Raw genomic sequence first — 71,822 nt, forward strand, 5'->3', positions numbered from 1 at the left:
GTTAAATCAAAAGTTTTTGTTGCACATTGATTGTAAATCTGCTAAATACATTACGAAAAAAAGATGTTGAAAACATTGCATCAAAACAAATTTTTGCCAGATGGCAAGCGGTTTAAGCATTTTTTATTTTGATATTGAATACATTAAAGGTTCCAATAACTCTATTCTAGATTTTCTCACTCGTGGATTTTTGCAGTGCCAGCATGGCAAGCAAAAAAGATAAGCAGAAGATTGACTCCAAGGTTTTGGTTTTAAAACCAAAGTCTGTCATTACTGCTCCCGTTACTAATTCATCTGTTGCTTTCGCTAACCGTTTCTCAGATTTTAGCCCCGAGTCACCAGCTACCTACTCCAATGCTCTTGTTTCAGATTATGACCCTTTTGTCATTTCTTCTCAAAAATCCAGTATTCCTTTCATTAAATACAATAAAACATCAGCTTATGTTGTTCTTCCTTATTTCGAGCATTTATTTCATATTGAGATAAATCGTTCTCACATTAAATCTCCTACTCAAATTGCCGCTTCTTACTTTCCTCCTCAGTTTCATTGGATCTCTGAGCATCCTCTGAAAACTCTTTCATACTACACTAATATCCTATTCCAGACAAAGTCTGTTCATTTTAAACCCATTTACAGTAAAACTGAACCCAAGAAATTACTTTAACACAGTGTGGCTCATTGTGGGACATGTTTGTGACTCCAGCAGGTCACAAGTGACCCACCGTGAGTCACGTTTGTGGGTCACACAAGTAACCTATCATGGGTTTTGCGTGACCCGCTGTGGGTCGCATTTGACCCACGGTGGGTCAACCCAAGAGGCTAAGTTTTATTTTGTTTTATTTTATTTTTAAATCAAGGTATTTTTGTAATTTTATAAACATCTTAAGTGTATTTCGAAAATTTCACTCATTACTGTTTGATGTAACATTGAATTTTGACGAGATAATTGACATTACAAACTCTAAAATATGGTAACCCTAAATTGATATTTTTTAAAGTATAATTACAAAAATAATCAAAGATCATGAGTGGTAAGCGATGTATATATATATATATATATATATATATATATATATTTTAAATGGGTTGTGCTGTTAAAAGCAAATGGAGGGTGGGTGAGTGTGTTTGATTTGGAGCTGTATATAAATAACCCATGAAAAACATACCATATAGAGTTTTAAGGAGCACAAACAACAAATTGAAAAATAGTAGAACTCATAAAAGAGAACCCAAATGTTTAATGTGGAAAATTAAAATGAAAATCACAATTTAACACAGCATCTCCAGTAATGAAATGTCTAATGATGGTCATTTTAACTACTCAAAATACAACTTTTGATATTTTATCTACTAGTTTTTTTACTACAATCTCTGTCATAAACATCTAATCAACTCTCAACTTTCTTCAAATATTGTTTTTATTATTGTTTATCATTACTTTGAGGGGGAGGGAGGGAGGGAGAGAGAGAGAGAGAGAGTGAGAGGAGATAAAAAAAATCTTACAAAGGGCTATAGTAAACTTTCATATATAAAAGTTCACTGTAACAAATTTTATCAAAACTTTTATTTTGAGGTGTTTGCTGAAGGAGAAAAATAGCCCATAATAGTTATATTTAGCGAAATGCTAAAAATCATTTTTTCAACCATCTTCATATAGTGAATGATGAATCTACTATTAACATAAATTTACAAATCTACTAGTAGATCTATTAAATTTATGAAAAGAGATAATTGAAAGAATAATGTATAGAATGTCTCTTATAATTAACTATAAAGAATCATTTAGAGCATCTGGGTGAGATGCCCGAGAGCGGAGAAGAAAGTAAAAGCGGGAGCTAGGATTGTTTTGTAGAAGCAAGAGAGCTGGTTAAATGAGTATTGATCAATTGAAATTGTTAGCTGTTCACCAACTGTTTAGGCTTTCAATTTGGGCTGTATAAAGATCCGACTTTTAGGCCCAGAAATTGAGCTCTTGAGGTCTTGCAGACTTAGCATGCATGCACGTGTCCAGTGGGCATGCAAAATGCTACTTACAAATTAAAACGTTTATTTGATATATATATATATATATATATATATATATATATACTGATGACCTTCCTAGGTTCCTGCTCACAAATGTGATTCCAAGGATCCTATAATAATCTTGTCCCTCTGTCTCTTCTCTCATGTGTTCAACAATTTGTTACAGTCAAGAAGAAATAACAACTCCACATGAAGCCACACGATTATGCATAAGGGAGAGCAATCACATGGCTGCCAATGTGACACTTTCACATTCCATAGCTACTAAATATCAAATGTATTACTCTTGACATGTTCACATTTCAAGCAAGATTTCTACATCTGATCTTTTATCACTTTTACAATCATATCTTTAAATTTTAAAAAAGTGTTTATTTAGGATTATGGTCTTTTTTAGATGTTTTCAATGCCAATCATTCCGTTCAAATTCAGCGTTAAATTCTAACAAAAAAAGTGAAATTCTTAAAATACCCAAATCCAAATTCAAGGTATTTTTTTATAAATTTGTAAACATTTTACGGGTATTCTGAAGATTTTACTCATTAACCGTTTGATTTAGCGTTGAATTTTGGCAAGAGGGATGAAAGATTAAAGGTGATAAATAAAATTTTTCCTCGACTTAATATACTCACAGAACTCAATGTTCTGTAGCCATGCTATTTTAACAACATACCTGAAGCCTACATCCTTTTATTTTATTTTTTGTAATGTTTAAGAATATATATAGCGCGGCCGAAGACTTGGCTTATGATGTGGTCCTCCTACCAAATTAGATATCTTTTTACATTTGTGAATTGTGCTGCTACCACATGGTAGGGTCTCAGATAGGGTCATTGTCTTGATACAAATATATATATATATATCATAAATGTCGTGGCCAGCTTGGTTATTTTGTTGTTTTTCAATTTTTCAATAAACTTAATTATCTCAAATACAGGTGAAAAAAGATATACATGATTAGGTAGCAATGTAGCATATATGTTCACATTCACCGTCAAATGGTACTTTCAGTTTCAGACGACAATTTCCTCATGCATAGCTTTCAAGTTCCATCATTCCAAGATAAACTTATATATATATATATATATATAAGAGAAATATTAGGATTTTTTGTGTTCTAATTTTTTTTTTTTATCCTACCTGAATATTGTTTTAAAAAAACTAAAAAGACATTTACTTTTACTGATCCTTCATATTTTTTTAACTGTCGATAATTATGGAGGCAAGTGGTATATCCGGCCATCTCAATCATCTGATTTCTCTTGATATATATAACTCATCAAGCAGCTCTACTGGGAGTGGGAGGGGGACGGCTTGCCATATGATGTGCAATTGGGAAAATAATCACTCCAGATCCAACTTTAATGTTTGACCATCAGACTCAAATGTCCTTTTCAAAGCTATAAAATGCAATTGAATTCAAATGTCCTTTTTGTTTGTAAACAGGCTCTATCTCCTTCTATGATCTGTTTGTTTTGCTTTTGGTCCAAACCTTTGAGTTGTGGATGTTAACATTATCTTAGTTGTCAGGTCGAGAAGGATGAATTTCGGCATGGAAGGTTTTTTTCTCTCAGGATAGAAAAATAAGCGCTACCTATGCATTGGATGGTGTCTGTTTGGTGCAGATCTGATCTTAAACTTGATGAATAGTTATGGGTTAGCGGATGTTGTTGCCTTTGTTTGGCCTGATTGGTTGATAATTGTAACTTTAGTTTTGGCTATGATTTGCTTAAGAGCTTTTTGCTCTGTTTGTAAGAGCTTTTGCTCACCATCTTTTATCAATTAATGAGATGAAATGTTTTTCCTTACAAAAAAAAAAAAAAAAAAAATACAATTGAATTCATTAAATGAAAAAAATAAATGGCAAAAACAGTCAGTGTAATTGATTTTTTTTTTTATATATATATAAAAAGGATAAATGGCAAAAACAGTCAGTGTAATTGATTTTTTTTTTTATATATATATAAAAAGGAAAATATATATATATATATATATATAGGGGTGGCAGAGCGTCCCCAAGCTGATGAGAGAGAGTGATTGGACCCCTTGTTTGGTTTTTTAAAATATTTTCCGTTCTCTTTTTTTTTTTTTTTAATTTGAAAAAACCTTTACTTACTACTCTTAATTATGAAACAATGTCAATCATTCTATCAAAATTAAACATTAATAAAACTTTGGTTGTAACAAATTTAACTGAAATTAATAAATTTGCTTGTAACAAAACTCTATGGACTGAAAAATTAGCCTGATAATACTATTAAGAAGAAGAAAAAGTAAATAGTAGCTTGTATTAAACTAGCTTAATCTCTATTGGTTCATTCATATATATATATATATATATAAGCCGTACGTGGGAGGAGATGAGAACCAGTGAACCACCATCCATTCGGACCGAGGCTGACGTAGAAGGCTGAGATGCAAATGCACGTACGGTCACAAAATGGGACAGGATCCGATCTCGGCTAAACACTGCCGTGGGCGGCCCGGACCCATTTTTATGTTTTGGGGAGAGTAGGACACGCACGGCCCATGCACATGCACATGTACGCACGGGTTCGAGGTTTGTCCCTAGTATGATTGCTGGCCCCGAGTTGAACATTATTATTATGATTAAATCCATGGATCCGAATCCAACGGTGGTAATCATTGCATCAAATCCATAACCTCATCATTCATCCAAAAGTTTAGGGGTCCCGCTCAACATCATTTTTATTCCTTCAAGTTTATCTCCTCCCTGCCATGAGGTCCTCATTGCTAGTAGGACGAGCTCTTTCCTTTTTGGTCAGAGCAATAGCTTTCCCTTGAAATGCTCAGTTTTAACCAAAAAAAATATAGATGGGGTTCAACCCAACTTCATTTATGGTACAAAATTATATAAGAGTTGTGTCACGTTTAAAATTAAAATTTTAAAATAAATATAAAAATTAAAATATATACCCATAAAAATTGAATCTTAAATAGGGCAGTTAGTCGCTCTAGCCTAATGTGAAGTGACCTTTGATATTATTTAGCACATGAAGATAGGTTTTTTTTTTGGGAAAATTTCAGAAAGCCCCCTTAAACTTTTAGCCAATTTGAAAAATCTCCCTTGAATTTTCAAAACTCTCATTTAGACCCCTTGAACTTTAGTTTTCTCTCACTTTGAACCATTTTAACATTAAACTACGTCGTTTTGTATACTAAAATTAAACACCTACCCAGCTCAAAAACGATGTAGTTTAATGTTAAAAGGGTCCAAAGTGAGAGAAAACTAAAGTTTAGGTGGCCTAAATGAGAGTTTTGAAAATTTAAGGGAGATTTTTCAAATTGGCTAAAAGTTCAAGGGGGGCTTTTTGAAGTTTTTTTTTTTTTTTTTTTTTTTTTTTTTTAAGAACACATTATTCTATCTCCTTTCTCTTTTTCACTTAAAAAAAGGACAATGGACTCGAGTTCCAATTTCTCATCTCAAACAGCCCTCCTATCTTAGCTGGAACTCTGAACAGTACATGAAGCGGACACGTGGACGCACCCTACTGCACCAATCCTATACTAAAAACCGCCGTCAGTTTCAGTCGTCTCCTCCGTGACTCCCGCGAACGCCATCTTAAATGTCGACCCACGACTTCAACGGCACCTCACGATCCCATGTGACGGAGCAACAGAGAGCGTCCCGTTTGGCCTATGAGCGGAACAAGAAAAGAACAAAAAAAAAAAAAGAAAGACAACCAGCACATGATTTGACTGACTTGACAACGCCTTTTAAGCAACCGCTTTCTATAAGACTTGGATTGGATTTTTTTTCAAAAAAAAAAACTACGCTAATCTGTAAAACTGGTTTGGAGAAGTAAAAGCAGTGAGAGAGTGAGATAAAAGCCTCTCGTCAAGATCTCGCAGCTTTTGTAAAGAGCAAAAAAAAAAAAAAGAAGAAAACAGACGACTGTGCTTTTACTCTCAAACACGCTTGCTCAAGATTCCTTCTGGATTCATTGAATCGCAAGCTTTGCATCCATTTATTACGACAAACTGTTTTATTCATAGATTTGGAGCTTGAAGCCTAAAATGCGCGTTTAAGGTACTCACTATAATCTCTCTCTTCTTTCCACTGGTCAGTTATAGTATTGCTTCTTGAAATTTGCATTACTTTGGATATGTAACTGACGCTTCACAAGATTTATTGACGAGTTGTTGTTTTGATGAGTGGTGGTTAGGTAGTGTTTGGTGCTTAATTTTGGCTGATAATGGCGGGAGAGATTGATGAATCGTATAGCTTTAGCTTTCAGGTATTCTTTTCTAACCTAGGATCTAAATTTTACTTTCATTCCTTTTTTTTTTTTTTTTTTTTTTTGAATTAATTGATTTACATATTATCAGGAATTCTAATTTATGAGAAATGGTACGTGAATTTTAATCTTGGATGAATGACCGATTAGCAGTGGAAATTTGAGATTCCAGAATTGTAGGGATTTTTTTTCCTCCCCACTCATATCAATTTATTTACGAATGATGAAAGGATCTGCATTTGTAATAGGCTCCATATGCCTAGTTTTTAATATTTTCCACCTGTCCTTCCAAATAGATAGATAAATACTTCTTTCATTCGCTTAATGTGTATTGATTGGTTGCCAAAATGAGATATACTTTCTTTCTTGAGATGTTTGGCTTTTGCAAAAAATGGCTTTGTATTCCATTCCTATCACGTATAATAACTCACCTTCGGGGGTCAAGATAGTCCATTGATTTATTTAGCTTCGTTGACCCTGTCTTTGGATCTATTTCGCACCATCAACAAATGGAGTTTTTTGCTCTGTACATGTTGAAAATGCAGCAAAAAATGCAGCCCTTTGGGTTTATTAATTTTTTTTTCTATACTTCTTTTTCCATGTGACAAGTATATCTAATAATTGTTTTTCTTTTCCCGCTTACTGGGTTGTATCTTTAATTCAATAAAATTGTACTTAATTAGCAGGTGTTTGTGCGTGCATACATATTTACACATAACAATCTAGAGTCAAGTCACAGCAGCTATTCAGGGTCTGGGAATGGATAAAGGAAATGCTTATTACAAAAACAGAATTATGTCTCCCATTTTGAAATTAAAACGAGACTTGCTGTAACTTTTGTCAACAATAGTCATTATATTATACACACACACACACACGCAGTTCATAAAGATTCCTGGATCATTCAGGTACTGTTACAAATACGAGTAATGCAATTGAAAAATTCTAGCTTATGTTGCTTTTAATGAAAATACAATTAAGTCCACTGTCTTAAATAAACTTTGAATCACCAAACTTCACATTGTTGAGTACCCAACTACCTCCCACAAGAATACTTGTTTGCTAATGAATTGTGCAAGCTTGAGGCTATTGCCAAAGTTTTTGGAAATTTTGCATCATTGGGGAGCGGCTGAATTGAAAAATAGACTCCTATTATTCCTCTCTTGGATATGCTTTTCCACCTATTCTCTTTATAACAGAACTTTTTTGACATAAGCAGGCAGATTCTCTACACTCTGGTTCTATATCATTTGGAAGGTTTGAAAATGAACCCTTATCTTGGGAGAGGAGATCATCTTTCTCACACAACAAGTACCTTGACGAGGTTGAGAAATGCTCAAAACCGGGTTCAGTTATTGAGAAGAAAGCTTATTTTGAAGCTCATTTCAGGAAGAAGGGTCTTCTTTGTCCAAATTCATCTGATTGCCATAATGATGGAGAATATCAAACTGGTGAAAAGGATGTCTTGGAGAGCAGAGAACAATTTGAGCATGTAAATGAAGGTAGCCACTATGCTCTCTTTGATGAGAGCCCTAATGGTTCTGAGTATCATGGAGAGTACGAAGTGACAGGATGTGAAATGAAAAATCCAGGCTTTTCATTCTCTGTCCCTCAGATGGAATCTGCTTTGAATAATGCTGATGTTTTGGTAGATTATGTTAATGCTGAGGAAACACGTCAAGTTGAAATTGACTGTGACAAATTTCTCTCAGTTAATGATGGACCTGAGATAACAATAGATCACAGTCCTAATGGTGATGCTGTAAAGGCTGATAAATCATCTAAATCCATAGCTAATTTCGAACCAGGGATTGAAGAAAATCAGAACTTTGATTGTGATACAGTAAATGCTGAAAAATCATCAAAAGGCACTGATCCATCCCCCAAGACTGGACCAGCTGTGACAGTTGACATAACTAGCTTGGAGCATTCACCAAATCCTTCTCCAAAGGTGTGGATTTTCAAGAATATTATCAAAATAGCAATTCTTAGTTCCTTACCAATAGTTCCTTGTTTGTCAAAAGCTATCATTTGATGGTGGACACCCAATCACTATTTGAAATAAAAATTGCAAAATAGCATATGGAGACTAGCTCTGGAGGTGTTTATCATTGTCAAATGGGCACCAATGTTATGGATGCACTTATTTAAGCTTTTTCGAAGTATTTTTTTCATTTGGCTGAACTCCTTGATGTTCTAACTGTAGTTGAGGGCTGCAACGGAAACCAAACCTTCGAAGCCCAGAGTGAAGTCTCAGGCCAATGTTGTCCGTGTCAAGAGAGACATTTCTGGTGCTTCATCTAAAGATCCTCCAAAGAAACCAAGTAGAAAGGAAAGGGAGAATTCACTAGGAAATAATTTAGAAAAGAATTCAGCAAGAGTTGATGTTCAAACTACACATGCTGTACACAGAACTCCAATCTTAGAGGTAAGCGTCTGAAAATATATCAAAAAGTCAATTCAAGGTACTTTTATAAGCAATATTAATAACCTTTTTGACAGTGCATTATAATAAAATTCATCAACATTATTACCTGGTTACTGAGTAATCTTCTTATGTTGTTTGCTATTGCTTGGTCTTTTTGCACAGGATTCTAGAAGTCGGAAGGCAAAATTAATTCATGACAATAAAAGGTATTTATTATTTCTTGAAAGTGGGTAACCTATATGGTTTATTGATTCAATCTCAAGTCTCATTCTTCTCTTGTTGTAGTGGTGAAAAAGAATCAAGGAGAAAGAAAGTCGGTGAATCCCAGTCCTCTTCAACAAAGACTGAACCAAGTGGACATCAAAGAGCAAACAGGTTACTGAAAATATCATAAGTACTGCTCTTATTGTTCAATATTTTTACCTTATGAATTTTCATATACTTTGTGTTATAGGCTTGATCATACTGTGAATTCAACAAAGGCAGATGCAAAACTAGGTGCTGCAGCTTTCAGTTTCAAAAGCGACGAACGAGCGGAAAGGAGGAAAGAGGCAAGCAAGCATGCTGTAACTTTGATTTTAATTTTACTTTGATTTTAGGGATTAGACCTGAATAACTTACTCCTTTGTTCCTTCGGCTCATCTAATTTAGTTCTATATGAAGCTGGAGAAAAAAATGCATGCCAAGGAGGCTGAGATTAATCAGAACCAAGCAAAAACACAGGTATATGAAATTATCTAATTAATACTTTATGTCATTAAGTAAAAATTAATTGATAATTTCATTGTGTGTTGCTTTACTTTAAAAGAGATAATGATATATTCAAGCTACTGTGACGCTGTGTTGGTGCTCAGGAGAATGACGCAATTATGAGATTCTAAATCATATAATTAAATTGATGACAAGTCTCAGATTCTTTTCTTTTCTTTTTAAACGAGGTATTGTTAAAAACACTTTTTAATTCTTAACTTGTGAAATTTCTAGTGAGGTTCATCTTATTTTCATTTCGTGAACGAGGCCAAAGTAGATATGGATCGAATAGCATCCATCAATTTTGTTGTCACAATTATATATGTTACCAATTCATGAGGTCAGGTCATAAGAAACTTCACGGGTCACTCCTATTGCAGGAAAAGACAGAAGCTGAGATAAAACAATTCCGGAGAAGCCTAAACTTCAAAGCAATGCCTATGCCTTCTTTCTATCATGTAGCTGTATCTCCAGGGTCTGATGGGAAGAAGGTACATATATGTTTTTGCCATAACTGAAATCCGTTATGTTGAAATTCCTTTATGCATGGATGGCGGCATATAATAGTCCTCACTTTTTTACTTATCAAAAAAAAAAAAAAAAATAGTCCTCACTTTTCTAGTTTTACAGAATTCTTGGACGTTTGTTCTTCTTTTTCTCTCTTATAGGGGATTTATTCTATATACTGTCCATGGATTGTGCCCCTCTCTTTTCTAATGAGATTGATTTACTTATCAAAAAATATTTTTGTTATAACTTGGTTTTGCAATTTCTTATGATTAAAGAAGTCTACTATTGGATCAAATAATGATAATGAACAACACCAACCAATTGATAAATGATAACTATACATCAAAGCACATCTTAGCCTTAAGCTGCTACATTTAAATTCATTTGTATCTATCTTGTATAGATGATAAACTCAATAAAATTATAAATAAAATCATTGCCATACGTATTTAGTATGCAGCATTACACCTAGCACATCTATTTATGTTATGTGGTATTAGAGTCAAAATTCGACTAACATCCTTCTGCTCCAATAGCCGCCACCTCCTCCACACGAACTTCTCCTTCTACTCTCAACACCACCACACCACTTCACAACCTTAGTCATCGCAGTGCCCTCAAACTTACCTGTGAAAAGTACCTTCTATGAAAGGGACAACTTTGTTCCCTATCTACAAGGTCAAAGTCTCTTTGGCTATGATGATGGAACAACACCCTGCCCACCACAGTTTCTACCTGATTCCACTGCTGGTTCAATGGTAGCCAATCCGGCATACCAAACTTGGTATCTTCAAGACAAGATGATCCTTGGTGCTATTATTTCCTCCCTCTCTAAAGGGTTCTTAGCACATGTTGTTGGCCTAGATTCATCTCGAGAAGTTTGGCTAATTCTTGAGAAGCTTTTCTACTTCCATCGAAGGCATGTATAAGGAAGACCAGATATCAGCTAGCAACCTTAAAGAAAGGTTCTACTCCTATTGCTAATTATTTTCAAAAGGCTCAAAATCCCATATACATTGGCTGCCATCAGTCAACCTTTACATGAATTTGAACTTGTCTCTTATATACTTGCTGGCTTAAGCATTGAGCATGATCCGCTAGTCACATCTATAACTACTCGAATTGATCCCATTTCCATCGATGATCTCTATGGACATCTTGTCTCTCATGAGTTGCGTCTTGAACAACATCAATCAGCTGTTGATCTCTCCATCCCCTCTGCCAATATTGCATAATGCAACAACTTTGCTCAAGGAAGGCCAGCTTGTGGCTCCTCTCTTTCCTCTGTGGAGGTACTACTCCTCGCAATCAGAATTCTTGGCGTGGCAGAGGAAGGGGGCAGGATCTCCATCCTCATTCCCATCTACAGGAAGCTCTGCCACAAATTGTCCAACTTGCCACGTTTGCCTTAAATCTGACCATACAACAGCTTCTTACTGACACCGATTTGATCACACTTATTAGTGTGACTCTAACCAACTTGCTACTTATATGACTACACCTCAAAATGCTCCTGATTTCCAATGGTACCCTGATAATGGATCCATCAACCACTCGACCAATAATTTATCCAATCTCAATGTGCAAGCTAAAGAGTATATTGGCAATGAGCAAATCTGTGGTGGCAATGGTCAAGGTTTGCGCATTCTTCATACTGGTCTTGCTACTTTTGCCTTCTCATAAGCACAAATTTTGGTTGCTTTCTCTTTTACCTGTTCCTCAAATATAGAAGAACCTTATTTCTATAAATCAATTCACACGTGACAACAATGTTTTCATCGAATTTCATCCTAATTTTTTATGTGTTAAAGACATTCCACCCTCACCTTGCTTTTTTGGTGAGAGGGTCTCGGTGGATCAATGGCACCATCAACTGGATCATCCTTCCTTTAGATTGTTCGTAGAGTCATCACTTCCAATAATTTGCCCATATCTTCTTCCAAAGCTTCTCCAATTTGCTCACCGTGTCAACAAGGCAAGAGTCATAGGCTTCACCTAGCTATTCACCTTTTGTTTCCTCTCTTCTATTACAGTTGTTATTTCTGGATGTATGAGGTCCCGCCCCATTATTTCAGTTAATAATAAACGATTTTCTTTATGTATTGTGGATGATTTCAGTAAATACTCTTGGCTATTTCCTTTTGAAAGAAAATCTGATTTCACTGCTGCTTTCTGGGTTTTAAATCCTTAGTTGAGAATTATATTGGCAGCAAAATTGCTTGTGTCCAAAGTGATAATGGAGCAGAGTTTCGTCCTCTGCAGCAAAAACTTCTTTCAATGGGAGGTTATTATTGTCTTAGCTGCGGCACCACATTAGATGAGCTCAGTTGAGAGAAAAAACAGGCATCTTGTTGAGACTAGTCTTTCTCTTCTTGCCCATGCATCTGCTCCTCTCTCTATTTGGGATGAGGCATTTGAATCAACATGCTTTTTAATAAATCACCTTCATCTCTTGTCACTCCGCACAATTCCCCATTTGAACCATTCCTTTTTAAAGGCTTTTGGATGTGAATGTTGGCCATTTCTCAGGCCTTATAGCATCTTGTTGAGACTAGTCTTTCTCTTCTTGCCCATGCATCTGCTCTCTCTATTTGGGATGGGGCATTTGAATCAACATGCTTTTTAATAAATTGCCTTCATCTCTTGTCACTCAGCACAATTCCCCATTTGAACTATTCCTTTTTAAAGGCTTTTGGATGTGAATGTTGCCCATTTCTCAGGCCTTATAATTCCCGCAAACTAGCCGTGAGATTAAAGTCTTGTGTATTCATTGGATATAGTAAGAATCGCCATGGTTATAAATATATGCATGTTCCTTTTGGACGAACATTTGTTGCTCAACATGTTGTGTTCAATGAACTTTCGTTTTCTTTTGCTCAATGTCAAGCAACTCAGTCATCTTCAGCCGAGGCATCATCCCATGTCCCTCTTCCTACTCTTGTACTTTGACCCTCACGATGTATATCTTCCACATCCAGTCCACTAGAGTCATTGGGAAATAGTACAAATCCTCCTTCTGCTCCATCCCAATCACCTAATCCTCCTTTTGCTCCATCCCAATTACCTCTCCCTGAGTATTCCCCTTCTGCTCCTGCAGCTTTTGCACAACCAGCCACTTCTTCTGAGAATTTCACTCCTTCATCACCTGCTACTGCTGATTCTGCAATACCAGTTCCTCCACCTCACATTGTGCGTTATTTGAAATCAACCTTCAATCAGTCTCTATTTTCACAAATCACCATCATGGCTGCTCAGTACTTACTCTGATTCTGATTGGGCAGAGTGCCCAGATGACAGGTGTTCTACCTCTAATGACAGGTGTTCTACCTCTGGCTACGGTGTGTTTCTTCGCAGAAATCTCCTCTCCTGGAGCTCGAAGAAGCAACCAACTCTATCTAGCACCAGTACAGAGAGTATTAGGCTTTAGCAAATGCTTCTGCTAAACTAATTTGGATATAGTCTCTATTGGGTGAGCTTGGTTTTTCACTTCCCTGCGCAACTATATTACATTGTGATAACATCGGAGCAACTTACCTTACCTCAAATCCAACTTTTCTTGCTCGCACAAAGCATATAGAAATAGGTTATCACTTTGTCAGGGATCGTGCTGCTGCTAAGGCTTTGGATGTCCGCTTCTTATCGAGTAAGGATCAGCTCGCAGATATCCTCACCAAATCACTGGCTTCTGACGTTTCTCTCTACTCAAATTCAACCTCAACTCTCACTCACCCCCGTCAAGAGGGGGTGTATTGGATCAGATAATGATAACTATCAACACCAACCAACTGATAAGTGATAACTATACAGCAGAGCACATCTTAGCCTTAAGTTGTTACAATTTAAATTCAATTGTATCTATCTTGGATAGATGATAAACTCAATAGAATTATAAACACAAACACTGCCATATGCATTCAGTAGGCAGGATTACACCCAGCAGCATCTGTTTATGTTATATATACTATGTGACTAGAAAAAATCCTATTCTTCATGTTTGACATATAAGATGCCCAAAGTGGTTATAGTTCTCACGCACGAGCTTGTGAAATTAGAGGGAGATTGGCTTGCAGCTAATGCTTGTGATTTCAAAGGGTTGGAAGATATTAGATTCTATTGGGATTTCTTTATTAACATGCTGGGATCACATGACAATGAACATTAATAAAACAGTTTGAAGCTGTAAGAAATGTGTTAACCAAAACAGGAGCTTGATGGAAAAATTTACAAAAAAAAAAAAAAAAAAAAACTGTGTGAATATATTACGGGAAGATTTGGGGAACTATAGAATATATATAATTATAATACACACACACACACACACAGAGTAATTAGGACAATGCTTATCCCATTAGTTTTATTCAAGAGTTTTCACACTTCTTATTTCCAAGTGTTTTCCATACTAGTCACATGATGTTTTCCTCTAAATTAGATAGATTTTCTTTGAAACATAGAATGTTTATTAATGGCCTAGTTACCTAGTAACTGCCCCATAGATACTAAATCCATTTATTTGCCTTCCATTGCATGAAAGGGAAGAATTTCTCTCTTGGAATCTAGTTGAGACAAACTTGACTTAAATCTGTGAAGACCAATTTATCACCCAAAATGATTGTAGAAGTATCATGTTTTGTCAAAAAAAAAAAGGAAGAGAAATATCATGCGAAATGTTTTGAATTGAGTTTCAGGAAGTGAGGAAGTGCTTTTGGGAAACCATACTTTTTCCAGCATGTCAATATCATTGTCTCGCGATATATTGCTAGTAACATACTTTTCTCTCACACTTACAGTGTTGGGCCTTTGTTGATCTATGTTTTGGATTGTTTTCCTTGATTATGATTACATTACTTGTTCTTCCATTAGAGCCAAACTTGTTATTTTCTATATCTGATGAGCCCTCAGTTTTTATTTGGAAAGAGATAGAGCCAAAAGTTTGCTGATGTTGGAGGACATTTTATTTCTCAGGCTGTATTAAGTAACAACAAAGTTAATAAAGCACAAACTAAGTCAACAAGTCCAGGTAGTAGAGCTGCTGCCGGATCAAAATCGTGTTCTAAGGCAGGAAATGACCAAGCCCTCTATACCAGTGAATCTGTAAACACAACTGAACCACTTGATGCCTCAAATGAGACCAACTGCCCTAAAGCTGAGCACTCTGAAGGCAGTGCAATCTCTCAGACTCCATCTACCAACCGAAGCTACTTCCCAGAAGCTACAGCTGGAAATGAGGTTGTCGGGAGGAAGGAACGAGAGAAGGAGAAGGATACTGGTTTGCATAAAGGTTGTGTATCAGAAAGTCATAAGGTGACAAAAGGCCAAAGAATTGAGGGGAAGCAGAGAGTGGGAGCCCAGACAAGTAGCAATGAGATGGCAAGAAAGGACATGAAACACGTTGGCATTGGCAGCAGAAATCGAATGGGCAATCTAGCAGTTGGTGTTGCCTCTTGAACACAGATGCCCTTTCTCCCCACATGTTCGCCGCTGTGCCAAGCTACTGTGACATATTTATGAAACCACATGTTTGCCACCATGTGAAGTGAATAAAAAGCACGATTTGACCGGAAGCTACCAGGTTAGAGGCAGCATGTGCTTCTCTCCATTATCCAGAGCACAGATACGGAGAATCATGAAAAATGGATGTTGAGGTTAGCGTTTTCTCTTCCTCGTTGTTTTATTTCAAATTTTCGCTTATGCAAAGTGTAATGTAACATAGAGCTGGAATAGATAATAATGTTGGAATTGTTTGAGGGATATGATAAAATCACAAGACCCTCTTGCCACCATATGTGAGGAATAGCAATCCGAATTGTTAGTTTATTGAAAGAATTATCAGGTAATAATAGCACATGTTTGTATTTATTTTGTGTAAGATTTGTATCTAGCATCTTGGAATAGAATTTATATAGTTTCCTGTTCATGTTAACTGCCTTAAACCTAAAAATTCATCTTCAGATATCATCATCGCCAAGAATCACGAACATGGGAGCCTTTATGTGGGTCTGCAGAACTGATCAAGGTTATAATTCTGCCCGTTTCTTAGAATAGGAAAAAGTGAAAGAATCACTTACTATTTTCATTGGAAATCTAATTATACATCTATTGAAGATAAACTAATTTAACCAAACATCTTTCCTATCATGGTAGTTGTAAACAATAAACTAGAACGCCAAGTGTCTCCCTAAAACTAGTGGTACTGCTAGTTTGCCAATAAGAATAGGATAATGAAATGGTTTCATTTAATAATCCAAAATCGATTCTTCACGTATTTAACTTTTTGCTAATTTGGCTATATTTGAAAATGAAAGATAATGATGATCAGACCCTGACGATGATGATCTTTTTCTAGCCTTCTGGTAGTCTCTTTTTAATTTCTATTTTAACACAAAATGTCTACAACCAGCTTCCTTGTAATGTAGATTGCTGAGAGAAGTCATAGAAAGGAGGACACATTTGGAATCTTAACAGCTACCATTAGAAGTTGAGATTGTTTTAGGAAATTCGGGTTGCTTGCATTGTTTCACCCACTAAAGGTGAATATTGATACATAGTCTTGCAAATTCAAAGCGACTAATTTATTATCTGACCACTTTCGATCAATTATCTGACAGAACCGGTGAGGAGGGATGTACAAATTCTAGTCATTTTCCTTGGGTACCATAGGCTTTTAAGTCAAAGAGGCCATTACTGACACCCAACTACCCAAATTCGTGGTCTTCAAGTTAATGCCTAAAGGAGGCTTTTTCTTTTTTTTTTGGTACATAACGCCTAATGAAGTTGCTATACGGACATTTGAGCAATTTTCTATGGACATTTGAACCGTATGAGGTTTTTTTTTTTAATTTACATGCATTCCAGAAAAGGGTGAAAATACGCCATAGTACGAAAAGTTCACAAACTATTACGGTCGTTGTGTCCAGTTGAATGGGTGCGAAATCCTCAATTTGTAGTCATTCCCCGTCTTGTTTCTCATTCTTTTTTGGAATTTATGTTGAATTATTATGGTTTGATAAAGGTTGGCAAAGGTAAGATTAAAGACTTCTTATTTGTGCATATTATGATTATTAGGCTGAAGAAATTCATAATGTATTGTAATTAAATAGAAAAAGCGGAAGAAAGAGAGAAAATAGTGACACGAATTTTTTAGTGGTTCGGTGTTAGACACATACATTCACCACTAAGAAAGAATCATATAGAACTACATTATACTCTTATTCGTTAATGATATTTTACATTACAAATTACTCCTATTTCTGGGAGAATTGAGCTAGGGTTAGATAATACAAATATGTAAGTAGAGATACAATTAACTCTGAGCTAACTCAGTTGCATATCCTCCAACTCGGGCCAAACTCAGGGGGTGGGGCACTTTTTTCAAGTATGCCTCGTTAAACTCTTTTAGGCTGGCCCTAGGATTATTAAACATTTTTTTGGGTGAAATGCAAATTTTGTTTTCTAAAATTATTTCTATGTAATTACTTCTTTAGGAAAATGTTTGAATTAAGTGCAGGCAAAGGATTTGGCCACATTTGATTTTCTCACGTCTTATTGTAGTCATTTATTTTGTTTTGTTTTGTTTTTCATTAACCTTTGCCTTTGGTCGTTTCCTCTTGGCATGCTAATGATATCTTTCAGTGTAAGCGTATCACTCAATTAACATTTGGGTGATGACAAATTGATAAATGTTTCAAACAATTAAAAATAAACTTTTCGGTTATTTGAAATCTTTTTTTTTTTTTTTTTTTTTCTATACACATTTTTTTTGCTCTCTCTCAAATAGGTTATGCCTCTGCTTTTGCAATCTCACCCTTCCCGTTAAGGCTTTGGATTAAATCATACGGTAAAAGGATAAAATAACTCTTACATCTATTACAATTTATAAAATTACAAAATTACCTTTAAATTAAAATTAAAATTTATTTTTAAATAAATGTATTTTAGAAATTTCAACTGTCTATGTTAGGATTTAACAGAAAATCCTAACGGAGTGGTTAAATTAAAATTTTTTTTTAAAAGTTCGATACATTAAATTGATAATTTTTTTAAAAAAATTTTGGAGAAGGACATTTCTAAAAGTGATGGAAATTCAATGGTATTAAATTTCTATGAACACAAGGGTTTGAGTTTTGACTCCCATTAAATCAATAGGAGGAATTGTCTTCGATTTATAATGAGCCACTTGCAACTCATCAATTCATACACACTACAAATATACTTATTAAGACTCTAGACCTTTAACAATTACCTACTACACATTATAAACTCTTCTACTTCAAGTAACTGATATCTCACGTAACTCTTTATTATTATTGTAACTCATATGATTTTTGTGTATAAAGAAATGTTAAGTGTTCTACTTGTCCTAGGCGAATATTATTTTTTAAAAGCCGGGTGAGAGAAATTAGGGATCGATGGGACTATTTTTTTTTGTCCACTTAGGACCTAGAGAACGCTTAGTATTTCTCATCATGTATTCTTTTGACTATTTTTATCCTCCAATAATTATGTTCTAAAAAGAGGGATTAGATGAAGTTTTCCTATATTTAACTATGTATATATTATATATAATATAATATTTAAAAAAAAATTAACTATAATATATAAATATTTTAACTCTATGTATATATAAATATATATTTAAGAGAATCAAAACCCCATGGTCCCCTTATTCCGTCCTACTAGCTGCCCGCCAAAACATTGATTACCGCCAACACGACGCTCAACCAAAACTCCCAAACACATTTTGGTCGTATTCTCGTGACTAATTTTTATCCGGCCAGAAAACTATTCCTACGTGCCAAACACTACTTAGGTTAACTTAGAGGGTTAAATACCTTATTACTCCCTAGGGTTTAAACTCTTTATTTTATTTTTTTTAGGGTTTTATTTTTATCACAGGAAGTACCTGTGGTTTTCATAAAGATAGAGATGATACCTCCGTTAAAATTCTGTCCAAAATTTAAAAGAACGCTACTTCAGCACCAATCAAAAATCAACACATGTCATATAATTCATTCTTTTAAATGTTTTTTTAAAAAATTATATTTTTTCAAAAAAAAAAAAAAAAAAAAAATTGGGTGTAGCTATTCGCCATTTGGGGTGGCCGAAACCTCCCCACTACCCCAAAATGGCCAAAAGCCACCCCCAAATTTATATATCATTTCTATTTCAAAATTTCATTATTTAGTATATTTTGAAAGGTATTGCATTTAATACACTACTATCATTAAAATTTGGGTAAAGTCCACATAACCTCCTCAAACTACCATCCAATTGACGTCCCTCCTAAATTTTCAATTGTGACAATGTTTCCCCTAAACTATCAAAACATTGTCAATGTCTCTCCCTAAGACTAACAAAAAGATCAAAATATCCTTATATATTTTTTAATATGACAAAAATACCCTTATAAATTAAAAAAATAATAATAAAATAATTTCAAAAGAACAATTTTTTTTAAAAAAAAAATAATAATTTTTAAACTAAATTTTTAATTTTTTTTATAAGAATATATATTTTTTTAAACGAATATATATTTTTTTAAAACCGAAATTTTTATTTTAAAAAATTTACAAAACAAAATAAAAAATGCAATTTTTATAACAAAAAAAATTGAAATTTTTTAATTTTTTTCTTATAAAAAGGATTTTTTTTATTTTATTTTTAATTTTCTACCCTTTGGATTTTTTAAAAATTAGTTTTAGGGTTTTTTCTAGAAGTTTTATTATTTTTTGTTTTTATTTTATTAAGGGTAATTTTGTTATTGGGGAAAATATTGACAATTTTTGGTAGTTTTGAGGGAGACATTATCACAATTGAAAGTTTGGGAGGGACATTGTCAATTGGGTGGTTGTTTCAAGGGATTATGTGAACTTTTTCCTTAAAATTTTTAGACAACATTATCTTTTAAAATACACTAAGTAAAAAAAAAATAGAAAATTTTTGAAATGGAAAGAATCCGTTTATATATATATATATATATATATATATATAAAACAGAAGAAAAGATGGTGGATGAAAAGGAAAGAAAGAAAGAATACTCGGAATTCGAATCGTGAAGCTTCCGCGAGCCTGCTATTGTGGTCCAGGCCAGTACAACGCACCGGGCACCGGGCACCGGGCACCCATCCAAAACAGGTGATGTAATCAAGTGGTTAGAAAATAATAAAAAATAAATAAATAATAAATTAAAAAATTTTAAAAAAAAAGGAAAAAAGGAAAAGCCACTTTCCTCTTCTCTCAATTCATATTAATTCCTTCATAATCCTGCAACTAAACACCGGTGCCGAATTGGCGAATTCAAAATCCATCAACTACGTACAACGGTTCTCATTACATGCAATAGCTTAAACTAATTACATCAAATTTTCCCTAATTAGCAACATAAAAATATAAAATATAAACAAAAACAAGAAGATTAGCCGGGGAAATCATTGCCGTTGATCTTCCAAGAGTGGCTGCCGAAGACTGATCGGACGTGGAATGAAGAGGTTTTTTGTAGTAGTACGGGAAGTAGGGCAAGATGGGGTCAGGAGGGGGAGGGGAAGCAAATAAAGTACCTGTGGCAGGTGGAGGGTTGTATGGTAAATATCCCACCGGTGAAGGGTTGTATCCAGCTGGAGGCGGGTACGAGACGGTCTGGGACGGCGGTGTAGTGGTGGTTGACGGAGTTGTCGGGGTGACGGAGCCGGTGCCGGTGGGCGGCGGATAACATGGATATGGGCAGGCGTCGTCGGGCCTTGTGAAGCCGGGAAAATTCAGAAATATTATTAAGGCGAGGAAGAGGGTAGTGGAGAAAACTTGTGTAGCCATGGCAATTATGAAATTAAGGTGAAAGGAGGAAGGGAATTAAAGAAAGAGCAATGGGATCGAGCAGAAAGAAGTGGGTTTGAGGGGAGTGGGAGTGGGGTGCGGGGGTTAACGTATTAGAAAACTTGTAGTCGTTGTCATCATTTTGAAAAACGAAGAAAAAGGGCCAATCGATTAAAAGGACTGAAAAGGGAGCTAATTCGAAAAGTCTATCTTGTGATGATGATCAAATTCAAGTAGAAACATGTAGATTTTGATTTTGTACGCCATGCATATTGAAAAAACTTACAAGAAAAACTTTGATTGTAATAATGTGTAGAAGGTATACATATATAGCGTTGTAATAATTGCACATCCATCTCATATAATTAAAGAAAACGTTTGAAATTTCCTCCATATCACTCTGGAAGAAATATTTTTCAATTCATTTAAAATAACGTTAAGTGTTTATAAACATTTAAAAGACACATTAAATTTTTAACGTCATTAATAGCAATTTACTAATTTACCCTAAATTTAATATACTTTTTAAATGTTTATAGATACTTGACACTATTTTAAATGGGTTGCCCTTATAAAATAAAAAATAAAAATTTGAAGGTTTGGAGGAAATTTCTGTTCTTAAAGAAATGGTGTAGGAAAAACGAGAGGCCTTTTTACCTTATTTTTTGTGACAAAATGAATTAAATCATAGGCCATCAAATGCCTTTAATAATACATTAAAGTGTTTCGGTCCATAAATTATATATAGACTTTTCTTTCTTTTTTTTATTACTTTATTTGATTTGCATTATTTGGTATACCAACTCATTCTTTAGTTGGAATACTCATAATTTGCCAGAAGTGAAGTCATAAAAGGTGGTCCAAATTAGATTCCGTTTGTTTTGACTTAAAATGTTTTAAGAGAAAAATTATTTTAAATTATCCTCTTGCATTAGTTGAAATGTGTGTTTGGTGTACGTCTTGGATCTTGGGAAAGTTGTTTAAAACCAAAATGAGTCATAGAATGAAACACTACACATTTCCCTTAAACTATAATTAAGCATCTTACCCATCACATCAGAGTCCCTAATTTTTTAATGGACAAAAGTTTTATTCAAATCAGTCTGAAGGAAGTATTTTTTAACTCATTTAAAATAGTGTCAAGTGTAAACAATTATTAATGACGTTAAGAATTTAATATTCCTTGCCACTATTTTAAATGAGTTAGAGGATATTTCCTTCAAACTGGTTTAGATGAAATTTCTGTCAATTTTCAATATATAGAAGCCGCAGATTTTTTTTATCTAATAGGCTTTTGTTTCTCTGGCTGTGTGCATGCATGTCAGCATGTGCATGGCTCTAATTTAAAAGCATATATAGTCAAGCACTAGACCAAAAATTCTACACATAAACTTAATTCAATCAATTTCTTATTGAGAGAGAGAGAGAGAGACACTGGAAAAATCCTAGCTAGAAACCCATTCCACCCGCAAGGAAAAACTGAAGGCCCAGCTGGAAAGCGAGAGGTTGAGTGATTTTGACCCAAGTCATGAAGATTACCACATAGCACCACCTTATTGGTTGTACAAAGAGATAGGGCTAAGCCCCTCTTTTTTTTTTCTTTTTTTTTTAATTTCGTTTCTCACAAAAAATTTAAACTACAAAAAAAAAAAAAAAAAAAAAAAGCCCTTAGATTATGATTGATTGTACTAAACTACCAATTAATTGAAGGCACACACAATTCTATATGGTGGAGTTGGCTTATTGGTTTGTCATAAAAGAAAGGGTCCAGATTCCAAAAGAACCCTAGCTCCTCTTGTTAATTTCCAAGGAGATCTGAATTGGTAAAGGTGCAAATGTTTAATTTCCAGGTGGGACTTTTTCTCATAAATTTTCATTGTGTCGGTGGAAAGGTAATCTATCTTGTTTCAATTTTCAGTGTAAAAAGGATCACTTTCCTAATTATTTTGACTTGAGTGTGCGCAGTGGTTATAGCTACCCATTAAACATTTGGTCCCTTTTCTTGTTTCCCTTTTGATCAAATTAATTATTTGGTCAAGATTCTCAAGTTCAACCACCTACACCAAGAAATTCATTCATATATATATATATATATATATATATATATATATATATATATGATTTCCCTTTTTCTTTTCTTTCATTTGAAGGGACAGATAGATAAACAGAAAGAGAGTAAAGAGTGTTTCCCAAATATATTAAAAAATTAAAAGAAAAAAAAAAAAAAAAAAAACTTTCCTTTTCCCTTTTTCTTTTTCTTTTTCTTTTCATTTTCCCTTTCTTTTTCTTTGCTTCCAAAAGTTACTTTATCCATCATTTCCCAAATACTTAGAAGTTAGAACCTCCGATGAAACTTTCTTGCATCTTTCAATCCTTTACATGCATCAATTCTTTTCCTTTTGCCCAACTACTACTGCACAGGCTGTTGTACTCTCTATTATTGTATTACTTTTCCCCAAATTAATGTTTGGCCACTAAATTCCTTTCGCAATCAATCCATTTCATCTCCCATGAAATTTCAGTTTCATAGGGAAATGCCCTCTCTACAAGATGCCATTTAACAATTTTTTTTTTTCTTTTTCTTTTAAGTTTCAATGGTTTTTTCATAAAAAAATAAATAATAATAATAATAATAATAATAATGTTTTTGCCACCTGTTCTATTAAGATTACTTCAACTAAAATGAAGTTTTTACAGAAATTGGATAGGCAATGACAAAAAAGTCTGAAGCAACTAAAGTCAAGATCAATTAAGATTAGATAGAAGTTGATCAATTTTTCCACACCTTTGCACTGAAATTGGATCCATGTAAAATATCTTTCTCTTCTTCTTTTTTTTGTTTTTTTGGCAGTTTCGGTTAGTCCGCCACCGGCGTTGAACTCACAACATGACTTTATTCTACTTCATACTAGACTTTTCTATTAAACACTACTACTAAATGCTTAAAGTAATGCTTAAATTCAATGACAGAAACAGAGTTTGAATTTAAAACTTTTGGTTAAACCATAACTTATTTAAAAAATTTAAATTAATTAAAAACATTATAACTATAATAATTTAATTAATATTATAACATTCTCAATGATCTCATTCACCACCAAAATAATAATATTACAAAAAAAAAAAAAAAAGAGAGGGGGGGGGGGGGGGGGGGGGAAGGGCATGCTAAATGGTCCTTTTCCACTATTTAAATATCAAGGGCAATCACTTCTTGTGAATACTATAGGATGATGGAAAGTGCAGTTTGGCGAGGTCTATCAATCAAAGCATTTCCAAAATTTGGTTACACAAATACATGCAACTTGTCAATTATCATGATCTAAAAAATCAAGTGGTTTGTTGTGACTTGTGAGGCTGGATTTATCCATGTGTTTGGCGTGAAGGGTAATTAATTGAAATTTGAATATTATATATATATAATTGATTCAATGTGGGAAGGTGCATAAATAATTATTCCTAGAGCATATTGCATTATAGAGCGGACACGGTAGGTGGGTTGAGTAGAGGCTAAGGACAAGCAAAGCCACCCAACTTCCCCACTTGGCGATGAGATATCCCACCACCACTACCACCCCATGCTGATTGCTGTGTAAAAAAAGTAAGATGGCAAAGCACTAGTTTGCTGGACCCCATTTATTGTTTGGTGAAGAAACCGATGTTGATCTCATGCACTGACACACTGACACGCCATCAGAATGGAATGAGCTCTGACTTCGAGATCAGATGGTTTGGATCTTCGCTTTTGTTCCACACCCATGAAGTTGAAGTAACCCCCATGTGCTCCTCGGTACTTTGTCACATGAATGAGAGCATACTATATTGGACTTTTTTATTTTACGGCAACCCCACAAAGCAGAGTCTTTGTGACCCATCTTGCCGAGTAAATTTCGGTTTTGTGCATCGCACTCCCAAAAATTTCTTTACACATAACAAAATGCTTTACTAGCTATTCATCGTGCGAAATAAATCGTTAAATTATTAAACTTACATCTTTTTGTCAACTTGACTTTTTAGAATAAGTGAACATTTAACAAGGTAGAAAGGTCGGCAACCCAAGAAATGTTAGGCAAGTATGTCTCATTTTGGATAGGTAATTGGTCTCGATCCTTATCCCTGCAATTTGGACGCGAATATTGATAGTATTTTTTTTAAAAAAAAAAAAAAAAAAAAAATCATTAGGTTCCCCTCGTTTCTCTTTCATTTTTTTTTTTGACATGTCCACACAAGAGGGAGGAGGGGGATTTGAACTAGTGATTCCGCTTCATTAGGCGTGGTCCTAGCCGATTGAGCTACTTCTTGGGGACGTTTCTCTTTCATTTTCATGGCCAGAGATGATGGATGATTAAAATTTAGATTGTTACTTTTAAGATAATTAAGCATTTGCATTAAGTTAAAATATCAATTAATAGGACAATAGAATATATATGGATTTAAATATGTTCAAATATTGTATCTCTTGCATAAATTATCCATATATATTTCACTTTATGGATGTCGCACTCGTTTAGATCGATGTCGTCCATAATTGAATCATTACTTGAGGATTTTTTTGTGTAAATTGACTCGGTAAATGATAATTAATTATAGTCTCACATATCTAAATGACAACTAACATAGGATGCTTCAAATTAAAATAAAAAAACAAAAAAAATAAAGCAAATAATATCAATGAAAACGAAAATAGGATCGATGCATACAAAATTAAATTAATTGTTACTTTCTCCTCCTCCTCCTCCTCCTCCTCCTCCTCAATCTAAATGTCTTATCAGCTTATCGGGAGGCTTCATAATGTATGCTTAATTAATTTTTCACTTTTGAAATTTCTTATACCTTTATATTTTCTTTAAAAGCATTCAAAACTCTTATAATTAAAAATTTTCTATACATCTCTAAAGTAGCTAATTAACACTCCCTTAATTAGTGCAATTATCCACTTAACTTTTCATATATATAGATCGCGGACCTATAAAATAAAATTTATTTTAAAAAATACTAGTATAATTTTATTTTCACTAATTAATTAATAACCAGCTTAGCCCCGTTCGGAGTTAGGACGTCACATACAAAAACCACACCATAAGCGTTTGCCACGTGTCCAAACAAACACATCGTGTGGCCCATATGACGAGGAAGTTTATTATTGAGACGGCCGAGGTTGGAGGGCATGTGAGCTGGTGGGTGATCCATTTGTTCAAGATATAGTTGTACATTAATTTATTATATACCTAATTTGGCCGTTTTTTTTCTAAAGCTGACTAAAATTAAATAATAATAATAATAATAATAAAAGAATAATCGATTGTTTTCTAACATACTGTCAATCAAAAGAGGAGCAAGGGATGAACAAGGAAGAAGAAAACTATAGAATTATACATGAATCAAAGTCAGAACCGAGTCAACTCAGTATAGAGAAGAATCATGAGAAAAGTTAAAGAGCAAATCATTAAGAAAAATGAGCATAAATTCTTACACAGTTGTTATTGAAGATTTACGAACAATTTGGATAGCTAGAACATGTACCGAGGGATGATCGAGGTACTAATTAATATACTTATAAACGAGTACAAAATTCTCCTGTCCATAAAAGCTTTATCTTATTGCATACTAATCCTTTGATTCTGAATCTTACCACAAAGCCAGAAGACCCAACAATCCACCGGCGACCAAGACAGGCAACCTAATCATCGGATTCTGGGTGGCACCACTGAAATCCTGGTCTATAGGATACAAGTTCCCCGGTGGGCCCGTTATGTATATGAATGATGATGGCGGGGGAGGGCAGTACTGGGTCGACGGCGGTTTCTTGGGAGAAGGCGGCGGCGGCGACGGTGGCGGCAGAGCTGGTGGTGGCGGGCACGGTGATGGTGGCGGCGGCGATGGTGGCGGTGGGGCGTTTTGACCGCACGCCGAACACTTCTCGTCGGCTGTCCCCGGCGCTGTGAAAACGGCAATCACGATGAACAGATTTAGTAGCAACCGGGGGTTGAAACGATGCATCTCTATAGCCATCTTGAGGCCAGCCGCTGTGAATTTGATTGCCGAGATGTTGTTGTGGTTTTAAGTGTTTTCGTGGGCTTGATCGGGAGCGATGACGCGACTTTCGAAGACAATCGTCAGAAGGTGCGCGAGACCGGTTTTGTTACGTTATTAGGTGCATGGAAGATGTGATAGACTTAAAAAGGCCTTTCAGTCTGGGCGAGTGGGGGTTTTCAGTGGGTGTTCTTAAGGACTTTTCCCATGCCTGCAGGCTAGGACCATAGAATGTAGCGTGTCCTTCAAGCGAAGGGTAAGAATTGCATAATGGGCATGTGGTTGGAGCAAAACGTGGGCTCCACGGCATACTTTAAAACCCTTTAATGCATAACAATAATTTGTACAATATATGCATATATATACTACTAATTAAGCCACTTTCAACGGTTCATGAAACATTTAAGGGGCTTGTATGATCAAAGAATTCTGACCTTCGATCATGCAGAATCTTTGGTCAATTTTGATATAATAATAATTGGAACTAGATCGATGGATGTGGGTAATATGTATGTGGAGCAGGTATTATTGAGGGGCATATATATTATTCACGTCATCTGTTTTCTTTTATTCGAATTCCGCATGTTGTGCTCGTGATTCTAGCATAGCACCGGAATTCGCTAAGAATTGGACCCATCAGGTGGCATGGTATTCCAAAATTCCCCCTGTATTTTCGTTTTCCATATTCGTAAACTGGCATTATGCAAACCAATAAATGTATTTAAGTATAAAAAAGCATGCACCACATATCAATATTGTCATTACCCCAAAGAAATTCTTATCATTATCTACAGGCCGGTTCCACCATATAATAGACACGTCAGGGGTCATATATAACAAAAGCTCATCTTTCTCCTATACACAGGCCCCAATCATGGAAGAGACGTCAATGCCTTGCTCTTTTCTACTTTCTTCACTCATCATATATCAGTCTTGCTCCATCAGGGCCGTCACCTTAATTATCGAGTTTTCTCGAATCCTCCTTTCACGCAGCATGGAAAGGATATTTTTCACAAAAAAAAATAAAAGTTAATTTTGGATAGAATCTCGTTAGCCAATAATTAGAGTTTCATAGAGACCGACAAAACCTGTCCATCATTTAAAAATATAAAATTAAATGCTAATTAATTAATAACCTAATTGAATAATATATGCATGGATCGGAAGAAAAAGGGACAGATAATGCTTGGAAGCAAAGGACTTAACGCTGAAGAAATGTATGATGGGATGGAAAGGGAACAAAAAGTTGGGAATATAAATGGAATCTGCACACAAAGATGAGTAGAAAGATAAAGAGATTAGTTACAGGTGCACCGTCCCACATTCTTCAAGCAACCCCCCTTCATCAATAATTCATAGTCAACTTTCCCAATCATACACCTTCAAAACTGAAACCAAACGTTACTTTTATTTCGAACCTTCCTATTGTTAAAATAATCATCAATTCTATGCGGGCCATCTACTGATTCTACTTGCCTGCCACATGCACCAACGTGGCCCAGGTGGTCGGGTTGAAAGCGGAGACATTCTAAGCTTAAGCTGTCTAGAATATGATTTTCTAGGCCCAATTTGTACTGCCTAGGTTTTGAGAGGCCCAATCAACACTTGGGTCAACGTGTCTTTTGCCATCTGCTATGGAATTTTTTTTTTTGGCCCCATCTTGTATGGATTTAGCTCAATGGATCTAAAGCAAGATAATGATGAACAGCAAACAGAAAGGAGCAACAGAAAATTGATTATATTTCCATTCATCTCTCATATTGGTGTGCCCAGTCATTGACCCAATACCATAATCTCAGTAAAGGCCCATAATAGAGAGTGAAAACATTAAGCCCAAACTCTAAATCACTAAAATTTTGTATCCACAGGAAGACTAGAGTGCATACAAAAAGGTTCATCAAAGAAACCATGCCCTACAAGTCTACATACAACCAATGCAAATTGTTACCACTCAAACACCTCAATCCTCTCTGCATTATTCTCTCCTTTCGCTAATTGCAATAACCGCTGCTTCCAAACATCTCGAGGCCAGATGTATGCAAATGTGAGCCTCTGCGTGGCATTGGATTGGTTTGCCATCGTCTCCTCTTTGAGTTTGAGCATCCGGAATCTTCTCCGATCGACGGTCCACAGAACCAGGTAGGAGACTCGAATCCTTTGGCCATCTCTAAAAGCATGCTCTGTAGCTCCTCTATGCTATAATTTTTGTCCTGTGTTATAAAATGAACCAGACATTAACAAAAACCAAAATAATCTTCATTCCCTGTTTAAATTGGACATAAATAATATCAGATTCCTACCTCTCTCCTTGTCTGGTCCATGAGAGACACCATTTCTTGCACAAAATCGTAGAAGCCCTGAAACAGAGTTCAATTCCCAAACAAATCACTATCTTGAGAAAGATTACAAATGCAGCAGTTGAAACAGAGAAAGGCACGTTTCCGAAAATAACCACCTCATCTTCTTCCTCATCAGGGTCGAATAATCCAGCGTCGTACAGAGTCCTCTTCCTCTGGTCTGACAACACTGCTCCAATAAAAGAAAAAGGTTAAGAAAATTCCCACGGTCGCCTCCAATGGGGGTGCACATTAGGAAAGAAAATTACCTGAATAGGCTTCTTGAATCTGCTGGAATTTTCGTTTAGCTTCACCCAGAAGAGAAGGGGTCCTTGCCCATCTATCCGGATGCCATTGCTGCACAACAAAAACAACAATCACACCCACTCAATACTTCAGATTTAACCCAAAAATCAAGAACAAAAGGGAGCAGAACGAAGTCCAACCAAGACGCAGTCGTTTTTCCTTAAAACGAAAATCCGAGGCAGCGCTACTCACCATAGCAAGCTTGCGATAAGCCCGTCTTATTTCTTCAATAGAAGATTCCGTCCTAACACCAAGAATTCCATAATAAGATAGCGACTTCTTGTTAGCCTCCATCTCCGTCACAACCCCACCAATCTCAGCGCATCAAAAACCAATCCAGATACCCAGAAACAAACCCAGAAAGTCGTCCTTGATTAATCTCAACCACGCTATTTCAAATTCAGGCTTAAGCATCAATTTCAGATGGACTCGGGCGTTGGAACTCGTAACGACGTCGAATGAATGTGATGTGAAAGCCAGTGCTGGTCGTTTTATAAGCGACGGCGAAGGCGGTCACGTATCGGGAGCTCTAGAAGCTTTTAACCCAAAATGAAATAAATATCGGAATGTTCCGGAAGAACTTCTTTCGCAGACGTGAGACGTGGAATTTATTTGCTTTGTTGCGTGGAGGAGGTAGATATTTTGTGGCAGGGCTTGAGATAGTCTGCGTAGAGGCTTCTAGTGCCTCTTTTTTTTTATTTTTTATTTTTATTTTTTAAAGTATATAAGAAAGCAACAAACAGGAAAAGAAAAAACTATAAACTAGAAAAGCAATAAAAAGTCTGAAGGATCCTTTCTACTGGCAATAAGAATCGAGCTAAAAGAAGAAAAGTGACAGGAAATGCAACCAAAAAATTTTCTGGCCATGGCCCAACGTGCCATATAACGGGCGCAGATGTTTGCACTTCTAGTAACTTTCCTAACTTCCCAAAAAATAAGATGCTGGGATAGAGTCCATGGTATCTGAAATAATGGAAGAAATCCTCCAATCAAGAGAGAGAGCGGGCTGCTAGAGAGCCAGAATGACAACTTGGGAATCGCCTTCTATAATAAATTTACCAATATGAAGTGAAGTAGCTAGAGAAACTGCCAATTGAACTGCAAGAGCTTCCCCATAACTAGCCGGACTAATTTGAGAGAGAGTCCGAATAATAGCGTCATTTGAATCTTGACAGACCGTTGCTTGAACAAAAAAGGAATCTCTAATGGCTGTATCAAAGTTAATCTTAAACCAAGTCACAGATGGAGGAGTCCAAGTTTCTTCTGTGAGAGAAGACCTAATATTCCATGCATGAAAATGTTCCAAAGTGATTCTGTTGATATGAGTAGAGATGGAACGCGCATCAACAATTTTCCCAACGTGATAGGCTTTGTTGTGATAGAACCATAAAAGATCACACATGCTATAGAAGCAAAGATCTGGAATTTATGATGATCAGTTGGTGGAATGGCTAGAGATATACCATGAGAAATAATCACATTTATCCAATCAACCATGTTTGAGAAATTTAGAGCAGAAGAGTCAAGAGCCCAAAAAGAATTCCGCCATACAACTCGAGCAAAGATGCAATTGAAAAATAGATGTTGCAGCGAATCCAAAGCAAATTTGCATAAAGGGCAATGGTTTAAGGAGTTATTTGTGGAAAATAACTCATCCAATCTAGCTCTTGTTGGGAGAATATTCTAAGCAATTTTCCAAAGAAAAAGCCTTAACCAATCATTCAGATTTAACTTCCAAATAGATTTCCAAAAAGAGGAGGGAACCTGAATAGAAACGGGGAGAGAACGAGCATTAATAATGGAGAGATAAGCCGAATTTGAAGAAAAGGAGTCCAGAGATATTGTGGTATTGGATTCAAGGAGATTTTAATCTTCAAAATTTCTTCAACAGTGGCTTGGTCGAATATAGCTGAGATCGTAGACAGATTCCATTGCAATGGAGATTGTTGAAGCAGGTCAGAAGTACGCAAAGAAGGCTGAATTCTATTATAAGGAAACCTTGGAATTGGTTTGAAGTCTTTCATAGTGGGAATCCAAGCAGAAGTCCATATAGGAAGTGATGATGTTTTTGCTACCTGAAGGCAAGCTCCAGAAAGCAAAAGAGGCTTGCTCTTTTGAATTCCTTTCTATAACCATGAAGCTAAGGGTGTGATTGGTGAAGAGAAGAAGTTTCCATATTTAATATACTTCGCCAAGAGTTGCCGAACCCAAAGAGAGTCAAAGTTTGAAAGTATTTTCCAACCAAGTTTAGCAATCAGAGCAAGATTGACATCTTTCATTAGCCTAAAACCCAAACCACCTGCCTGACGGGGTAAGCAAATTGAACTCCAAGATTTTAGAGAGAGATTTTGAGATTTACCTTTTGGGAATCCCCACCAAAAATCCTTAAAGATTTTATCTAGCTTATGGCAAATGGTATCTAGGAGAAGAAAAGTACCCATCACATAAGAAAATAGTAGACACTGTAGATTTAATAAGCACAGATCTTCCCGCTTGAGACAGAGTTTTAGCACGCCAACCATCAACTTTACCCACAACCCTATCTAATAAAAACTGAAAGTTCGTTGATTTCAAACGACTCATGAGAAAAGGAAGCCCTAGATAGATAGCCGCAAAAGTTGATGGTTTAAACGGAAGAATATTATTGATGCCTATCCGAGTGGTAGCTGTCGTATTTTTGCTGAAATGAATAAAGGATTTTGAGATGTTAACCTTTTGACCAGACCAGCTGCAATATTGATCTAGACAGGATTAGATTGGAGATGCTTCAGTGGAAGTGGCTTTAGTAAAAACGATCAAATCATCAGCAAATAAAAGATGGGTAATAGGAGCATAAGAACGAGCGATCCGGATTCCTTTGAGTAAGCCCAGAAATTCTTGTTAATGAAAAAGTCGCGAAATAACTTCAGTACCCAGAATAAAAAGAAAAGGAGATAAAGGATCTCCTTGTCGTAAACCTCTAGCTGGAGCGAAGAACCCAAAAGGACTACCATTAATCATTATGGAGAATGTCATGGAAGATATACAGATACGAATCCAATTTATCTAAAGTGGGTGAAAGCTCAACTTGGATAAAATAGCTAGATGAAATTCCATTCCATCCGGTCAAAAACTTTCTCCATATCAATCTTAACCGCCATGAGACCACCTCGTCCTTGTGTTGATTTAAGAGTGTGAAGGAGCTCATGAGCTAAAATAGAATTATCTTAAATATTTCTTGCAAGCACAAATACAGATTGATAATGAGAGATTATACTAGGAAGCAAAGATTTAAACCTATTAGCCAAAATCTTGGAGATAATCTTGTGAATGATATTGCACAGACTAATAGGCCTAAAGTGATTCACGGAAAAATGACTAAGCTGCTTCGGAACAAAAGCAATAAAAGTATGATTTTGTTCATTCAAAAGATGATTGTGTGAAAAGAAATCCCATATACATTGGAGAACCATCTCTTTCACAATATGTCAATATTTCTTATAGAAAAGAGCAGTAAAGCCATCGGGTCCAGGGGCTTTGGTTGACTAAATACTAGAAAGAGCAGTATAGATTTCTTGTTCTAAAGGAATATTGCATAACATTTGATTTTCCTCTTCCGAAATAACACTATCAAATAAAGATAGCATGTCATCAGAAATAATAGGGCTTGAAGAGGATAATAATGTTTTGAAATGATTCGTGAAGCAATTCCCAATAGCATTATGATCAGAAATCCAAGTACCGGAATGGACCTTGAGGAAATTTATAGCATTGCGCCTTCGCTTTATAAGAGTAGAGGTATGAAAAAATTTGGTATTTAAATCTTTGCAGGTCAACCAAATTTCACGAGACTTATTTTTCCAAAGAATTTCTTTTTTTCCCAAAAGATCATTGAGCACTTTCTTAAGCGACAACTCCTCAAAATGATCCTAAAGTGAAAGAGAAGCTTGTTGGATAACATCCAGCTTTCCAAGAGTTGCTGTAATAATTTTTTGTATGTTACCAAAGTGCATTATATTCCAACTTTTGAGAGTAGCTTTTGTAGATTTCAAACGTTTAGATAAAATGAAAGCTGGAGAATCATTCGAGACATAATCCAAAGCCATAGCTATAACTGATTCACAAGATGGATCTCTAGTTCAAAATTTTTCAAATCTAAATGGACGAGGTAACGTGGAAGAATCCATAGAAGTGTTTAGCAATAGAGAATTATGATCAGAAGCATGCATAGGCAAATGGCGAAGAGAGAAAGCTGGAAATTGATGAATCCAATTAGTAGAAGCAATACCTCTATCCAATCGTTCTTTAATATTGTGATGAACCCGTCTATTATTAGACCATGTGAATGGATTACCAAAAAAACCTAAATCAACCATGCCGTATGAATCCATAAAAGAGTGAAAAAAAAAAAAAAAATCATTGGAAGAACTAGCAAACGGGCGTCCACCTTGTTTTTCCGATTGATTCAAAATCATATTGAAGTCTCCAATACACAACCAAGCCTCAAAAAAATCTTTACCCACAGTATCTAGAGGTTCCTATAATTTAAATTTATGAGTACTATAAGGAGAGCTATATATACAAGACAATATCTAAGATTTATGAGGAGGATCAGAGTAGCACCAACCACTTATTGTATTTATATTGGAAAGAAAATATTCAAGTTCAACACCAAAATGCCTAGCTAACAAAAGTCCTCCTCTAGAGCCAGAAGGAGGAACATGGAACATCAAAAAGAAACCAAGCCTATTCAATATAATAGTAGCATTTCTCGTGCTTTGAGTTTAGGATGGACGAAGTCAGGGACCCACCTGTCCGTTGTGGACGTCGATGCCCATTTGAGGGAATCTTTGACTCGTGTATTTTTCTGGTAAAGGTTCAGACACGTGTGCATTAGGGGACCCTTCATTAACAGCTTTGCTAAAAAAATGTGGAGTTGGTCAAACTTCGAATTACTTCGTTCAGATAAACCCTTTTGATTTCGTTCACAGCTTCACCCGTTTGTTTCCTCCTATAGTGTTTTTTTCTCTCAATTATGTGTTGCTCAAAAAAAACAAAAAAAAAAAAAAAAAAAAAACCAAATCTCTTGATTATGAACTATATTTGATAGGTCCAGAACAAGCCTGGCACGGACCAGACAAAAGACCCAACATTCGAAGAAAAGATCTCCTGAGGCCCAGAGGCCACAAAGGCCCAACAGAGCCCATCCACACTAAGGCCCAAAAAGGCCCAAGGAAATCACCAACGCAAGAGCCCAAGAGATACCCAGAGACCACATACAAATACAGCCTACATTTTACCTCTTTATTCTGTAACTATTCTATTAAAGATTTTTTTTAACAATCATATTTTTTATAATACTTTTTGAAAATTTATCTTTTTTTTAATGTCATAGAGGCCGGTGTAAGCTAGTCGAGTTGTGTTTTTGGCGATGACCCAACCAGAAAATCACTTGAGAGTTGATTCCCCAATTTTACTTGCCCAGATGGTGGTGGCCGGCCGCCTAATTTTTTAATTATTTTATTTAAACTTTTTTTTTATTTGATTTTAATTTTTAATTTATTTCTATTTTGATTTTCTTTGTAAAATTTAAATAATATTTTAGTATTTAATTTATAGTGGGACGTGTGGGATAGAAAATAGAAATGGACGGCTAAGATTGAGAATATGAGACTCATATTCTCCCAATAATGGGGGGATCGGATCCTGATCCATCGAGGGATGTCCTTTTAGTTCCAAATCCTCGCTTCCAGTGTTGTAGAACAAGGAGGCTGAAAACCTGAAGAATTAGCGCTTGAAACTTGAAACCAAAACAACAACCCTTCTGACAAGAAAACATTACATGGTTTGTTTGACAAGAAAAGAGAACAAAAGTAATTGGATAACTCCTTTGTATAAATAATATCCTCCCTATTGCATCCCACCATCGCCATGTCTCCAATCATGTCTTCTCCATTCCTAGTCATCATCTTCCTCTTCGTCTTCCTTCTGGTCGGCCCCGTGTCACTGATCCTCGCCAGAAACCCCCACGCCATCAGCTTCCGATCCCCCAATCTCTACCCGGAGGGCCTCGCGTGGGACCCCTCCGCCCAGCACTTCCTCGTGGGCTCCATTCGCAACCGCACGATCGCCGCCGTGTCCGACGCGGGGGTCGTCGAGACCTTAATCTCAGACTCCTCCCTCCCCGAAAACGTCACTGTTCTGGGCCTCGCTGTGGACTCCGCCAACCACCGTCTTCTCGCCGTTATCCACGCCGCGGACCCACTACCCCACTTCGATGCCCTCGCCGCCTACGACCTCCGCTCAGGCGACCGCCTCTTCCTCTCTCTTCTCCCATCCGATGACGCCGCCGGCGGCACACGTCAGATCGCGAACGACGTCACCGTGGATTTCAAGGGCAACGCCTACGTCACCAACGCGGCCGGAAACTACATCTGGAAAGTCAACGCCGACGGAGAAGCTTCCATCTTCTCTAGATCGCGGGCCTTCACGGCCCATCCCGTGGACCGCGACTCACCGTTCAGCTACTGCGGGCTCAACGGGATTGCTTACGTCAGCAAGGGTTACCTCCTTGTGGTGCAGTCGAATACGGGGAAGATGTTCAAGGTTGACGACGAAGACGGGACGGCCAGGCTGGTGTTGTTGAACGAGGATTTGACTCTGGCGGATGGGATCGCGATCCGGAGCGACGGCGTCGTTTTGGTGGTGTCCCAGAATAAGCTGTGGTTTCTGAAGAGTCAGGATAGTTGGGGGGAGGGAGTGGTATTTGACAAAATTGACCTTGATAGCGAGGGGTTTCCTACTTCGGTGGTAGTGGGAGCGGAGGACAGGGTGTACGTGTTAAATGGGCATGTGTTGGAGGGTATGATGGGGAATGTGGAGAGGGAGAGGTTTAGCATAGTGGAGGTGAGGTCGGAGAAGGAGAGTGGGGAAGAGAAAATTTGGGTGTATTTGCTGATAGGGTTCGGTTTTGCTTACTTCTTGTTCTGGAGATTTCAGATGCGCCAGCTTGTTTCCAACTTGGACAAAAAGACCAATTAATTTTTGCTTTTTTAACTCTCTTGAGTGAAAGTTTTTGTTGAATCAATGAAGTTTGTTTTTGTCTTTACTATCAGAATTCTAATAAAAGCAGAATGGGTTTTACTTGGACTCCAAAAGGTGTTTCCTTCTCTGGAAATTACAAAATGGGTTTTTACTGCCATTTATTTCGACACAACTCCATCAACACTTGGAAGATAATCAACAACACAAACGTGACAGAGGAAGAGATAAGATAAAGATGCACAAAAAGATGATGAAGAAGATAAAGATAGAGCTTAAGATCACTTACAAGATGTATCTTGTAAATAGTAGAAGCCAAATATGTCTTGTAATACAGCTTTCACAAACGTGTACCAACTCTACTCTTTGTATCTATTAATTCAATGCAAATGGTATCTCCAAAAGGGTTTCTCTGTTTGTTTATGGCTACTCCTGAATCATCATCCTCTTCCACCATCACTGGAAACACAACCCATCCCCAACCCCTTCCAGCCACTCTTAAGAAAGGCAGGCTTACTATTGCTGAATATTTTCAGCAGATGGAGATCTTCTTTGACTCTGGCTTACATTGATCAACCCCTCAATGATTTTGAGGTGGTATCATACATCTTGTCTGGCCTTTATGCTGAATTTGACTCTCTGTGTGATGCCAATCACCACACAGATAGATCTTGTGTTATTATAGGAGTTGTATGGGCACCTCCTTACACAAGAGACCCACATAGAAAATAACATTCCTTACGTTGATGTTCCTGCCCCCAACCTCGCTACCCGCAACAATGCCTCTCGGCCTCAAGGGTCTCCATCCTCAAACAACAAAAACATAGCTAGGCTACATGGGAAACTTCAACTCTAGATGCTTAAGAGAGGTAGGGGGACAATTTTCTGGCAGAAGTATGGACATATTGCCCTCATGTGCTACCATCGCTTTGGTCATGCCTATCAAAGTGATGATCCCAGCAATCCCACTACCTACATTGTATCTCCCTCCAACAATTCTGATTTGGCTTGGTATCCAACGTAGAGGAATACAATAGTAGTAGTAATGATCAGGTTCGAGTTGGCTAGCAATGGGCAAGGTCTGCACGTTAAACATATTGGTTCTTCTACTCTTGTCAATCATCCTAATTAAAGTTTACTCAATATTCTACATGTTCGTAAGATAACAAAAAAGCTCTTGTAGTTCATGGATTTACCTTTGAATCGATGTCTTCTTTGAATTTCATCCAATTTTTTCTGAGTCAAGGATCCCAGAACAGGGGCTATCCTCCTCCAAGGCAAGAGTAAACATCGCTCTCTTCTCCATCAACCTGTATTGGATAACATATTTTTGTGATGAATTGCCATCAGGGTCTCGATCATCCCTCCTTGAGAGTCGCTACTCTCCCGCTCAAGATCACTGCATTCTTCTTCCTTAAAAAAAGGCAACTTCCCAATCTGTCTGCCATGCATACCAGCTGGGAAAGAGTCACAATCTTCATTTTCCCTCTTCTCTCAATTTCCTCTAGAATTGTTATTCACCTATGCTTGGAGTCCTTCCCCTATTCAATCAATCATATCATGTTTCTTTCATAGATGATTTTAGCCGTTTTGTGTCACCAAGAACAAATTCCCGTTCAATATTCTCTTCAATCAACCCCCTAACTATAACCTACTTATGTGCTTTTGGGTGTGGATATTGGCTGCACCTCTCCGCCTATATAACTCACACAAGATGGAATTCCGCTCTAAACTATGTGTTTTTCTGAGCTACAGCTCCAAACACCGTGCATGTGAGTGTTTCCATCAACCCACAGGACATCTCTACACTACGACGACAACCTCTTTCCCTTTAATCAGAATCTACCCTTACCAACTTCGCAGCTTCCACTGTTGATGAAGGATCAAAGAAATCATCTGACTGTAATACCACTGTGCAAATCCGGAGGTGTTTCTGACCATCAATAAAAAATGAGACCACATGCTAACACAGCACCGCTGCTGTGGGCCTGTGGCCAAGAAGTTGATAAAGGTATTTGGAAGACACAATAAGTGTCATCAAGGCCACCACTTCCTCTCCTCCAAACTTTCTAACAACAATTCATCAGCTTCAAATAGCATATAAATGTGGCCATGCAATCTCAGTTTCTCCAAGCATCATATATATTCTATATGTGATGAGGGGTAAGTGCACATGGTGACACATATATAACACAGTATCTACTAGGATCAACTCCTGTAACATGCTCATAATTCACTATGATCAACTCTTTGTGCATTGTGAGAGGATTTTTCATTCATTGGTCAAACAACTACTTTAGCAACAGAATCATGCTCCTGAATTAGCCCAAGCTCAACCATGGCCATTGAAAAACGGCCACAAATCTAATAATTTTTATTTGGTGGCTTGTAAATTCTAATTCATAGTTTGGAGATGAGACAAACAAAAATCTACATTTGTGAACAAAGCCATAATTCAAAATTTAATAAAGGATCATATGATGGAGTGTCATTACTGTCCTGTGGTCAGGGGAGAGATGCTTGCACCAGAGGTTCTTTAGAATTTGGAGATGGTATTGGCGGCAGCTTTTTCTCCTTTGCCGATGGTTGTTCTGATGATGTCTTCATTCCGTTCTCATTTTTTGGCTTTGATAACCCGGCCTTTTCCCTAAGCATCTCGAGCTTTTCCCTGATCTTTCTTCTGATCTCAGGTTTCACAACACGTGCTTCAACAGGATCTGTTGTGCCGCCACTCAGAGCCCCAGCAGTCAAATATATCATCATATCTCTTCGTGACACACCCAAGTTCATTGGAGCTTCTAATCTCCCTTCTTCCTCATTTTTCACCTGCAAATAGGGTTAAAAGAAACAATTCTGGATAAACTGCAAATGCTCTGTACAAATCCTAATTGTCTCTAACCAAAGTAATCTTAAGTATTACCAGTACAGTATAATATTCATTATAATATCTGTGCATACATGCTCATCGCAAGTTTGTGCAAGATAAAGACAGAAAGAAAACGTATTGAAATTTTCAAAATTGGCCCCAATGCCTGCACCACTAGGCCATTCAATAAAGTTGACTTTATAATTTTATTACTATTTTGAAAGAGAGAGAGAGGGGGAGCAAACTGAATATTGATGATCTGAAGTTAACTTGTATACATAGACTGGGTCTTTTCCAAAATTACATTTGGAAATGAATTCCTCACGGAGACTTTTTGTGAGACTTAAATTTCTTCTGCCTTCAAAATATAATTTTGTTGGACCATAGTTACCAAAAGAGGAAGAAAACAAAAGGTAAAAAGTTAAGACTTTAAAATCCCAACCACCGGTGAAAGCCATAAACCCAGAACTTGTCTGTATAACAGCAAATCCACCTTCACATGCCCCATCAGTATTTACAAACACAATTAAGGTGAAGACAACTTCAAGAAACTTATTAGGCATGCAAAAACTTTAGAAACCTAAAGAACATAATACTGAAAATCAATCGGAGCAACTTAAACTACAGATAACTGGCACTGATTTTTAAATAAATTCGACCCATAATGATTCTGTATTAGTTTATACTATCTACCATTACCATAGTAGTACATCTTTTTGCAACAAAGGCAAGTAACTGATGGCTACAAGCTAAAAGAGGGAAGCAAATCTACATTAAAAAAGTACACTAAAACAAATCTATCTTCTAAAATATGGTTGTTAAGCAGGGTTTATATTCTATTGTTTCATATTATCTTTGAACTTTCTTTCAAATAGTATAATTTTATTAGTTTTGGCCCCCAAGATAAAAATCTTCGATGCACCACTGAACCTGAGAATGCTAAGGACTAAAGAAGCTATGATTCAAAGCATATTTTTCTCATTTTCAAGCTATACGAAAATTAGGATCTTACCATCACTAGATCTTAAAATCAAAAGATCTGAAATTCAATTTTTAAAAGCTCACTAATACAGTGCAACTATAATGCAACCGAGTACAAAAGTCATGTATAAGTTTCGTAGTGAATCTATTTAGAACTGGTGCTCAACCACATTTACTAGGTTTTGAGGAAAGGCACAAATTTATATACATAAAAAACTGGAACATTTATTCAGGTTTTGAGAAAAGGCATAAATCACCCATGGATATTTATTTGGGTTACACGCTTGGGCATCATCCTGATTTACTTTCAGTTTATGAATTTCACAAATGTCATCACTGATAACACATTGCTCTTCTAAGTCAAAATTTATGAAACATATCATTGACCAATGCAGGAAAAAAAAAAGTGCAGATGAATCGCATAGCGTGTCTCCCAATTATGGCAAACTCAGAACCCAGTAGACAAATTAGAGCTTTTGTGTATGAACCTGAAGAGGGAGAACGGTCCCCGTGGTTATGATCACTGGCCGTTTGATGGGGAAGCCTTTTTGTCGGAGCCGGGCAGGAAGTGGGCCTCCCGGCGGATTCAAGCTGGAGAACGCCATCTGTACCTTCGGCGAGATCACCGACGACAAGCTTCTTACACTTGGGGTTCAGCAGTAGAGGCTGTAGAGCTGAGCTAAGAAAGTGGCAATTTTTTCACGAGTGGGCTGGCAGGCTGCATAGGTGGAAATTAGGTGCCTTGGCTGGGCTCCGCTCGCCGTCTAACTCGACGTTCAACAAGAGATGCTGGGCCGGAGTTTTGACTGAAGTTTGGGCCTATTGGCCATGTTCATAAACTAACTATTTAGTCCACAAAATATACTTTCCACAAAATACATCAAACACTAGGAAAAACATTTAGACAATCAATGTTTGGTAATGACTCAATGTTTTTAAATGATTTTCATTTGACGTGAATGAAAATATTCTTTTTTAATAGGAGACATGTTGCATGTATCCATGCTCATAATTTCCGTCTCAAGCCTTTGCCTCTTAAGATGATTAGCCTACTTTTCACTTTCCTCTCTCAATTGGTTAAACACAAGCCTTTCTTTTATAAGACGAATAATCTTTTGTCCTTCTTCCGTTCTCTTTACTTGAGATTTCTTCTTGTCATCCTTCATATCATTAATTACCTCCGCAAGATTCGAAGACATATAATCTTGCCTCTTTCGTGTTTTCTCTCTCTTTTTGGGCCTCCTAGGCATAAGTTAGGCGGCAGAAACCAACATTAAAGCAAAGTAGTCATAAATGTTTGTCTCATAAACTTTGCACTCTGCACTCAACAACATAACACGTAAATTAAACTCCTCCCCCCTCAACTAGTATTGGAGAGTACTTGTTTGTTATTTATGTATTGAGGGAATTGCGGAAAATATTGATTGTGTATGTTTATGCTTTGTCATTGGTTTTGGGAAGTTGTGATGTATGTCAAAGGTATGGCAATAACATAAATTCTCCCAATTGTTTTACCAAATAAGTGGACTCTACCCTAGACCGCCAAAATAACTCCATAATCCTAAATTTGTCACTTCAGACACCTTGTTGTAGCTTTACTTTATTGTCATTTATGGTTAGATTTAGCTTTATGTTAATTGTTCTAGTAAAGTAGGGGATGTGCTGAATCTTGTCAGATTTAGGGTGCCTTTCAATTTAAAGAGTTGGCCCAAGCTTACGAGGTTCTAAGTAACCCTGAGAAGCGTGAGATTGAAGCATGCTTGTTGGATATTGGGATATTTTTTGTTCTCTCTTTTCTCTTTATGGCTGGAATTGTAACAGGCAATGAGAAATATATGAAATAATGCAGATTGTAATTAGAAAAGACACTGAAGATATTTATTATAGAACTAAATAGTTACAATAGATATATGAAGATAATTGATAAAATATTTATGGTTGATTCAAGGTAGCCAAGCCTCATTTACGACAAAAATATTAAATAGATGAATATTAATGTAACACCCCCTTCCCGTAGGAAAATGATATTACGCATTTCTCATGAGGTTATAAATATTCTGTAAAGTAAAATATTAATAATCCATCAAAGTCTCATAAAATTATTACAACTCATCTAATAAAAACTTAAAAATTTAAACTTTATGTCTTATGATAGAACGTAAACTGAAAACCAAATCATGCTAATGTACTAAGTTCACTTATTCCACTCCTCTCCTAGGTGTGGCTTCTGTCTTTAGTTCACTTGGCCTGTAGAACCATCCTTGCTTTCATTTGGGTTGTTTTTTAATAAGAAATCATGAAAAATCAAGTGTGAGTCGAATAATCAGTAAGTAAATACATCACACACTAAATGAAGTTGAAAACATCATAAGTTCCAAAACATCAACCAATAAAAATATTCGCACGCATCATAAAATCATTTCCTTATTAATTCAATATCATGTTGGCCAACACACATTTACGCCCTGTGTGCAAGGGTTGGCGATCACAAGGATTCCCGTTCCAATCTTGTGGCCTCGGGTGGAATTGGTCATGGATATGGACATCACTCAATAACCTATGGTACACTCAAGTGATCCATTCCCGGCGGACCATACAGGATGAATGCCTCAACCCCTTTAGCTTTGGTACCATCGCTCATTCATTCATAAGGCCATTAAGTATTTTAAAACATTTCATACATTTAAACATTCATTTCCATTTCTTTTCTTTCATTCATTCATTCATTCTTTCTTTTCCTTTCTTTCATTTCATTTCATTCTTTTTCATCAAGTAACATAACATACTTATAACATTTTCATAACATAGCGGAAGCATTTACATAAAATCATTTTCAAACAAAATCATATAATTTTGGATACATTAAAAAGGGCTATCAAAGAAATGCTAACATTGTGTTTTGTTTCATTTGAAACAACTTTAAGAAAACATAACATTAACATATGGAAGATATCAAAGGTATGATCGTATCTACTTACCTTACTCCTTAGCTTACACAGTTCAACACTCTTCACTTAGTAACCTAATCAAATAAACACAATAATTACTCTTCTTAACACTATCGTAAACCATTCATTCTTTCTCATTGTTATATCCCCCTAAACATTGCTTTCCATACTAAAGGCAGATATGATTTCTTCTCTTAAAATACTTATTTCATATCTCAAATTCAATTATTTCCTTTGAATAATCATGTTATGCATGTATGCTCAAATACTATACATGTATTGTGCCAAATACATCTATTTTCATGCTCTCTAGAGTGTAGATGCTGTGGAGTCCCACATCGCATGGCTGTGGAGATGGGGATTTACTTAAATGTATACTTACACCCTTAATGACAACATGTTTTAAAGCCGTGATGGTCATGATCCCATCAAAACTCCGCAGTTAATTGTGCTTCTGCAAGAGTAGTACCAGGATAGGTGACCTCTCGGGAAGTATGGTCCGGGGGACTCAAAAGCGGACAATATTGTGTGTCAATTGGGTAGGGTGTTACAAATGGTATCAGAGCCATTGACCAGCCTAAGATGGAGGGAGTGTGCACAAGCCCATGAAGGTCGCTAGCGGGAACTCGCTAGAATGCCAAGAATGGGCTAATCCCACGAGGGTCGCCATCGGGGACGTTGGGTCCTAAGAGGTGATAATTGTGGGGTCTCACATCGCTTGGGTATGGAGATAGGGATGTACTTAAATGTATACTTACACCCTTAATGACAACAACACATTTTAAAGCCGTGATGGTCATGATCCAATCAGAACTCCGCAGTTAAGCATGCTTCTGTGAGAGTAGTACCAAGATGAGTGACCTCCTTGGAAGTCTGGCCAGGGAGAGTCAAAAGCGAACAATATTGTGTGTCAATGGGGTGGAGTGTTACAAATGTTAACACTACATATTAATAGTCTTGATAGGGTCCTTAGCTAATCCTAAAGTTTCCTAGACAAATTGGACTTGGATAGAAATATAGGTTCTTAAGGCATCAAGGTTCAACTAGTGTGGTTGTGTGTGTGTGCTATGATTCTAGCAACATGTTAGTGAAGATTACTTCGCTATAAATCTTACACGTGATCAAAAATTACATGATTTGAATTATTAAGAGGGTAACTCAAAGGGGATTTTACTTAAGGGTCCAACTATAGCAAAATATCTTTCCAAAAAGGCCCAACGGTCACCTTTCTTGTTGACTGCGGTGCTGCAGGAAATTCGATAGCAACCTAGTCTTAAGGTTTGGTCCTTATAATACGATGCAACACACTTAACAACTCATACACATGTTATGTTGATGTCTCATACTTAGAAAATTCATATAATCATGCTTTAAAACTATATTCATGTCTTTTAGGAGAAGAAATCATAATTAACATGCTTCCTTTAGTGTTGGCAGTAGGTATAGGAAGATTAAACATCACCCATTTAATACATTTATCAATGTATTGCTAGATTTTCTTCATACTATTCATGAAACTAACAATATACATCAATTATAGGAATTAATAGGACCTATTCCTAACAAAAAATTGGTTGTCTAAAGATAAAAACGAAGAGGTAGATTCTGCTCCCTTGGACAGTAAATTGTTTAGCGCTGAAAATCAGCTTCTTCTATTGATTTTGGAATATTTAAGACATAGGGGGTTAATAAAACATGGGTTCTATCAATTATAGGAATTAATAGAACCCATTCCTAACAAAAATTTGGTTGTCTAAAGATAAAAACGAAGAGGTAGATTCTGCTCCCTTGGACAGTAAATTGTTTGGTGCTGAAAATCAGCTTCTTCTATTGATTTTGGAATATTTAAGACATAGGGGGTTAATAAAACATGAAGGAGGAATTTTTCTTAAGCTTTGATAATAAGAATTGAAGAAAACATTGAAAATACTTACAAAATGAACTAGGCAGAAATTGTAGCTTCTAGAACAGCATAGACATCAATGATTTGGCTTCTAGGTAGAGGAAGAGAGAGAGAGAGAGAGAGAGAGATCTGAATTTTGAAAACTAACGTAGGGTGCATTGGGGCTGTAATTGACGGCTCAAAAGGGAGACTTTTAGGGTTTTAAAGGTGAAATATATAAGCTGGCAGGAGGAATATAAACTAATGGCTGCAAGAGAATTTTAGGGTTTTAGTGCAACTAGGGTTTTAGGGCAGCAATAAAACTCACATGTTTTTAATTTCTTGAGCTAGGGTTGCTGGAAAATAATGTAGAGTACTTTGAATAAAACTGGCAGCAATAAACATCAAGTTTCCTTTCCAAACTAAACTTCTTTTCTTTTTGAAATAAATTAGGAAACAACTCCTACAAAATATAGATTTATTTAGACTTACAATTAGGACTTGTTTTAGCAAGAAAACTTTCATTTTTGGGGAAAAAAACAGCTGGCCAGATTTTGTTAGGACCTAGACTTCAACTATATTGACTTGCCCTTTCTAGGTCTCTTTCATCCCTCTAACATACCCCTCTATTTTATTCCCATGAAAATTAGACACAAGTAAAAACAAATAGCTGTCAAACAATAAAACAAATATAAACAACAAGCAATCATCATAAAATTTACTCTAGGAGGTCTAGGGTGCTACAAATCTTCCTTCCTTATAAAAATCTCGTCCTCGAGATTTGATCATACATATTACTCGAAAAGGTAAGGGTATTTCTCTTTCATCTCGTCTTCACGTTCCCATGATGCCTCCTCAGTTGTGTGATTGCTCCATAGGACTGTGACCATTGGAATAGTTTTGTTGCGAAGAACTTGTTCCTTTTGTGCCAAGATGCCAACGGGAAACTCCTCATAGGATATGTCCTCATGAACCCGAAGCGGTTTGACTTCTAACACGTGTGAAGGGTCAGGAATGTATTTCCGTAGCATCAAAACATGAAAGACATTATGAATCGCTGATAGATTAGGGGGTAGAGCAACTTGATAGGCAATTGATCTGACATTCTACAGAATATCAAAAGGACCGATATACCTAGGACTAAGCTTTCCATTTTTCCTGAATCTCATAACTCCATTCATTGGTGCTACTTTCAGGAACACTTTGTCTACTTCTTTGAATTCTACCGCTTGACGCTTTCAATCTGTATACTTCTTCTATCGACTTTGAGCTGCTTCAAGCCTCTTCTTGACAATAGTAATCTTTTAACGTGTAAGTTGGATGATCTTTGGGCCAAGAATTTTTCGCTCCCCAACCTCATCCCAATACAAGGGTGACTTACATTTTCATCCATAAAAGTACTCATACGATGCCATCCCAATACTTGCCTGGTAACTATTGTTGTATGCAAATTCGAACAATGGCAAGTATCGAACCCAACTTCCCTTGAAATCCATTACAAAAGCTCGTAGCTTATCCTCGAGAGTTTGAATTGTCCATCCGTTTGAGGGTGAAAGGTGGTGTTGAAGGTCAACTTAGTACCCATTGCCTTTTGTACGCTTCGCCAAAAACCTGAAGTGAATTGTGAGTCTCTGTCTGATATAATCTTAGGTGGTATGCCATGTAGTCTCACAATTTCACTGAGATAAAGCTCTGCTAGCTTATCCATGGAATATGTCATCTGAATTGGTATGAAGTGAGTGGTCTTTGATAAGCGATCTATGACTACCCAAATAGAATCCTAACCTCCTATGGCTCTAGGAAAGCTTGATATAAAGTCCATGCCAATCTCTTCCCATGTCCAAACTGGGATAGGAAGTGGTTGTAATGTCCCTACAGGTCTTTGATGCTCTGTCTTGATCTGTTGACAAGTCAAACACCGCTCCACATATTTGGCCACATCCCTTTTCATTCCACTTCACCAGTAATGTTGTCGAAGATCCCGATACATCTTGGTACTGCTAGGGTGAATTGTGTATAAAGAGCGATGCGCCTCCGTAAGAATGATATCTCTAATATCTAAATTGTCAAGTACACAAAGTCTACCTCGAAATCGTAGAAGACCATCATCTGCTATCTTAAAATACGGCTTCTTTCCTTCTTGTACCTCATCACGATCTTAGTTAGGTTCAAATGCTCAACCTGAGCATCTTTGATTTGGTCTAACATAGTCGGTTTCACAATGAAGTTACTCAAATATGCATGCGTGTCACCAACCATCTCGATTCTGAATCTTTCCATATCTAGAAGAATCTTCTTCTTTGCTGTGAACATCATAGCCATAGTACCTGAGGATAACTTTAAATTGAGTGCATCTGCTACAACATTTGCCTTACCAGGATGGTAGTTAATGTTGTAATCATAATCTTTAATTAACTCCAACTAGGGGCAGAACCAGAACGTTTGATGGGGGGAACAAGTTATAAATTCAAAATATATTAAAATAATATATAAAAACAAAATTAGCTTAAATTCAGATTTAACAAAAAGATAAACAAAACAAAAAAAGATACATAGATAATTGTTTCATAATACATTTCAAATTTTAGCTCAAACACCTATCAAAATGGAACTCGTCGTGTTTTCATATCCCAAAAATCATTTATGATTGAATCTGTACTAAGTGTCGCAGCAATTTCTTTTTCGATGTAGAACAGTAGAGAATTCGTCAGAAACTCATCTTCAATTTTGTTGCAAAGCCTAGTTTTGATGATATTCATGGTTGAAAAAAGCTCATTCTGTAGTTGCGGTAGAAACATGAAGAGTAAGCAAAAGCACAACAACCATTGGCACAATTCGAAAATATTTAGCAATCCTTGGAAACTTGAATGTTGAATTACATTATGCTCGTAATGGTGAAGTTCTATTTCTAAGCATTCTTTTTCAAGATCGGTAAAGTCTTGCAGATAAAACTTGTTTACCAACTGACAAATATCATCAATTCTAAAAAGACTCATGCGCAACTCAAGGATCAAGAGTCAAGCCGAGAATAAGCAACTCCACTGCATGCTCACTAAACCGGTGATTTAATTCTTGCAATTGGGAATTTATTGCAACACAAAATAATATCAATACAATAATGATGCTCAATGGTAAAGTCAGCTTGTTGATGGTGAGCTCGACCTCTTCTCTTAACATAACAGGCATTCATATTTGGAATATCTATGTTGCATTTATTGCAAAATGACTTCACATTGGTAAGTAAAACTTCTCATTTATCATCTTTATATTGTTCAATACACCTTTTAGTAGATGAAACAAGATGCATGGCACTTAAAATGTCTTGAGATTTTGATTGCAATGCTTGACATAGATGATTAGTGATCTGCATAGTTTCTTTCATGAAATATAAGATGAATATAAATTCAAATGAAGTCATTACCTGATGAACTGAATCAACTTCTGCTCATTGGGAAGAAGTAGTTCATACGTCAATGATTTTAACATTAATTTCACAAGTTGGATTAAAAATTTTGATCAAGTTGAAAACTGATCTTAAGTGAGAACTCCAACGCGTATCTCCAGCCCCTTCCACTCTCAATCTCATCAATTGCAATCATGTAAGCATTTTCAACAGCTTGGGCAACCCACAAATCTTCATACTGATTGCATGAAACACAAACAAAATTGATAACATAATTCAAAGTGATAAAAAATTGATGGACATAAATGACATCTTTTGATGCCACCACTAATGCTAATTGCAAAAATTGTGCGAAATAATGAATGTAGTAGACATATGGATAATCATTGAAGCCAAAGCTTGCAACCCATTCCACCCCCCCCCTTACCTATTACTTGCGCTGTCGTATCCCTGCCCTCAAATATTTTGAATGTGTAGCTTATGTTTAGACAATACATAATATATACCTTTTTTTAAGGTTAATGCCACAATATTAGAGACATGAACAAGTCCAAAAAAGCGTTCTCACACAAAGTCATTCTTGTCAACAAATCTTAAAACTATAGCCATTTGCTCATTCATTGACTCATCACGAGCTTCATCAACAATTTGGTAAAAATTTGCATCACCAATTACATCACGAATTGCCTCCTTCACTTTGGTTGAAAAAACATGTAAAATGCCTTTTTGTATTGATAAGCGCCAAATGTTGCACATTCAAGCCCCTTAATTTGCATATGTTAATTCCTTGGCATTGTTATTTGTTTGATTTTGTGTTGTTTTTTTATTTTCAGGTTTTAAATAAAGCTGAAATTAATTCCATTGATTTTGGGCTTAAAGCAATCTTTGAGAAAACCTAAAAGATATGGTTAAACTTAACCAATCATGGTTAAGTTTAATCAAATAAAGAAAATGATTAATTTGAAATTTCTCAAATTTGAGTCAAAATCGGATTGGATTCAAATTTGGATTCTGCATACATCTTGGAATTTTGGCCATAACTTTCAGCTCAAATATCCGATTGAGGTGATTCAAGCGGCATTGGAAAGTTAACTTAAATTTCTACAAATCATTGTAAAATAGAATTTTCCTAATTTGGAGCGCCGCAATGCCAAAATCGCCCCACAAGATAGGAACGTAATTCCGAGCGAATCCTATTCCGATTTAAACTTAGGTTTTCTTTATCCTAATTGAACTTGGACTTAAATCTCCGAAATTTCTAGGATTACTAGGGCTTCTAGGACTATCCTAAGCCCTATAAATAGGCCTCTAAGCATTGAGAAAAAGGACACACCGCTTTCTGGAGTTAAAATTTCAGTAAATTGTCTTTAGAGCTTAGAAGATCATAAGCGGCTAAACCCCTTCGTGGGGTATTGATGTAACCATTTCCAAGCACAATGGTTTGATTGTATTTAATTTCTAGTTTTTCAATTTATGCATGTTGATTGTATAACTATGAGGATTGCTACAATTGATTTCTGTTTTTCATATTAAATGCAATTGTTCTTAAATTCCAAAATCAATATTTGTGAAATTCTTCTCTTGTCTTAGAAAGTATTTTACTTTTATTGAAATCAAATCATTCTTGTTTTCTATGATTATGAGGATGATGGTTATACAATAGGTTTAATTGACATATGATCAATAGGATTTGATAAGCCATGCCTAGGGAAGACACATTGTATTATACCCTAGTTTAGTGTAATTTAGGTAAACAGTCTGTGCCAACCAAAGATGGGTTACACTTATTCATTGATTGTATGTATCCTGTTAAAGAATTTGATAATTTATACCTAGGGAAGACGGGTCGCACTGCATCTTAGTAATTAGGTGGACGAACCATGCCAACCGAAAATAGATTATGCTTATTCTTTAATAAGGTAGTTTCTTGTTTATTTATAACATGCATAGAATGAATTTCTGAGATTAATTATGATTAACCATTGTTGTGCGAATAGAGGTGAAGTCAATACCCTACACTCTCTCTCTTATTTTAAATCTCTTTTATTTTCATGCACTTTACTTTTAAAGAAAATCAAATCAATTCTCTTTTTAATTAAGTTAATTTTGATCTTTCGAATTTGATAACAAAACCCCTACAGTCCTTGAGGTTTGATACCCTCAATATAGCCATATCCTACGGGATTCGTCCTATTGCGAGTGGTAATTTTATAATTGATATTTTTTGTCACAAAAATACCACATCATGTATTATTGATGATGTGTACGAGACATTTTTTGGAGCTTCAACGATCACTTGAGCAAGCTATTCATTATATGAAATTGTCAAACCCAATATCTCACGAAAATTTTCACGATTTGTTGAACTCACACTTTCATTCCGACCTCTAAAAGTAACACCTTGAAATGCAGGCACTCGAACAACATCAAGTGAAGCTTTCAACTGCTGTCAATTGTTTGCAATTTGTTCAGAAGTAAAATTTTCTAACACATTCTGTATATGTTTAGATTGGTTGCTTAAATCTTCATATGACCTCTCAGCAACTATTTAAAATTCATTAAGATTTTTCCCGATATGATTGAGAAAAGCACAATCTTTTCCATTTCTAACTTTCTTCCAATTCGTGAATCCATGTATAGTAAACACACGTTGCGTAAAATACCCAAATGACTTATTAAAGAGAAAACAGGGTAGACAAAAGACTGCATCTTTCTCACGCAAATATTCAAGCCATGAAGGAAATAGATTGATCCACAAAGGTTGAAAGCTACGAAAATGATTTTGTTGTTCAGATTTCGGGTTGTTTGAGAGAATAGGTTGGTACGGACCAGCTTTAATGTTAGTTCTTCGAATTTCATCTCGTTGGTTAACATCATATTCTCATATCTGATGACACAATCCAGGATCAAACTCCAATGAACTAATATCAAATTCATTGCCATCAACTCCCAGAAGTCTTTTTGAAGAATTTTCAGAAATTGGGATATCAGAAGTTGGTGATGATATATCACCAACATTGACATTTGAACTTTCTACATTTTTTCTTTTGAAAAGTCAAGTATTGTATTTGACTTTCCCATCATCTACAAATAAATTTCCACGATCATTTTGGAGTCCTTAGAAAAGAAAGAAAAAATATGCATAGATTAACAATAAACTAAACCCCGACATCTTTCACAAATAAAATCAGGAGAAAGCATAAAATTTCAAAAACAACTTCCACAAAATGCTTTAGAAAGAAAACCCATCAAACATATTTGCCAAAAGATGAAATGTATTAACTCCCCAAAACAAAAGCTTTATATATACATATGCTAATATGCATATGTAAATGTATATCCATTCACACACACCGAGCAGATACAACGAACATGTATTTATGTATGTTTATTAATGTTAGTTGGGATTTGTGCAGAAGAAAACTCACAAATTTCATAGAGATGAACAAGAACAAATTTGTCCTGCAAATACTAGGAAACTCTCATAGCAAGAAACTTCACTAAAAATGATCATGTTCATCAAAATAAATAAACCCCATTAGTTATAAAAACCTTTGCAATATTGTGTATGCTTAAATATACATAAAACAGTAAAACACATATACAAAAAGAAAAATTTAAATATTTATACAAGAAAAACCCCAACATCGTTCACAAACAAAATTAGGAGAAAGCATAAAATTCAAAAAACAACTTCTACAAAAATGTTTTAGAAAGAAAACCCATCAAAATTCCCATACGGCCATACCAAATCAAGAACTAGAAATCCCCACTGAGAAAACATCCAAGATTTACATACATACATACATAAAGAAAATAACAAAAAAAAAAAAAAAAAATTATTATAATAACAAACATAGAAATCCCCAAAATCCCATGTAAGAATCCTAATTTTCGGACCCAACCCAAAGTCTCACAAATCCTCACAATTTCTTCTTCTAATTCCACGAATATAACAAAATTACAACAAAAGGGTAAGGATTTTACCTCACTAACACATATGGCCAAAATTCCACTTCTTCTTCTAACCGGCTAGCAACTCTCTCTCTCTCTCTCTCTCTTTTTCTCTCTCTCTCAATCACTGCATCTCACTCTCTCACTGTTGGTCTCTTACTCTCTCTCTCTCTCTCTCTCTCTCTCTCTCTCTCTCTCTCTCGGTGGTGTGCGTGAAGGAAAGGGGAGAGAGAAGATAAGAGAATAAAAGAAAAAGAGGGTAGGCGTGAGATATGAGAAGGGAGAGGAATTAGGCGGATCGTGGCCCCAACCGGCCCCCCCACACCTCCGTCTCTGACTCCAACCACTTTCGTTGTCTCATGTTCAACTCCTTTTGAGTGAAGAAGTACTTCAAACTCTTGTGGTCGGTATAGATTTCACAATGCTCCCCGTAAAGATAATGTTTCCAAATCTTCAGTGCAAAAATAACTACTGCAAGCTCTAAGTCATGTGTTGGATAATTTTGTTCATAATTCTTGAGTTGGTGTGAAGCATAGGCAATTACTTTCTTATGCTGCATAAGAACACAACCATGCCCCTTATGGGAGGAATCACTATAGATAACATACCCCTCCAAACCAATAGGTATCGTTAAAACTTGTAAGACCCGAGAAAATAATTAAGCTTAATACTTGTAATCTCATAGTAATCTGAATTAATTAGTAGAATAAATAATGCATGGAATAATTTAGAATAATAAATATAATAATAATAATATTTGTGAGATAATAATATAATAGCAATATTATTTAATGATGATATACTTATGTAATATAAGTTTTAGTGATAAAGAGATTAACTAATAGCAATGTTAGTGTGACAATCGATTAATAAATAAAATAGGTTAATGGTATTAGAATAATAAAGTGTAATAATAACTTATAGTATGGTAAATGATTAATGGTAATGATAAGTTGTGGTTAGAATAAAGAAATGTAGTGTGGGGAATTAAAGAGAACAAAAAAAAGATAGAATTAATATGAGGTGGGGTAATATAGCAATTTATAAAAGATGGGGCTTTAAAATAAAAATGAGATCTAACTAATGCCACATGTCGGGCTACCATTGGCTATGTGGGATATCCCTTATCCCCTTATCCCATTTCTTTCTCCCTTCTCCCAAAACCCAAGTGCAGCCCCCTTCCCCATTTCCTTTCTTTTCTTCTTTCTTCCTCCTCTCATCTCACGCACATCACTCTCATTTCTCCCCCTTCCTCCTTTCTTTCATCTTCTCCCTTTCTTCTCTACACACACGCGCACACATGGCTGAGAGAGAGAGAGAACGACGGTGAGATTGAGAGAGAGGAGCTGCTACCGTGAAAGGAAGAAGGTGATGAAACCCAAGGTGATTCCGGCAATGAGTGCTTGTGAGGTAAAAGCTTTAGTCTTTTCTTGTAATTTTCGTTATGCTTGTAGGGATGGAAGCTATAAATTGTGAGGATTTCTGGGGCTTTGATTTTGGTCCAAAAATTAGGGTTCTTGAATGGGATTTTGTTATATTGTTAAAATTTCTAAGTTTCTCTTTAAGGTTTTGTCCTACCCATTGCATTCCAAGCTTGAAATCATAATAATTTGGGAAATTTCTAGTTAGGTCCGAAAATTGGGGAATTTTAGTTAGAAGCCTAATTCCTAAAATTAGCTTGGGGTTTTGTGTGTAGTGGATTGCTATGCATTATGCAAGTTTTGGGTTATTTAATTAATGAGTTGAAACTCTAATTTTACCTATTGGTAAAATATGAACATAAACCCTAATTTTATATAGTTTGAATTAATTTGAGGCTTTTGGTATGTGAACACTAGGAATGCTATTTAAATGGGTTAATTACATTTAAAGTGTTAATTAATCTTAGGTTTTTATGGGATTCCATGGAAATTGATAACTATAGAGTTTAGGTTTTAATATCATATTAGAATCATGGTAATTATTGTAAGTGTTTGAGTATTATAAATTGGGGTAAACGACAATGAGAATGGATATATACATGTTATTCGCAGGGATGAAGGTCAAACTGATCCATTATTTAAGGAAGCTCTACAACAGATGTAGGGACAAGATTGGGTTGATGTGTTATTGCGTAATAATATGCCAAGAACTCAGTACGTAGAGCCAGGATTACGGCCAGACCGAATGAAGGCAAGCAAAGAATACATGATTACGTACCGGGCCGCAGTGGCGGAGCACATGTGGAGTACAGTTCATGGTGGATAGTTAGTTCTCTGTTATATCATTTATTAGTTTGTTTTTTTTGAAGATTATGTATGTTTTGTAAAAATTTTATTTGCATTAGCTTGTTATATCGTTTATTAGTTTGTTATGCACGTCCTGATTATATCGTTAATTTGGTGGTTCGATGTTTAGCTAAACCCTATTTTGTAAGTGTTGCTCCTTAAACGGCAACTACTTTTATTGTAATGGTATGGACGGCATATATGTACCTACATTGAATATATTTCCTTATCATAGTAATTTTCATATGTGAAACATATTTTGTTTATAAAGTGTCACGTAATTATATCAGACAGTAGTAAATTACCAACCAAAAATAGTATGCTACAACGTAGGTACTCATCCCAACTAAATTACAATAACTAAATCCATAACAGTAAAGTGGACTAACATATCTAACAGCAAAGTAGACTAACATATCTAAAATGGCAGCATACGTTTACAACTACCGCCTGATGATCCGCCAGGAAGTATGATTGGGGCCAACATAATTCCCAGGAGTAACGCATTTAAAGCAATAACACTGAACCGCAACTGCCGAATAGTTGCATCTTTGTTGCGAATTTCATGACATAACAATTCATTTTGTGCAGTTAACGCAGGTATAAGATCGCAACAGCCTTCACAGACCGGGTCGTCAAACCATTCAAAAAACCTACAATGCGGCTCACCCGTGCCATACTTCGGGCAACCGAAGTATCGTCTACTGGGATTTTTTTTCCGACCGTGCGGTTTGAATGTGTGAGACTAAGCCACAGAAGCAACGTCTGGTTTTGCTGAGACTGTGTGTGGAAGCAGTGGATGAGATTTCCGACATCTACAAAGGTCAATGACAAACCTCAATAAAGCGCTTTAACATGCATACGGAAGTCTGTTAGGTCTTATCATTCGGATTATTACAAAATGTAAATATAAGAATTTTTTCGGTGTCGTTCAAAAAATATGGTTCCTCTCACTACAATGGTAATCAATATTTTTGTAAGCAATGATACATGAGCTCCCAAATGCAATCCCAATAAACCAAAGAATCCTAAAAAAAAAAAATGCTAATATTAAAAAATTAAAAAAGCAAACCCATCTAAGAAAGCCAGCAATCCATCCCATAAAAAATTAAACAAAAATAAAATTAAAACGGCGTAAGAGCCAGAAACACGTTTCACAAAAAAAAAAAAAAACATCTACATTTCCACCCCGACCACTCACACACACACCCATAAGTTCAAACAAATTTATCATTCGTTTTCTTGTTGCACAACACGATTCAAATGTTTTCTGAATCATGTTGGGATAAACATATGCGAACCTATATGCAATCATGGGTGGCTCACATAGATATGGGTTCGCAATTTGGCTCATGGGTTCGCAATATGGCTCATTTGGTTCATAAAACATGTGAGTCAAATTACGAACCCATGGGTTCACATTAAATTGCATATGTGAGCCAAATTGCGAACCCCATCAATCATGTTGCGAGCCAAATTGCGAACTCATTCCTCTTACATCACAGCAAAATAGAGATTTTAATTTTCATTGTTGTAGTCCATTCTAAACCAGCAACCAAACCAAATCAAAAACCAGTCTTTCCTATTTCACTACTTAATTAATTGTACTTATAAAAAATTAATTAAAAAGAGAATTCTCCAAGAACAAGCTAGCAATCTAAATTTGTAATTTGGATTTTTAGTTGGGTCAGTGCAGTATATCAAAAATTAACAAGGCATCATCAAGTAAAAAAAAAAAAGTCATGAAGTAATAAAAAAAAAAAAAAAATAGAACAAACCATCAAATTTTTCATTTTCGCCGTTGATAATGTGGGGGTGGCTGGCCAAAATGGGGTGGTCCGGCCACCCCATTTTCCTATTTCACTACTTAATTAATTGTACTTATAAACAATTAATTGAAAAGAGAATTCTCCAAGAACAAGCTAGCAATCTAAATATGTAATTTGGATTTGTTAGCTGGGTCAGTGCAGTATATCAAAATTAACAAGGCATCATCAAGTAAAAAAAAAAAAAGTCACGAAGTAATAAAAAAAAAAAAAAAATAGAACAAACCATCAAATTTTTCCTTTTCGCCGTTGATAATGTGGGGGTGGCTGGCCAAAATGGGGTGGTCCGGCCACCCCATTTTTGCCAAGGGGTGGCTAGCCACCCCTTTGTTTTTTATTTTTATTTTTCTTTTATTTAACAAGAAGAACATAGAAGAGCAGAAAACCCAAAAAAAAATTTCAAAATGCTGGCTGAATCGATCTCTCTGAAAAATTAAGCAAACCTTGATTTTTGATATTGATCAGGGAGAGTCCGAAGTGACTGTATGGAGCTCTCCATCCGCATAGCTGGCTTTTAAACTGTGGAAGAACAAATGAGGGAGCAGTGAGAGGAAGAAATGATAAACTGCGGAAGGAGGAATGAGGGAGCAGGACAAGGAACAGTGCCGTGAAGAAATGAGAGTTCATTTGTTTTCTATTTTGCTATATGGGCATTTTTGTCTTTTACGGACAATGGGTTCTCCCACACGCCAGTGGCTGCAGGTAGGCAACAGCATCATAGTCAAACAAGGAACAGTGCCGTGGGTCTTGGGGTGTGTGCTATCATTTGCCAAACAATGCCATAAAAAGGAATTAAAATGATCTAATTAACTAAAACCAAAGGATTAAAACATGCAAGTTAAGAGCTGAAAATATGAATATTTTAGCACTTAACACGCAGTAGCATCTAATCTTTCTGGCCCCCCAAGAGTGCCCATTGTTCTCGTTGTTGTTGTCTTCATTTTCACGTTGGTTGTTAGCTTGACTCCTTCTTGTACATGCCATCTACGGTATAATTAACATATAAAACATATAAATAATATACAAACTTATTCATCAACGCATAAGACACACAAGTCCTATGCAAACCCTAGTACATGCCGACAACAATCCTAAGGAGAACCATGTCCTAAGGACGTCACATCCTATTGTCATAACCTATAAGTTTACAAAATCTTATAACCTCTGCTTTGATACCATAATTGTAACACCCCCTTCCCGTAGGAAGATGATATTACGCATTTCTCATGAGGTTATAAACATTTCGTAAACTAAAATATTAATAATCCATCAGAGTTTCATTATATATATATATATATATATATATATATATAGTCATATAATTTGTGCTATATATAAATATGAGTTTCTTATTTTATGGTTATAGAAAAATATGATTTGTTTGTCAAAATAGAAAGCGATTAAAATTTCAATTGGATGGAAGGAAGGGCAAAAATTTCCTACAAATTAAGTTATAGAAAAAAAAAAAAAAAAAAAAAAAAAATTAAACTCAGTCACTAAAAGTACATTGTGTCTTTTAGCATGTGAGATGTATAAGGTTTTTTTAATGAGTTATAAATATGTTTATATTTTAGTAAACTATTATACGACTACCAAACAATTGGGATTGTGTGACAGTTAAAATTAGTCATTGATTTTTTTTTTGTACAATCCCTTGTTGATTCAAAAGTTAGATTTTCACAGTTACATCATTCACATTATATGTCAGTCGTATAACAATATGTTAAATAGAGTTATTTTTTTAATAGCTTGTACTTCTCACGTGTTTTTTTAATAACATTAATATATTAAAAAAAATGCACTTCTCACATTTTCAACGCATACATGATACTTTTAGAGACTGAATTTGATGAATTCCTACAACTCAATTTGTAAGAAATTTATATCCCGAAAAGAAATAGTTTTAAAAATTTCCGAAATGGCCAACCTTTCAAACTACTGCTAGGGGAAGATTTTTATGAACAATAATAAATATATTTTTATGAACACGAAACCTCACATAATCCAGAATTCCATCAAGATGCTTATCAATAGTCCACGTGTATTACATTACTAATCCAATTAAGTACTCGGTATTTTGTTGTCTTTCAGAAACTAGTTTGAATCTAACGGTTTTTCTATCCTTACATCTCGAATATTTTTTCTCGGAAGCCATACAAAGAACTACGAAATAACACTTGTCAACTATCCAATCAAGATTCGAAATTACTTTAAGAATACATTTCCTCAGAAAAATTGAAGATAAAGAAGCATCAATTCCATCATATGGACATAAATAACTTAAATAGGTAAAAGGGAAATGTACGTACTTCTTTAATTGAAGCTGCTCTTCCGCAATTATCTGTCACACGCCCAAATCAGAAGCAATAAAACAACAAGAACAAAGAAAAATCACAATCACATTCTTAGAGAGAGAGAGGCCAACCTTCTCGGTGTAGGCAATAACATGGGCTTCACGAGGGAGACCATCGGGTCCGATCTCGGGCAGAAGCGAAGGATTCGAAGCCATTTGCCCTGAACCAAAATGTGCTTCTGCTCTGATCCAACCCCCCTTCTATTTAAAAAATAATAATAATAACACAATTCACTTACCCAGCCCATGAACCAAAACTTGCGAATTGTACGTTGTCGCCCATATATATATATATATATCCAAATAAATTGTGTTCACGAGACTTTTCAATAAATTGGATGAGATCCATTTTTTGGGTGATGCACAAAGTAAATCTGAATTTTAAGGTTTTCCATTAACTTGAACAACTTGTCCACGAAACTTTAAGCAACGTTTGGTTTGTCTTTAACTTTTAGCATTATAGAGTTCGAACTTCACGGTGGTGGCACTACCTATCAAATTATCAGTTGCAATTTTACGTGTGGGCTTAAACTTTTCCTTAAAAGTGTGGTGGTCAAATTTTTTTTTTTTTTTTTTAATATTACTAAAAGTCTGTTTAGGATTGCGTTTGAAAAATATAGTTTTTAAGTCAAAAAGAGCTTTTGGACAAAAGCTTCATTTTTAAGCTTTTGTCAAAAATGTGTTTTATCTATTTTTAGGCCTTTTGAACCCTTAAAAACGCTTTTAATTTTCTTACCAAACGAATACTTTTTTCTTCAAATGGGCTTTTTGAAAGTTAAAAGCACTTTTAAGCCCCTCAAACGCAATCGCAAACAAGGTCTAATTATAAGACCCAAGCTACATAAAATATTTAAATGAAATTAATGGTAAATTGTAGATCAGTCAATGCTCAAATATAAGATCTTTAGTTTGATATATATTGTATTAAATTTTCATGCATATGAGTTTTGCATGCATAGAGGGTGATATGCCGTCCAAAGTGGTGAATGTTGTGAAGGCCATTGAACGATATGGACAGACGGTGAAGGATACATGTGATATATAATTATGTATTGAATATGATACATACAATGTTGGATTGGCCACACTAGGTGATCCAAGAGAAAATGGAGCAACAAAATAGAGATTGTATTTGTACATATATATTCTAGCAACAAAAGAGTGAGAAAAATGGTTATATATATATATAGAAGGAATTAAGGAGCTGATATTCACTACTACATTATCTCAGTTGTAGGATATATAATCGTATAACAGTCTATTAAATAGTATTATTCAATACTTTATTGATTATATGGTTGTTCTTTACTAGTGATCAATGTTTTCTTTTTTTTTCTTTTTTTAATATATTATTTATTATTCATCAAGAATACCTTATTGCTCACACATTCTAGAGACAAAACTACAAGAAGTCATTGAAAATTAATTTAGAATTGTTGGGGCCCTGGTTTTGTCCCTGCATGTAGGCATGCACTTCTGGGGTGACTTGGTGTAATCTCTCAATATTATTGTCCCGTCTAAAATGCTTTATGAGTTTTAAAATGAAAAATGATGTATGCAGTAAAAGTTTTGCACGGTCTTTAGGGTTTAGGAGGCATTTAATTAGGGTTGTTATTTTGGTGAAAGATCATACACTATAATAAAATTTGTCCTAGTAGCTAGGCATATAAAAATCATATTTTTAATGGAACCTGTAAGAGTTATTTAGGCGAATACTTTCGTCTTAACATTATTTTTTCAAATTACAACGCTTAGCATGGCATTACAGAGAGTACTTGTTAAGACAAGACTTGAGATTTTAAGGCAATTAATATAAGTAAAAAATCTTTTTCTTTTTCTTTTTTTTTTAAACAAACCAACATACATTCAAACAAAGAGGTTAGAGACAGACAAAACAGAAAAGAAAAAACAAAAACAAGCTTATTAAAGCCCCAACCGGCCAGACCTCACAAATTAGCACAAGAATGAGACCATAAAGGGAAAGGACAAATGCAAATACAGCCTGAGAAAACTCATATCGCGGCGCATACTGATGGATAAATCCATTGGGAGTACGAATACTCCTATCAAACATCTAAATAGGCTTCCTAAAAAGCCATGGAGATTTAGATAAAATGTAACGTTGGAAAAAATGTTTTCAAAAGAAACCAGAAATAAAAGTAAAAAAGATCCACTCCACAGACTAAGAGTAAGCCCAAACATATCGGGTTTAACAGAAACTTACACAACAACAAAACATAAAGAAAATAAAAGACATTAAGCAGGAAAAATCTACGAGCAAAAAATAGCAGCATCAGAAGCAGAGGGGGAGGCATGGAAGAGCTTCGGGAGGCGCGTGAGGGACGTGCCGGCGAAGCTTGCCAGGAGACTGTCAAGGAACGCTAGAAACGACCGGTGGCAATGAGGAGGGGCGGGAAAATGCCGCACGCGCTGCCAAGGGCGCAACACATGTCGTAGCGTGTGGGCCACGCGTCGGTGCATGGTGGTCGAATGGTGGCACAGATGGTGGCTGTTGAAAGCTGGGTGGCCCAGGATCCTGGTGGAGTGGGACATTGTTGGGAGTGACTTCCTGAAATTTACAGATCTAAATTTGAAAAAATCAAATCAAAAAACTTCACAAAGTTTGTAGATCAAGGGCGGAGGACCACTGTAAGATGCTGAAACAGGGCGTCTAGCAATAGAAAAGGAGCTGATGGTGAAATTGGTCAAAGAACGAACCTCCCAAGAGGCAGATAAAGCCTCCGAATAGGCAGATAGAACCTTTGAATAGGTGGTACGTAGCAAGAAGGGGAAGGGAAAAAAAGAAGGGGGAAGTAGAGGGAAACGGTTGGGAGGAGAGAGCCGTGACTCCCTCCTCCCTAGCCCGTGCTTTTTTCTGGATGAGAGAGAACAGAGTTTTTTTTTTTTTTTGTGTGAGAGTTTTTCAAGCCTTGCTTCAGCAAAGATGTTCTCAAAAATCATGTTAAAGACCATAACTTTTCCGGGTATTACTTTATTCATCCAGTTTTCCTCTTAAGGTAAAGAAAGAAAAAGAAAAAAAATGATCCAGTCGGTAACGATATAAAGAAAATACATACGAATGGGTGCTATTGAGATCAAGGACTTTCTATCCAATTGTCCTTTTGAGATAACATTTTTTTTTTTTCATATAAAGAAAATAAAATATTCATGTGATAGTAGGAAGAAGAAATTATTCAAATGCATGAACAGTACTTTAAAAGCCCTTAATTTTAATCTTGGTTATCCAAAAAACCTAACAATTTGTATTTCGTGTATATATATATATATATATATTAGATGGATAAGCTATTCATTTATATGAGAATAATTGATCTACAAGTTATATATATCATCGACTATTTTTTGCTTCCTGTCATGGATTGACGACCAATGGAGTACTGTGCTATGTTTCTGTGGCTTCGCATGGTTTAATTTCTCTTCAAAATAAAAAATAAAGAATTAAAATGTAATAAAAATAAAACGTAATTCGATTTCAATATATACATTTATAGTGTATATATAGAGAGAGAGAGAGAGAGAAAGAGAGAGAGATGAGCAGATCAAACCTGTATACGTCTTGACTTTTTATCTTCAAAAGGTAATGATTTCTGTTTCAGGGCGTGGAAAAAACAGTGTAAAAGGACAAAAGGGTGTTGAATTCCATGCAATGCCTTGTCAAATGAACAGTCCCTTGCTTATACCTCAGATTCGTTCTCAGTTCGACCTAAATAGCACTGGTCTTTAATTTCCTAGGTATAATATTTATTTATACGTGTCTGCAAGCAAATTTATTAATTTTAGGCCCAGAAAATGGCTTATCACATTCAGTTTAGCCTATACTTCCTATAACATGACCCAGAAACAAATATGGTTGTCTGCAAATTAACTCTTAAAAGCAGGTTAGGGTTTTGCCTGCAAGTAGTACTACACAGAGAAATTAAGATGTCCCCTCTATGTCTAGCCAGCTCTAGCATGAAACAAAAATTAATTAATTTGGTGGGGGACATATATTCTTCACCAAACTTTCGTATGTACTTTTATTTTACTGTATTGATGCGACAATACCGTCGATCAACTCTTGTTTAAAAAAAAAAATTAAAAATTTATAAACTCTATGAGATCAAATAAGTGAAATAAATATGTAATATATAACTAGCATTTCTCTTTATCATAATTAAAAGTGTTAAACTACAAAGCGGTCCCTAGCTAGCTAATGATCTCCCCATGGGGATGGCCATCTCCCACATCCATCAAACAAAAAAGCTAGCATAGGTTAGAATGTAAGGGAGTATAGAAAAACATAATGATATTATCAATTTATTATTATTTAGATATTTTATCAAATACAATCAAATGAAAAACGATATTCTAGTGAGGGAACCAAACTGAAAAAAGTTATATATTATGATGTAACTTTAAGAGGAAAAATAGTATAAGTTATAGGAATGATGAGTACATTAGAGACTTTTAAAGTGAGAGATATATATATATCAATAACGAAAAATAGTAAAAACACATGCAGCTTAGAATTCCTAATTAGTCATACAACGGATTTTCAAGCATGTTGACCTTATATAGCCCGAAATTATCGTACCCACCAACAATAGACCTAGTTTTGATATTTTATGTTTTACTGTTTGGTGGGAAAATATTCATTAAAAGAAAGGTCAGTAGTTTATCCACCTATATATATATATATATATATAATTGTACGTCTTAATTTTACGACCGGTGGGCGATCGAGCTAGCAACCTTATAATAGAAGTAAAAAATTTATCACCTCCCTGCAGAGGATTTACTGGCTAGTCAAACCATATTTGTTGCTCTGACACCCACTGATATGCAAGAAGGGGAGGGGGACACGTATACACACACAGAGGATCATTAAATACTTAGCATTTGTTATGTATATAGAATGTTGTTCATGACCAATCAATGTTTTTGTCTTTTTGGATGAATGTTTCAGTCAATGAAAAATAAATATCACTGCAGATTTTTTTTCGAAAAAATGAACAAATGATATCCTTGATGATCTACTTAATTAAAGAGACTTAAATAGTATATACATATATTCACCAAAATATTTGATATATATATTACAACATTTTAATTAGAACCATTAAAGATTGCCATGCATGCCCTTAATTATTAAATAACTTTTATCAAATATAGATTAGGGCAGGCACGTACACGTTGATTTTTTTTTTTCTTTAATAATCCTAATAAAGCAGCTATCTAGCTTACTATCACTGACATGTTATTGGTGTTTAATTATATCCTTCATATATAGAATATATATCTCAGTTCTTTTTCCTTTTCAATTCCCTATGAATCTTCACACTGTGTCAAGCAAATTAGTGGATGAGAAATGCTAATATAAATATATTTACTAGTCCCAAATTAAGTCCCCCCTCAACCAGTACGGATCGAGACCTAGAAGTACTTCTTCCATAACCATACATGGACATTCTATGACACCAAAATCTGATAGCCTTCTCAAATTTCATTCAAATATATTATCGTTATATTCTGACTAAATATATCTTGATGATCAATTAACCTATATATCTATCTATGTATCAAAGCCTACGAGCAACAGAAGAAGTATCAGTACTACTCTAGATAAGTAATTAATTAAAACGCCTTGTATTAATTATTCCTTTGTTACTAATTTTCAGTTCACCTGCAAATCAGGTAAAAAGTGGTATATATAATCTCTATACACGTACGTCTAAATTTTACTCCTAAGAAATAGCACATAAAATACATATTACAGATATAAGTACAGTAGAGAGAGAGAGAGAGAGAGAGAGAGGATAATTTTTTGTTGGTGAGAAAGAGGGAGAAAAACTAAAAGTTGTAAGGTGTGTTGATACTAATTAATTAATCTGGTGATGATCACTTCTTCTATATATGTCGTTATTTCAAAGGGAAATTCATCAGCGAGAAAACTAAAACTGAACTTATCACTACTGGTTTTCTTTCATTGAGCAATTCCAATTAGGGTTTTTGATGACCATATGTGCAAGGTCGAACAGACAACGAAGCAAAGGATTAATCGGCAAAAAGACTGCAAACTTGACAAGCACGGCATGGAATCCACTCACCCGTACTGCATGCTAGCTAGCTCCATATATCTATATATATATATATAATATATATGATCATATCTCTCTATCTTGGTTGAAACCTTCTGCAATCAAGCAATACATAACATGTCAGGGAAAAAGGGTCAAAATCAAGCTAAAGAACAACGAAAACAGAAGAGAAGATGATGATGAAGATGATGGAAGCAGTACTTTACCTGGTCCCTGATTTCCTCACTTCAATCCCATGAAGTATATGTCTTGCGGGAAGGCCCCCAACCCAATTTTATAGAGATAAGAAACTAAATATCTTGACAAGAAGCAAGCGCGCGCGTGTGAGTTTTGTTTCATCGGTCGTATCTGCTACATCAGACACGTGGGGGAGTTTGACTCACGGGTGTGACACATACATAGCTGAGAGCTCTGTGCATGTGCTTCTCTTCCCATAACCACCTAGTTTTTTTTTTTATAACGTTAGATTAATTAAGAAAGACTTAATGTTTTTTTTTTTTTTTTTCCCTTTTTTATCACAAATCCAATGGTTTTGATAAGAAAAAGAAAATATGAGTCGTCCTTCTAACATTACGGAACTAGCTTCTCTTTAAATAAAATAGACCGGTTAAAAAAGTTTGGAGGGTAATTGGGTCATGATCAAGAGCCAAATTAAAGGTGAGGGGGGGCCAGGGTGATGAGGACCAAAGACTGAAGAGTGGGGTTGAGAGACAAGGAAGTGAGGTTAGATGTGCTGGATCGCGTGATTCTGAAATGCCGATGGGAGAAGAAAATAAAAATACTTGTTCAACCTCACATGGCACCGATAGCTCCTATCTACCATCCTCTCTTCCACTTCTCTATTCCTTTTTATGACTCATTCTTTACAGCACCCGGCCCACCAACAACGATTAATATTTTCCCACACAAAAAAAAAAATTATAGATGAGTAGAATAAGTACAAACAAACAACATTGCATACGATCTAAAATAGAAAGACCAAAAAAAAAAAAAATCAACTTTAATAGCGATTTAGTTATAGTTTCATTCAAAGGCGAAAAAAGCAATTAGGAATGCTGTCAAAGCTGGTTGCAGTGGCTTATGATAGACATTGTAGATGTTAACAAAGGGCCGGGATTCATTTTAACTTAGTCCGTGTGAAACTAAGAAGTACTAGTTGTGCATGAAAAAAAAAAAAAAAAATCAAATAGAAAAATAAAGACACAGCAAAATAAGAAAATAAACAAAATGTTTTTATGCGGTTGCGTTTATGACCTAGTGATTACTTCCACATGATAAGCCTGGTTACATTTTTCTTTTATTCAATTGATGATTTTACATACAAAAGATTCATATTTAATATTTATAAAAAAAATTAAAAAAAAAAAAAGAGAAATGATAGATATATATACAACTTGAGACACAACTTTGGCTTAACTTTTCTCTTATGATGTCATTTTTTTAAAAATAAAAAAATAAAATTTTAAAAAAAAATCTTAAGTAATAACATCCCGGCCTATGTGGTCCTTTTTTTATTTGGTATTTAAAAAAAATGGTCTTTTTTCTTCAGAATAGACCATTTAAAAAAAAATATTTATATCTATTTTTCTGAAGAAAAATACCATTTAAAAAAAAAATATCGAATAAAAAAAGGACCACATATGATGTTATTACTTCAGAAATTTTTTTATTTTTTATTTTGTTCTTTTTAAAAAATGACCACAAAAAAATTGGGCCAAAGTTGTCTGTGTCATTCCTCTAAAAAAATTGATATAAATAAGTATGGTAATATTGTAAAACCTAATTACAATGATCATTTAAAAGATAAGTAACATGTCCCCAAGGGGTAGCAAAATGGGTTGTGGACCACGCCTAATGAAGCGGAGGTCATTAGTTCGAATCCCTCATCCTCCTTCCCTTGTGTGGACATGTAAAAAAAAAAAAAAACAAAAAAAAGATAAGAAACATTTTCACTTTTTATATCACATCATTTACTTTTTACTGCTATTTAAATAAAAGTATTACTACAAAACAAAATTTTTTTACTTTTCCATATCACTTTTTTTTTCTTTTTTTTTTTAAATACCAAACATTCTTACTTTTTTCATATCAATCCACTCAACTACAGTATCCAGAGACAAGGGATTTACTAAACAAAGCCGTAGTGTTTAGTGTTGTTTAACAAATACCATCTAAAAATTTATGATGAAATAAATGAGCTATATATGGAAAAAAGAGCCAAAGGTGAGTGTGTTTGGCAAAGGGCTTGAAAAAGGAAATGGACTAGAACTGAAGCAGATTTGATTAATGTGAGAAAAAAAAATGTTTTATAAAAAAAATTGAATTTTAAAAAATTGTTTTGTAGTGATATTTTTTATTTAAATAGTAATAAAAATGATTAATGTAATATAAAAAATAAGAATATTCAAATTAATTTTGAAAAAAAAAAAATTTAAGTTTTGGGCCGCCATTTCTTTCCCAAACAGGCAAACACCCCCATAAATCCAGGAAACGAAAGGACAGGAAATTAAGACTCCACGTAAGGTAAGGTTGTTGGGAGACACCCTACCCTTCACTCAATTCTTAATTAATAGCTTAGGTAGCTTAATTACTTAGTCCAGATTAGGAGGTTAAGCAATATTTTTAAGTTTCATTAATTAGGCATACAAATGGCAATTGTTAATCAGATAAAATCGTCGTCGCCAGATATCACAGTTCGTTCCTATAATATTGACGAGCCTCAAGGGCGCCAAATGTTCGTTTTTCCCCACAATTCGGTAAAAACGTCGTTTTCATACAACTACTTGGTCTCCAATCTTCTTTTTTTCTTCTTCTTCTTCTTTTTTTTTTTTTTTTTTAGTGCAATGAGAGTGACTTTCTTAATTATTTGACTTCAAGAAAGTTACTAGACATGGAAAATTTGAGCCATGACCCCTTCAACAATTTCACCTAACAACTAACGTTGACTATATATCTTAAAAATTCCGGTGCTAAAAAAGTGGCATGGGAACTGGGAAGTGGTGTGCACTGTGTACAAAATATTATTTTGTATTTTGTTATATATATATATATATATATATATAGAGAGAGAGAGAGAGAGAGAGAGAACTTTACGGAAGTGCTCACATAGTACATACAAAGAATGCAAGCCATTATATAAGATTGGAGCAGAGAAAATTATAGCATTTAGTAGGTGAAAGTGTGGAGGAGCCTCCACGCTTTTACACCTACTACCTGTTAATCTATTATTTCAACTATATATGACCATCATGGAACTTGGCAATCTTTTATTCCAACCATGATGGAACGTGCCATCAATTACATGAGAGGTTAATTTGCATACACGCGTGATGCAAGTGTTGATGGACACTATCCTGTATACGCAACGGGAGATAAAAATAAAAAATTACCACTTTTGTAGGCAACAGAATACAAAAATTTCAGCCATGAGACTATTTTTTTCTTTTCTAATTGAATGAGGAAAAAAGGTTACAAGAAATAGTCATTTTCATTCCTAATCCAAATGAAAAAGAGAATAGAGGACCCCGTGGAAATGCTTCCAAAAACACGATTGAAAGCGGCCCATTTAGCTAAAGCATTTGACACATCGAGAGATTTTCAATGCACTCCAACTTTGAAAAGAAGATAAAGCTAAATTAATATTCGAAATACAATTAGCAAAAAAACAAAAATGAAATAGAGGCGGGTCGTTCACCGCCAATACCACTAGAAGAGCATCACCTTCCAAAGATAGATATCCAAGACTCAAAGAATTAGGCAGCTAAACGAACAGCCTAAAAAGCTGCAAAAGCTTCACCTTGCCAAACATCATGAGTGGAAGATAGTTTATGAGTAGCTGCAGCCAAGATAATCCCTATATCATAGTTAATCACTGTTGCAGCCACTGCAAAAAAACCCCTAATAGCAACATCAAAATTGGCTTTAAAACAGCTCACTCCCGGAGGCATCCACAAAGAAGGATGACATATTCAGCCATATATCCCACAAAGATGGATGACGCAATTCATTGTCGATCAGTTTCATCTTTCAAACTTTTCACCACATGGTTAATATACAATTACCTTGAAACCTAATTAACGGTTTCACTGCAAGCTGTAGCTGTGGTTATGTCGAATAAAAAATTATCCAATAATTTAAGATGATAAAGAATGATGTAACAGAATTATTTACACATACGTTTTACAAAGACCCTCCTTATCAGCCACCAATCACAAGATTAATTAACTCTTTCAAAAAACAAACGTTGTACAATTGTCTTTCAAGTTTGACATAAATGGTCACTTTATTAGATTTTATTCGATATGGAGGTGAATGCTTGTCCCTAAAAGCCATTAGGGTTAATATAATTAAATTAATCCACACAATAGAGGTGGTATTGCATCTTCTATAGCAAATCAATAATGTGATATCAAGTGATCTTTTTTAACCATAATAGGATTCTCTACATTTTAAGTGGAATGAAGAAAATTTTATACTTTGTTTTGTTATATTTAATAATGTACATGATGTCACGTTATTATGTATGACCTAATTGTAGGCCATTAGGTGAGCTGGTAGGGCGCACGATCCACTGCTAGAGGCCACACTTGGAAAATGGTGCGTTCAAGTTGTTAGCTAAGTTGGCCGGTCTTTGATCCGTTGTTTTGAGAAATGTGGTGATCGGGCCTTCGTTGGTTGGTCCAGCAATCCTCTTCTCTAGGTGAATTCGGCTCCTGAAACAATCCGTCAATCGGTGCATCCTCTAGTAGTCGATCGATTCCCGAATTGATTAATGTGTTGATCAAACCCTGAGAATATGAACTTGTGTAGTGGGCCCTCTACTCTTAGTTGTAGGCTTGCTATCTCTACCTACCCTAGCCTTATGGTGCATGTGCACTCAGCTATTTAGTCCTCCAGATCCTTTGAGTGTAGAAGTAGTACTTCTGCCTGTCCATATCAAATCATATTTTGGTTAATTTTAATTATAAAGCTAACTTACTTACACTTGTTTACTTACTAAGCATGAATTAAGATCCGGGCCACCAATTATTTGTCTAAACAAGTTTGGAGTTGTCTGAACATTTGTTCGGACAGGTAAATGAACACATCGCCAGAAATGTAGAAAAATAATTGCAGGGATCCCATCAGACAAAAGCACCAATTACAAATGAAAGCAGGCACACATTTTATAAAGGAATTCAATATAATATTCATTGCTTATTTGACTAGCTTGCTTTTTCTTTCTTGTTTATCAAAAAGGTAATCGATGTTATCAATAATTTTAAGTTAAACAGGAATTTTGCCTTAAAAAATAGAGAATCGGACAGAAGTCCGTTAATAATTATACTATTATTTGGCGTTATAAATTACATTAAAAAAGTATTTAAAAAAAGTTATGAGATGCTTGTGGCCTCCCTCATCCTAATCAGTTTTGGCATATACCATTGAAGGTGCTGCTGTGCTGGTGACGAAGAAGGATGCTAAGACCACACATGAGACATGGTTGTCAAGTAAGAGTTGTAGGGCTCCCTCGGACAACTCTAGTCGTTCATTATTTTCCCCAATGGGACCTAGAAAGTTGGATTACTCATATACTTCATTGTCTACATAAATCATTCGTGGTCCATTAATTATTTGGCCTTTTCTCTTTTCAAGTTTACAAAGTAATTTTTGTTCTTATCTAACAAGTCTAATATTTAAGGATACATCAGACAAAAGATGAGAAATATCTGGTTCTTCTCTCATTTTTTATTTTTTTATTTTTTTAAGTTATTATTGAATCTGCGGGATTCATGTACCGGACCCATATATACAGTACCACAGATTCCATAATAATTTTAAAAAGTAAGAAAATGGAAGAAGAACCAAAGAAAATATTTTAATCGGTAGCCTAATGTATACGAGTGTTTTACTCATTCAATCTTTACAATTTTTTATAGTAACTTATGTATCTCCAATCACGTGCACCCATATTAACAAATTGCCAAAAAAAAAAAAAAACTAGCTCATGTGCAAAAGTATAATATTATCATCTAGAATGGTAGTTCAATGGTCACAGGAAAATTTCTAATTATGGGTTGCCATGACATTAATTACTTATATCATAATTGGTATTGTTTAACAAAAATAGAAATAGAAAATAAAGTTAAAGTTGACACTTACCCGAAACAAAAACATCATAGTTGGTATAAGCAATTGTCAAATTATAAAGAGGCCATTAATTGTCGTATTGTGTGGTATTGGATGGTCTTATTTTAATTATATATTTAGATAATAGATACAAAATTGAGAGGTTAAGGGAGGAAAATAGGGGACAAATTGCACCATTCATGGGGATAAGTATGTGTAGTTATGCCACGTGGTGTGTGGAGAATGTGACTGGCTCCTACTAATTGTTGATAATTAAGAATTTTGTCTTCCAAATTGCAAGAATGACGGGGATAAGTGGCAGTTGACCAGTAGTTGTTATTATTGTTATATTATTATTATTATTATTTAAAAAAAAAAAAAAAAAAAACAGTCGTAGAAAGGACAAATCTGCCACGTATTTGACATATATATATTTTAGACTGAAAAAAAAATTCTTCACTGTCCGACCCATTATATTATTATTATTATTATTATTATTATAAGCATGCTTACCCAATCTTTTTCCTTAATTGTTTTTTGGTTTTTGTTTTTTTGTTTTTTTTTACATGTCTACACAAGAGGGAAAGGAAGATTTGAACTAAAGATCTTCGTTTTATAAAATGTGGTCTCCAGCCAATTGAGCTACCTTTTGGAGACTTTTGTCT

The 71,822-nt window shown here is 35.4% G+C and overlaps 6 protein-coding genes, 2 long non-coding RNA genes and 1 pseudogene across 11 annotated transcripts; 3 read left to right on the forward strand and 6 right to left on the reverse strand.

The window, feature by feature from the left end:
• Nucleotides 1–5,834: 5,834 nt before the first annotated feature.
• On the forward strand, nt 5,835–15,979 carry LOC132179262 (TPX2 (targeting protein for Xklp2) protein family). Of its 4 annotated transcripts, XR_015911832.1 has the most exons (11): nt 5,835–6,077; nt 6,214–6,285; nt 7,502–8,236; nt 8,492–8,713; nt 8,876–8,919; nt 8,999–9,088; nt 9,168–9,264; nt 9,365–9,436; nt 9,844–9,954; nt 14,936–15,615; nt 15,923–15,979. XR_015911832.1 is itself a non-coding variant. In XM_059591950.2 (10 exons), exons 2-10 carry the CDS (start codon nt 6,244–6,246, stop codon nt 15,416–15,418), a joined length of 1,896 nt encoding a protein of 631 aa, XP_059447933.2. In that variant the 5' UTR covers nt 5,835–6,077; nt 6,214–6,243; the 3' UTR covers nt 15,419–15,827. The 4 variants fall into 4 exon arrangements, 3 of the variants coding, with proteins under 3 accessions (XP_059447933.2, XP_059447935.2, XP_059447934.2); XM_059591950.2 differs by lacking the exon at nt 15,923–15,979 and having other exon boundaries at nt 14,936–15,827; XM_059591952.2 differs by lacking the exon at nt 15,923–15,979 and having other exon boundaries at nt 9,377–9,436; nt 14,936–15,827.
• LOC132180170 (small nucleolar RNA Z247) lies at nt 11,008–11,138 on the forward strand (annotated as a pseudogene).
• Nucleotides 15,980–20,162: 4,183 nt separating the features above from the next.
• Nucleotides 20,163–21,055, reverse strand: LOC132179258 (uncharacterized). Its single transcript, XM_059591939.2, has one exon. It carries the CDS (start codon nt 20,777–20,779, stop codon nt 20,339–20,341), a length of 441 nt encoding a protein of 146 aa, XP_059447922.2. The 5' UTR covers nt 20,780–21,055; the 3' UTR covers nt 20,163–20,338.
• Nucleotides 21,056–26,198: 5,143 nt separating this feature from the next.
• On the reverse strand, nt 26,199–27,093 carry LOC132179166 (uncharacterized). Its single transcript, XM_059591818.2, has one exon. The coding sequence runs from the start codon at nt 26,786–26,788 to the stop codon at nt 26,405–26,407; it is 384 nt and encodes a 127-aa protein (XP_059447801.2). The 5' UTR covers nt 26,789–27,093; the 3' UTR covers nt 26,199–26,404.
• A 1,528-nt stretch (nt 27,094–28,621) lies between these two features.
• LOC132179194 (Chaperone DnaJ-domain superfamily protein) lies at nt 28,622–30,018 on the reverse strand. The gene is made up of 5 exons (XM_088515837.1): nt 29,644–30,018; nt 29,415–29,502; nt 29,265–29,335; nt 29,110–29,166; nt 28,622–29,019 (listed from the first exon to the last, which is right to left on the reverse strand). Exons 1-5 carry the CDS (start codon nt 29,743–29,745, stop codon nt 28,801–28,803), a joined length of 537 nt encoding a protein of 178 aa, XP_088371963.1. The 5' UTR covers nt 29,746–30,018; the 3' UTR covers nt 28,622–28,800.
• Nucleotides 30,019–35,148: 5,130 nt separating this feature from the next.
• On the forward strand, nt 35,149–36,579 carry LOC132177606 (NHL domain-containing protein). The gene has a single exon (XM_059589996.2). It carries the CDS (start codon nt 35,362–35,364, stop codon nt 36,469–36,471), a length of 1,110 nt encoding a protein of 369 aa, XP_059445979.2. The 5' UTR covers nt 35,149–35,361; the 3' UTR covers nt 36,472–36,579.
• Nucleotides 36,580–38,708: 2,129 nt separating this feature from the next.
• Nucleotides 38,709–41,020, reverse strand: LOC132177607 (uncharacterized). The gene is made up of 2 exons (XM_059589997.2): nt 40,807–41,020; nt 38,709–39,297 (listed from the first exon to the last, which is right to left on the reverse strand). Exons 1-2 carry the CDS (start codon nt 40,921–40,923, stop codon nt 38,977–38,979), a joined length of 438 nt encoding a protein of 145 aa, XP_059445980.1. The 5' UTR covers nt 40,924–41,020; the 3' UTR covers nt 38,709–38,976.
• Nucleotides 41,021–60,932: 19,912 nt separating this feature from the next.
• On the reverse strand, nt 60,933–63,643 carry LOC148586430 (uncharacterized). The gene is made up of 2 exons (XR_015911838.1): nt 62,518–63,643; nt 60,933–61,520 (listed from the first exon to the last, which is right to left on the reverse strand). It is a non-coding gene; the product is annotated as an uncharacterized LOC148586430 (long non-coding RNA).
• Nucleotides 63,644–64,970: 1,327 nt separating this feature from the next.
• On the reverse strand, nt 64,971–65,324 carry LOC132179598 (uncharacterized). The gene is made up of 2 exons (XR_009439940.2): nt 65,256–65,324; nt 64,971–65,144 (listed from the first exon to the last, which is right to left on the reverse strand). It is a non-coding gene; the product is annotated as an uncharacterized LOC132179598 (long non-coding RNA).
• Between the last annotated feature and the right edge of the window lie 6,498 nt (nt 65,325–71,822).

The sequence above is a fragment of the Corylus avellana genome, chromosome 4, assembly GCF_965113065.1.
Source record: "Corylus avellana chromosome 4, dhCorAvel1.hap1.2, whole genome shotgun sequence".
NCBI lineage: Eukaryota > Viridiplantae > Streptophyta > Magnoliopsida > Fagales > Betulaceae > Corylus > Corylus avellana.

Coding starts and splice junctions, on each gene's coding strand:
- LOC132179262 (XM_059591950.2), top strand. CDS start 6,244: ATGGCGGGAGAGATTGATGAATCGTATAGCTTTAGCTTTCAG. Junction 8,714..8,875: donor ACAGAACTCCAATCTTAGAG/GTAAGCGTCTGA, acceptor CTTTTTGCACAG/GATTCTAGAAGTCGGAAGGC. Junction 9,089..9,167: donor GGACATCAAAGAGCAAACAG/GTTACTGAAAAT, acceptor TTTGTGTTATAG/GCTTGATCATACTGTGAATT.
- LOC132179258 (XM_059591939.2), bottom strand. CDS start 20,779: ATGGCTACACAAGTTTTCTCCACTACCCTCTTCCTCGCCTTAATAATA.
- LOC132179166 (XM_059591818.2), bottom strand. CDS start 26,788: ATGGCTATAGAGATGCATCGTTTCAACCCCCGGTTGCTACTAAATCTG.
- LOC132179194 (XM_088515837.1), bottom strand. CDS start 29,745: ATGGAGGCTAACAAGAAGTCGCTATCTTATTATGGAATTCTTGGTGTT. Junction 29,503..29,643: donor CTTATCGCAAGCTTGCTATG/GTGAGTAGCGCT, acceptor TTTGTTGTGCAG/CAATGGCATCCGGATAGATG. Junction 29,336..29,414: donor GATTCAAGAAGCCTATTCAG/GTAATTTTCTTT, acceptor TTATTGGAGCAG/TGTTGTCAGACCAGAGGAAG.
- LOC132177606 (XM_059589996.2), top strand. CDS start 35,362: ATGTCTCCAATCATGTCTTCTCCATTCCTAGTCATCATCTTCCTCTTC.
- LOC132177607 (XM_059589997.2), bottom strand. CDS start 40,923: ATGGCGTTCTCCAGCTTGAATCCGCCGGGAGGCCCACTTCCTGCCCGG. Junction 39,298..40,806: donor GGACCGTTCTCCCTCTTCAG/GTTCATACACAA, acceptor CCCTATTTGCAG/GTGAAAAATGAGGAAGAAGG.